The sequence below is a fragment of the Thermobia domestica genome, chromosome 1 (genome assembly GCF_964235325.1).
Source record: "Thermobia domestica chromosome 1, izTheDome1.hap1.1, whole genome shotgun sequence".
NCBI lineage: Eukaryota > Metazoa > Arthropoda > Insecta > Zygentoma > Lepismatidae > Thermobia > Thermobia domestica.
Genome location: NC_137454.1, coordinates 42,745,851 through 42,817,939, shown reverse-complemented (window position 1 = coordinate 42,817,939; position 72,089 = coordinate 42,745,851). Strand labels below are relative to the sequence as shown.

Below are 72,089 nucleotides of genomic sequence, written 5' to 3'. Positions count from 1 at the left end.
CACAAATCTATTGTAGAGTTTGTTATAAATGTCTATAATGAATTAAAGGTTGTTAATCCCTTGCAATCGGAATCAAGAATAATTGCATCGATTCGCAATTTGCTTCCATTTAAATTACAGCAGATCTTATTTTCCACACAGTGTATGAGTTTCAGTCATTTATTAATGCTTGTACAATGCTACGAAACTCAATACCATGCTATGAATCTAACACAATCAGGAATGGGTAAAAATAAGAATAATTCAGATCATTTGGTCCCTGTTCGGAATTTGAATATCCGAAGTGTGAATAATAATGAACCGAACCTAAGACGAGTATACTCTAGCAATCAAAATGAACAAAATAGACAAGGTTATGTAGGGAATCCGCCTAACCTAATTAATCGTAATAATTCCTATGTTAGACCATATAGTCAAAATAGGTTTAAAAATAGACGAAATGTATGGAGAAATTCCACCAACGCAGCGAACTACGTGGATAGAAGTAATGGAAGGATAAGAGATGGCACTTCACATCAAGATCCAGGTATTGAAGTAATTTCTGTACAAAACAATAATACAGGACATAATCATGATTGTGCTGTACAGTGTACCCTATTGGAACCCTACTCGAGTATGAATTTAAACTAATTGCGGCTGATAGGGTAGGGGTTAAACCCATGTCAGCTGTAGATTCTCATGAGCATTTGTCTAAAAATTTAAGCGATAATTTCTATGAACATTTATCTTCCAATTTACCGGTTCATGCTAATTATGAAAATGATCTTTCCTATGACGTTTCTGTGAATAACTATTCGGAAATAGCAATTAACAGGTGTCAATATCAATTTATACCTGTTGTAAATCGTTGTTGGTTTGAAGATGATACTGTCAATGATGGTTTTAATATCGAAGAAAATTTTGTATTTTTAAAATCATACAGTACTGCTAAAATACCTATTAAAGTCAATGGATTAAGTACCGAAGCTTTACTCGATACGGGAGCAAATGCCTCTCTATTATCGTATTCATGGTGGAAAGTAATCACTAGTAATTATTCGAATACTAAGCTACAAAAGGCTGAGAACCTTATTATAGTTGATTTTACCGGTAAACATAAAAAGAGAGTAGCAGGAATTACCCGTGTGTCAATATCTATTCAAGATTTCGAAATATCAATCCCTATTCTGGTTATAAAAGATCTTAACGAGAACTTAATTATGGGCTTAGATTTACTATCCCAATTACGAGTCATGCTTGATTTTAAAAACCAAACTTTGACGATACCGGGTATACCTCAGAAAATTGTTCAGAAACTGCTTCCAAAATTAGATAATAGTGCTTGCCAATATAATGATCTGTCTCCTATAGTGAATAATGTTGCTATTAGTGAAAAAGGTGATAAATTAAATGATCAACGATTGGAAAAGACACAAAATTTGATAGATGTAAAGGAGTAGATAATGGACCCGTAGATACTTTATCACGCCTGTTTCCTGGAGAAGAGCAACATATTTTGTCTATTAATGAATTTAAGATCTTACAAGATGAAATAGCTACCATTTCAATAGAAGATTTAAGAGAACATCAAATAAAGTATCATGAATACCAACAAATCATGGAACATTTATCTTCATGTGGCGATGGATGTAGTTGTCCCAAGCACTGGAATTCCAGATTTAAATTAAATAACGGAATCTTACTCATTAAGGATTTTAAGTTCAAATCTAGGAACAAAATTTGTATTCCACCTACGTTAACAGCACGCATCTTAAAGGCCTACCATGACGATTTTGGACATTTTGGGTATGTAAAGGTATGTGCCTTGATTAATAAATCTTTTTATTGGAAAGGAATGCGAGCTCAGGTCAAAAATTATATCAATGACTGTATCGAGTGTATGCAAATTAAGCATAATTATCAGGCTATACAAAAACCAATGCTTTCAATAACACCGGAGAGACCACATTCATTTTTATCGATTGATTTATATGGACCGTTACCCAGAGCAGCTACTGGAGAAGTTTATTTGTTAACAACAATGGATATCTTTTCACGATATGTGGTAGCCTACCCCTTGCGCAAAGCAACCTCCGCTGCTATAGTGAATAAAATTCTAAATGTATACATTCCACACTGTGGCCCTATCGAGCATATATTATGCGATAACGGCTCACAATTCAAAAGTGATGTGTTTCTCAAAGCCATGAATAAGGCCAACATTAAAATTCATTTTGTGACTCCGTACCACCCAAGTAGCTCCGTAGTAGAAAATGTACATCGCAATTTCGGTATGTTGTTTCGGCACTTTTGTAAGGATAAACATGCTGAATGGATTAAGCATGTCAACCAAATTACGTACCTTTTGAACCATTCTATATCAGACACTTTAGGTGTGTCTCCTGCTAAGGTGCATAATGGCTCTGATGTAATTTTCCCTGTGGAACAACATTTTGATGTCAAATTAGAAGATTCGACAATTATAGACTCATCCAATTTAGTGAACATGGTTAAGATCCGAAGACACAACAAGTTTTTGAAACGTAATTCGCAAGTAGAGTCGTTACAAGAAGGAAAATATCGGATCAAGGTCAACGATTTAGTTTTCGTTAAACAACATCCGCAGAGTAATATGTTGTTAAAGAAAATCTACAAATTTTGTGACATTTTTTCAGGCCCTTATTTATGTTTTAAGGAGATAAATCCTAAAGTCTTCGAACTGTTAAACGCTAAAACGGGGAGGTCAATTGGACTTCGCAACATAGATGAGTTAAAGGTTTGGAAGCCTACTCCGTATACAAAGGAAAAATGGATGCATCTAGTTAAAGAGTTAGTAGCACCCAACATTCTTGATCAAATAAATAAGAATGAAAAATAACAATAGTAATGAAAAATGTGTTTATTTAATAACAAAAAGGTGTCTTTTGTTTCTGTAAAATAAATTTATTTACTTCCATTTGATTATTCAAACGTAGGTTATGTTTAATTTTTATTCTTTCTTATTAATGTGAAGAATCATAATTCAATTTATAATTAGTTAAAGGCAAAAATTATTTTATATCAGATTGATTTGTGTTTAATTATCAAAGATTATGTTAAGAATAAGATCCATTCTATAAAATCAATTATTCAATGACTACCTTGAGTGAAATTCTTCTTTATTTTGGACATCTTAATGCTACTATGTATACATTACAATTGCAACATCTAACTTATTTGTTATACAATGCGCCCGAAAAGAACAAATATTATTTGTCACATCATCGTTTGTAATAATGATCGAAACTAGTAATCTTGATAATTTGTGTTTCACCCTCGTTAATTATATTTCTAAGCGACGATATTTTTAATGATAAAGAATAAATAATAATGTAATAAAAGAGAAATATTAATGAAATCAAAGATTTATTGTAAATGTATTTATGTGAATGATAATAACTAATATTTTATATATATATGAGGGTTAACCAAAAAAAAAAAGTAATGAAGATATATACGAGGTGTGATCAAAATATAAAGAACATATGTAATGTACGAACATTAATCTAATCAGACCAGTGGTTCTTGAATATAAAAGCCAAGCCTACTCATGACTTTTATATTCAGTCCCTTTGTCGGGCGACATTTTCTATAACGAAATACTTTAGTTTGTATAATATTTACCTGTACCGTGGGCAAAAAGTGCTCATAAATATGTAATATACTTAGTAGAATGTTCATTTTAAATTAACAGAAAAGAAGAATGTTTTTAATATATGTAAGAGATTATTATGGGATAGTTGTGGCTATGTACATGTTATGTGTTGACCTAGTCAAGTGAATTTATGTATTTTACGGTCTTAAAAAGAATATTTAAGACATATCAAGCAATAAAGGTGAGACTAATAATCTTTGAATATCTGAGTTGATTCTTGCATAAAGAAAAGTTATTATCGCTTCGTAACTTATATTTTACCAGACGGACCAGGTTGACGACGCTTTACTATAGAGTCGTTATACACGTGTTTGGTTTTTGACCTAATTTATTCCTTTGGATGAGGTCCTATTATCTTATATGGTAATGTATAGGTGTTCATTCCCTATCATAAGACATAGGTACATTGATGCACCCCGGGAGGGGATTCGGTATCATAGTACATGACTCAACATGTATTATGATAAATTTGGGTGGTCCACATCGTTCTCTTTTAGGGGTACAAAATTGCTAAAATATAAACATAAGCAATATGTTGTACCATGTGTTTGGTTTTTGGCCCAATTTCTCCCCTTTGAGGAGGTTCTATTACCTTATATGGTTATATGGTCATGTATATAGGTTCATTTCCTATCATAAGATATGGGTACATTGATGCATCCTTTAAAAATTTGGGAGGGGTATCTTGGCTCATCCACTCGGTTTTAGAAATTGTTTAATATAAGCATTTGGTATCATAGTACAAGTCTCCAATATGTACCACTATAAATTTGGATGGTCCACATCGTTCCCTTTTCATAGGTAAAGAACTACCAAAAATCAAATTTCGGAGGTTATTGACCTCTATTTATCATGTTATATGGATATGTACAGAGGTTTATTACCTTTATATGTTTATGTTCCCTTTTAAATTTGGGAATTATCAAATAACAAAATTCGGTAAACGTTTTCTAAGCCCCATTGGTATTCCTCTTATGGCCAAATATTCAAAATTTAAATGTTATTGACCGGCTTTATTATTGAATAAGTACAGGATTTATTACTTTTTTCATAAGACACAGGTGTATTTGTGTACCAATCTTAAATTTTGGAAGGGGTACATTTCTTATTGTCGTATCAATAATTGGTAATTGGATAGTATCTCATTCATTGGGTAAATCATTATGATCACGTGATCGGTTATTGACCTATGATGGGATTAGGAGTCCAGGACATTGGTACATTGAAACTTTGTAGGATAATTTGATAATGCGTCATTGGTTTTGATTATTCCCGCCAAATATAAACGTAAGCAAGACGTTGTACCACGTGATTGTCCTTGATGAGGTAGTGTACAGGGATTCATTTCCTTTGTTGTGGTACTTCTTAAGTTTGAGTACACACACACACTTCTAGAAAACAGTTGGTTCTACTCAGGTAAACAATTGACGGACATTATTGACCTTATTGAACATATTAACTCTAAGACTTAGGTATATCAAGAGAAGTATTCTTTAAATTTGGGAATGGTGATAAACAGAATTTTAACATAAGGTGTGAAATTTGAAACAAAACATTGAACTTTAGTCACAGCTCATAGTCTAAGATCATTGGTGGTGATTGATTTGAAATCTGATAGCTAACCTTATTGAATCTTATGACTCATAGACGAAAGGCAATACATGCTACAACACTGACAAAGTTATTGTTAATGCAATTTGATTGATTGATCACTATCTTTCCTGCAATCTGATTGGTTGATCACTATCTTTCGTGCAATCTGATAGGTTGATGAGTTTTAAATCTTTTTCTGCATTCAGTTTTGTTTTAACATTTAAAAAATTTGAAACTTTGGTTTGACATTTTTTCGTTTCCAAATTTTTTGTTTAAAATTTTTTGTTTCGAAATTTTTGTTTGAAAATTTTGTTTCAAAATTTTGTTTGAAACTTTTCGTTTGAAATTTTTGTTTGAAAAATTTTTGTTCGAAAATTTTGTTTAAAATTTTTTGTTTGAAATTTTTCGTTTCCAAATTTTTTGTTTGAAATTTTTTGTTTCAAAATTTTGTTTGAAATTTTTTCGCTTCAAAATTTTGTTTGAATTTTTTTCGTTTGAAATTTTTTGTTTGAATTTTTTTCGTTTCAAAATTTTGTTTCAAAGATTTTTGTTTGAAATTTTTGTTTCAAAGTTTGAGTTGACATTTTAAAAGTTTGTGCACTTATTAGTAAAGAACTGGAACTGTTTAGAACAAAAACCTTTGACAACATTGTGGTGCAATAGTACACGTCAGAACCTGGGGTTGTACTTGAAATGAAAAAACACAATTCATTGAAATGGATCATTTTATTACACTCCACATACATCCATACCAGATAGTGGTTCTGGATATTGTCGATACAATGTATTTTGAACTTCTTGCACTAGTTTGTCTTTAGCATATAATTTTAATTCCAATTGAAGTCTTTTAAGGTCTAATGCAATATCAATTGGTGGAAACTCAATGTCCATTTGATCACAAATAAACTGTTTATCAATACAGGTATGCACCCACGAACGATGTTGACAACCATCACAATATCTAGATACATGTTGTACAATATGCATAACACATTTTTCAAAATAGTACTTTTTCAGGAATATACTTGTTTTGTTGCACACTTCCACTGCATGTTTCGCGCACTGAAATACGCTGATGAATTTGTTCCATTCAGTTTGTGTTAGATACACCATGTTGTGAGGGACATGAAATGTACTCTTCTTACGTAACAGCACCATCTTCTCTTCGAGGACTGTACGCAGCACCACTTCATGATTTGAGCCTAATGATTTGACTATGGTCACATTTAGCTCATCATGAAAATAATCGTTCATTTGGTCGATTCGTGCCATTCTTCACAGGTCAGTTGTACACCAAATTGTTCTGCTTTGCCCAATCGAATCACTGGTTCAAATATTCTAGCACTGATACCAATCATCACATGTTTTGTTTGAAATATATTTATTGGATAATAGCTTGCGAAGATGAATTCTTTATCGTTAGAAGTACACATCTTTCCTCCTGAAAAGCACTTGCTCAAATGATTTCGTGGGATGACACTGTATTGGTTGATTTATAGTTATTGCTGACGTCATTGGAAAGGAATGTGCTGACGTTTGAATTCATGATTTCATCACAGTTGCTGACGTCATGCCGACCAACCAAATTCATACAACTACAGCTGACGTCATTGGAAAGAAATGTGCTGACGTTTGAATTCATGATTTGCTGACGAATCTGGCTGTGTACTAAATTCAAGTTGATGACTTCGACCCAAGAATCCTTTGTAACATAAAGATACAGATCCAGTATTTAAGAAACGCAGCAGTTCTTCTTGTTTTGATGCCTCCATGGGTAAATATCTTGCTGGTAAAATTATATTCTTATCATTTTCAAGCTTCACTACGATTCTTAGTCCAAACTTTGTAGGGATCATTTGGCTAGCTAAGATTCTATAAGGTACATTCTGTTGTAAATCAGTAATCTTGGTAAATGATTTCATCACATCACGCTGCAGACAAGTAGCCATGATGACGTTATCATGAATACTAACTCGAACGATGATGCAAAACTGATGACGTTGCATTATCATGTTCTGACGTGCACCACAATGTTGCCAGAGGTTTTAGTTCTAAACAGTTCCAGTTCTTTACTAATGAGTGCACAAACTTTTAAAATGTCAAAAAAAAATTTCAAAAAAAATTTCAAACAAAAATTTTCAAAAAAAATTTGAAACAAAATTTTCCAAACAAAACTGTTCAAACAAAAATTTTTTAAACAGAAAAAAAATTTGGAAACGAAAAATTTCAAACGAAAAAATTTTAAACAAAAAAAATTTTGAAACAAAAATTTACAAACAAAAAAATTTCAAACAAAATTTTCAAACAAAAATTTTTTCAAACAAAAATTTCAAACGAAAAGTTTCAAACAAAAAATTTCAAGCAAAAAAATTTCAAACTAAAAAAATTTTACGTTTCACGGTTAACCGTCAAACTTTATCCGGTTTTTAACTATTCGATTAACAAATAAACGGTTTTGATCATATTTATCAGTGAGTGCAAAATGTTGAACGAAACCAAGATTTTTAAATGTTAAACAAAACTTAAAACTGAATACAGCAAAGATTTGAAAATCATCAACCAATCAGATTGCACGAAAGATAGTGATCAACCAATCAGATTGCAGGAAAGATAGTGATCAATCAATCAAATTGCATTAACAATAACTTTGTCAGTGTTGTAGCATGTATTGCCTTTCGTCTATGAGTCATAAGATTCAATAAGGTTAGCTATCAGATTTCAAATCAATCACCACCAATGATCTTAGACTATGAGCTGTGACTAAAGTTCAATGTATTGTTTCAAATTTCACACCTTATGTTAAAATTCTGTTTATCACCATTCCCAAATTTAAAGAATACTTCTCTTGATATACCTAAGTCTTAGAGTTAATATGTTCAATAAGGTCAATAATGTCCGTCAATTGTTTACCTGAGTAGAACCAACTGTTTTCTAGAAGTGTGTGTGTGTACTCAAACTTAAGAAGTACCACAACAAAGGAAATGAATCCCTGTACACTACCTCATCAAGGACAATCACGTGGTACAACGTCTTGCTTACGTTTATATTTGGCGGGAATAATCAAAACCAATGACGCATTATCAAATTATCCTACAAAGTTTCAATGTACCAATGTCCTGGACTCCTAATCCCATCATAGGTCAATAACCGATCACGTGATCATAATGATTTACCCAATGAATGAGATACTATCCAATTACCAATTATTGATACGACAATAAGAAATGTACCCCTTCCAAAATTTAAGATTGGTACACAAATACACCTGTGTCTTATGAAAAAAGTAATAAATCCTGTACTTATTCAATAATAAAGCCGGTCAATAACATTTAAATTTTGAATATTTGGCCATAAGAGGAATACCAATGGGGCTTAGAAAACGTTTACCGAATTTTGTTATTTGATAATTCCCAAATTTAAAAGGGAACATAAACATATAAAGGTAATAAACCTCTGTACATATCCATATAACATGATAAATAGAGGTCAATAACCTCCGAAATTTGATTTTTGGTAGTTCTTTACCTATGAAAAGGGAACGATGTGGACCATCCAAATTTATAGTGGTACATATTGGAGACTTGTACTATGATACCAAATGCTTATATTAAACAATTTCTAAAACCGAGTGGATGAGCCAAGATACCCCTCCCAAATTTTTAAAGGATGCATCAATGTACCCATATCTTATGATAGGAAATGAACCTATATACATGACCATATAACCATATAAGGTAATAGAACCTCCTCAAAGGGGAGAAATTGGGCCAAAAACCAAACACATGGTACAACATATTGCTTATGTTTATATTTTAGCAATTTTGTACCCCTAAAAGAGAACGATGTGGACCACCCAAATTTATCATAATACATGTTGAGTCATGTACTATGATACCGAATCCCCTCCCGGGGTGCATCAATGTACCTATGTCTTATGATAGGGAATGAACACCTATACATTACCATATAAGATAATAGGACCTCATCCAAAGGAATAAATTAGGTCAAAAACCAAACACGTGGTACAACGTAATGCTTACGTTTATATTTTGGCAATTTTGTACCCCTAAAAGGGAACGAGGTAGACCACCCAAATTTATCATAATACATGTTAGGGTCCAGTACTATAATACCAAATGTTTAAATTGGGCAATTTCCAAAATTTAAGGGGTGGGCCAAAGTACCCCTCCCAAATTTTTAAAGGAGTGTACAAACATACCCATATCTTATGAAAGGTAATGGACTCCTATATATGACCATATAACTATATAGGATAATAACACCTCATCAAAGGAAATAAAATCGACAAAAAAACCAAACACGTGGTACTACGTATTGCTTACGTTTATATTTTGGCAATTTTGTACCCCTAGAAGGGAACGAGGTGGACCACCCAAATTTATCATAATACATATTAGGGTCCAGTACTATAATACCAAATATATAAAATGAGCAATTTCTAAAATTTAAGGGGTGGGCCAAGGTACCCCTCCCGGGAGTGCACAAATGTACCTATGTCTTATGATAGGGAATAGACCCCTATACATAACCATATAACCATATAAGGTAATAGGACCTCATCCAAGAGGATAAATTGGGCCAAAAGACCAAACACGTGGTACAACGTATTGCTTACGTTTATATTTTGACAATTTTGTACCCCTAGAAGGGAACGAGGTGGACCACCCAAATTTATCATAATACATGTTAGGATCCGGTACTATAATACCAAATGTTTAAATTGGGCAATTTCCAAAATTTAAGGGGTGGGCCAAAGTACCCCTCCCAAATTTTTAAAGGAGTGCACAAATATACCCATATCTTATGAAAGGTAATGGACCCCTATACATGACCATATAACTATATAGGATAATAACACCTCATCAAAGGGGATAAAATCGACCAAAAACCAAACACGTGGTATAACGTATTGCTTACGTTTATATTTTGGCAATTTTGTACCCCTAAAAGGGAATGAGGTGGACCGCCCAAATTTAACCTAATACATATTAGGGTCCTATACTATAATACCCAGTGTTGAAATTGGGCAATTTCCAAAATTTAAGGGGTGAGCCAAGGTACCCCTCCCAAAAATTTAAAGGGGTGCATTAATATACCCATGTCTTATGAAAGGGAATGGACCCCTGTATACGCCCATATAACTATATAAGGTAATAGGACCTCATCCAAGGAGATAAATTAGGCCGAAAACCAAACACGTGGTATAACGTATTGCTTACGTTTATAGTTTTGGCAATTTTGTACCCCTAGAAGGGAATGAGGTGGACCACCCAAATTTATCATAATACATATTAGGGTTCTATACTATAATACCCAATGTTGAAATTGGGCAATTTCCAAAATTTAAGGGGTGGGCCAAGGTACCCCTCCCAAATTTTTCAAGGGGTGCATTAATATACCCATATGTTATGAAAGGTAATGGACCCCTGTATACGCCCATATAACTATATAAGGTAATAACACCTCATCAAAGGGGATAAATTAGGTCAAAAACCTCCGAAATTTGAATTTTTGGCAATTTTTTACCCATAAAAGGGAACGACATAGACACCCAATACTAATAGAGGTACATACTGTGGTCCTAGGCTACCACACCCAATTTTTAGATTTGGCAATTTCCGAAATTTAAGGGGGGTGGTCCTATGTACCCCTGCCAAAATTTAGGGGGTGGGCCAAGGTACCCCTGCCAAAATTTAGAGGGGGTGGTCCTATGTACCCCTAGGTCATTGACCCCGGGTCAGGTCATTGACCTTTCACCCCGGTCATAAAAGAGAGTGAGGATGAGTCATTCGCGCATAACGGGGGGACTACTACTACGTGTTAGTATATATTGCCGAGTCAACAAAAATTTTTTGAGTGGCTCGAGTTTAATGACCTAGGGATCTGGACTATGGTCAATGATTAGGGGTACACAGGACCAGTCCTCTTGGTTATGACAATATGTACAGTGGCCTACTCCTAAATTTTGGAACAGGTACATAGGACCACACTTCTTAAATTTTGAAAGTAGTCAAATTTAAAAATTTGGCATACTAGTATAGGAGTTTGAGTGGCCCATCTCGTTCCCTATCATGGGTAAAAAATTACCAAAGTCGTAAATGTCGAAGGTTTTTGACCTATTTTATCCTCTTGGATGAGGGTTTATTACTTTATATGGTTATATGGATGAGCATAGGGGTCCATTCCCCTTCATAAGACATGGACACATTGAAGCATTCCTCTTAAATGTTGGGTGGGGTGAAGAGGAGTTACTCTTTTGTTCTTAAAATAGCTTCAAAAGTGACCACTCCACGAATCTAATAACAAAATGGACTTTGCATTAGACGCTTGAAGAAAAATCTCTTGGAACCATGATCTCACAACACTTGATGTTAATTGTCCCGGATTTGACGCTTTCACAAGGATATTTTCAAATTTAAAGAGGTTGTGTTGGACTATAAGACCAAATATTCCATTGTTTTCCTACAAAACAATTAACAGTGGTGATAACAAAACACTATTTGCAGAAATTAAAGGCTGTATGATGTAGCTACGAGTCATAGAATTTACTGACTGTATCACACGTTCTACTATTTGTATCCCTGTAAACACTAGAGTACGTCCCGTCTGCATTTCCAAATTAAACCGCATTGATCAGAGCTATAAATATTTTCTTTTCCAATAACACGTGTTGCTTCACATTCGCGACAAATGCATTGGCACTGGCTTCTAACTTCTTGGGCTGTAGATTTAATCAAACGTCCTGTTAAAATAAATACAGAAAGGGGTTTCAAATCAGTCTGCACCTTCTCTCAGTAGTCCCTGCCAATTATAATTGTTCTTGGCTAACTGCAGAACTTTTCAAACCAGAAGACTATTTGTAATTGTAATCATCATATTGGATCCGCCAATTTGAATTTTGTAATTTTAACGTCAGATTCTGAATCATCTGTCCTAAAACCCCTTGGCAGTAAGCTGGCCGTATCACTTAATCTTCTATTTTAATAATTATTTTCTGTTTATGCTTGGAGGCCACCTCTAACGTTCAAAGGGTGGTTTCTACCCTTAAACCCGCACCATTACCAAAGAAAAAAAAAACGACGATTATTTTTTGATATTCTACAAGTATGCAAAGTTTCATTCAAATCAGTAAATTACACTTCCGTAAGTCTCCTTGTTAGTCCTGTTCAAAGGGAACAAATAAGTTAATTGGTGGACATAAAGTCAGAAGAACGAAAAAAATACGCCAATGTTACGAAGAGATTGAGCAATAACAATGAGACTTAATAACAATGTTAATCAGTTTACACTTTTGCAGAATGGCTACACTATGACACTTCATGACTGTTCATTACAAGCATATGATTAATGCAATCAAATATTAGGCTATACACCGAAACGTCCTTTACAGCCAAGCGTCCTTACACCGTAACGTCCGTACAACGAAACATCCGTACACCGAAACGTCCTACACCGAAACATCCTACACCAAAACGCCCTACACCGAAACATCCTAGACCCGTACAACACATCGCGAAGACTAGTATGGATTGACTATCTTGGACGAGGGAGGGAGGGCTCATTCGGTATCTGCCTTCACAAAAATTACGGAGCGCAACGTAACGCAACATAATGCAAAAGGGGGAAAATCAAATATAGATGGAAAACTGCTACACATATTATCGCAAACTAAAACGCAGATTTTGCGATTCTTTTACGCAAACAGTTACGCAATGAGTCGTTTGTCAATTTCGTTCTTTTTATTAGTGCTGAATTAAGGATACGCAACTGAAGATATTTATAGTGGGAAGAACTTTATGACGATACAGATCTAAAATATTTGTTTCACGATTTGAAACGATATTGTGATCAGTGGCGTATTTAGGGGGGCTTCCGGGCTTAAGCCCCCCCCGAAATCTTACTTACTATAGTAAAGTATATGAAATATCTTGCAGAATTTTCACATTTTCAGGCAAAGCCCCCCGAAAGTTAGCAAAGCCCCTCCCGAAACAAAATCGTAAATACGCCACTGATTGTGATAGATAAGACGATCCGCCTGATATCGTAAAGTTTATGTCAACGCAACGTAAAATCTGCGTGTCATTTTGCGACAGTAGGTTTAACAGTTATAATTGATTTTTGCCTGATTTGCGTTTAGGTATATAATGAAATTTTTGGAAATGCTGGTACGAAATAAGGCCCGAAGACACAATAGTAATAGTACAGTTTTACGGTAAACATTACAATACACGCTTCTGATCCAATCGATAAATAGAATCGCTTTTTAGAGTATACTACAGGGGGTAGATTAGTGTTAGTTTAGCTTAAGATTAGAGAAGTTTGTTTTCATTTTTTAAATTTAATCGAGTGTGATTTCCCGTGTCTCCATAAGAGTATCATCTAAAGTAGTTTTGTAAAGTTTACTCCAGTCTTTTGCAGAGTGGCACAAAAGATTTCCTGAATTTAGTACGTGACGTTACAGACTTTCTCTATTTAGTAATACCATTTCTTAATAATAGCGAATCTTACTGTATGTGACCTGATACCACTGGGTTACTCATTCCGCGCGCGATAGATTCCCGCGTTTTTGACAAGCTGTTATTGTGGTGTATTAGTGATAACTGTAGGTAAGTTATTTAACATTATTTTTACATGTTTTGTTGTCTTTTGAAATACATGTTGATTCAGAATTACATTAGACAATGTTCACTAGATTTGAGGTTGAATGTAAGAGATCTAGAAATTAAAATCTTGAGTGCCGCAGGGATTAGTAGCCTGAGACAGCATCCGGAGTTTAATTCAGAATGTGAGATAATATTTTGGAGATCATCTGCATATTGTTAAAATAAGATTGCGCTTAGCACATAATAAAGTTAAATATATGTTCCGGGTTCACTCAATCAGACTATTCTACCAAATAGAAAATTATAGGTAAAATACGATGTGAAACATTTTTCGTAAAGAATGAGAGTGTAGTGAAAGTATTGTATGTGTGCACTCTTCCACTGCCCTTGTTTAAGGGTATGCTGTCGCTGACGCGCGTGCTCCCTACAGATGCACCCCCTCGCTATCGCTCCCTGCTGCGCTCTTGCCCTGTTGGTATTCGTGCTTTTTAATGGCCACCTAACACAAATTGAAATTGGTTCGTGGATTATACATCTACACTGTATTTATACTGAGGCCTCCAGAAGTCAATCTGCAAGTAGTAATGGAACTCCTCATTTATTGTATGCTTTTTTTTTTTTTTTTTTTTTTTTTTTTAAAGCTTTAACCTAACTTGAAAAGTAAGAAATATCAAAATTTGGTTAAACTGCTCAAGTAATGTCAGTTACTTGGTTATGAATGTTGATTATAAATGTATTGGCAGAAAAGAAAACATGGCAAATTTTTATTGCTTTCTCAGTTAAGATTCCATACCAGATATGGACAGAATTACTATTTTTAACGTGAAAGCAAATAGTCGTATTAGCTAGTAAATAGCCTTCATATACATACATACCCTCGTTAACGCGCCTGCACTCTACTGAATCTCTAGGGACTTGGTGCTTCGCCCTGGGCTCACGCAGAATAAATTCAATACTAGCTTAGAATGAGCACCTAGCACTATTACTCCAGCAGATGGATCTATCAAATTTTGACATTTCTTACATATTCAGGTTATGTTAGTTAGAGCTTTGTATTTCTTTTAGCAGAGCATGCACTAAATGAGGAAGTTCATTACTACTTGCAGGTTTTCAGGATTGCTCAGTTTCAATACAGTGTCGATGGATAGCATAAAACAGGAATCAACTTGTGCTAGGTGACCACTAAAAAGCATGAATGCTATCTAACCGAGTCAGGGCAGGAGCGCAGCCGAGGTGCCCGAGCCGTAGCGAGAGTGTGCACCCATAGGAGCAGACACGTCATCGTTGGGGGCATAGACTTAAACGAGCGCATACGATAATTTTACTATCAGACAAAATTGATTTTAAATATGCTGTTCACTGACAGTAATTCATTCACACCATGGTTGGCTGGTTTAAACCAGCTGTTTTTTTTTTCTTTCTTTAAATATAAAAAACAACTGGTTTAAACCAAAAAGCGAAAAATGTTCGTAAAATCTTTAATGGATGCACATTTGTGGGTTATCACGTTTCACTCCCGTATATTATTGGTATTATATTCAGACCTAAATTCCCCATTCATTACTCAGAGATTATACTACAAAAGCATTTTTTTTTTGTATAAGTTCATGAATGTTTCTTATGTGATTTTTTTATTTATTATTATTATTATTATTATTATTATTATTATTATTATTATTATTATTATGCGGTTGCAATCAAAGAAAAAATCTAAATATTGTTTCGTTCTAATAATGTTTACTATTGAAAAAATACATCGAAATGGGAGGGGGAAGTTACACAAACCGCACGAGAGGCATTTATTGAAATCAGAAGTATCTTTGATATCTATTTATGTATAAATGGGTCAAAGTAGACTCAAATAATTCGTATCTTTATTCACGGTTTCGTACTGATACGCCAATTAAGTCGTCGTATTTCTTTAACTTGGACTAATAAAAATCGTAGTGAACTAACTTGGACTAAATTAGTTCTTCTATACTCTGCAGTATTTTGAAATTGTCCATATGTAAATCTGTATGGTTTCACTTGTTCAACTATTTATCTTTTTGTCCTGAAATGACTCTTGACAATTATATTAACAAGTATGTAAAGATCAGTACAACGTATTTTTATCAGGAGTCCTTCGTGAGTGAGTCGGCAGACGTATCGCAGTTGTGGCCAATTAGTCCCAGTTTGAAGTCCAAATGAACGAAAATTTCCCTCGGATGTAAGCCGAGAAGCGGTTGGATTCCGCTTTAAGCGTTATGTAACCCCTTCCAACAAAACGCGGTTGTTTCATAATAACACCAAGGAGAAACAAACTTATTTCTGTTCATATGTGATATAAATACATAGAGCAAATTATTTAAACCAATAACACCTGGTTTAAACAAAGGAAAAAAAAAAACTTTTTTTTTGGTTTTTTCAATAAAAACCATGGTTTTTGCCAACCCTGATTCACACTCTAATTACTTCACAAAAATGTTTCATATCATATTTTAACTGTCACTTTCTGGTTTGGTAGAACCGTCGGCTCGAGTGAACCTCATTATTAGAATCCCCAGAGCACACACAGTAGTTAGTGTTTATTATTGGTTTGAAGTCGTATGTCGCTTTTCAATCAGGAGATTATTGGAGTTGGAAACGTGAACCTACAGTTTGACGTTAGATCCAGCTAAATTGAAACTAGTCATCTACGTAAAATGCACTTAAGATAACTATACAAAACAAAGATACTGAAGTTCGACAACCAGATTGTCAATTCATTCTTTAATACTCGCGTAAGGGAAATAATAGCGCAACTTTATCCTCAGTGGAAGAGACTGATGTAAGATGAATGGAAAATGATTGACAATTCAGTTCAATTTTAGCGAAGTTGACAAACATGTTGATCCAACCAGAGAATACTTCTCCAGGGGCTTTCTAACTTTGTATTGTGTGATTTTGTATTTATTTCTGTGGTGAAATTGTGAAATACGCATCGCCAGCTCATTGTAATGAAGACATCTCAATAGGATGGAAAATATACAGTAGATGTTATTAACTGGTCGTAGTTTTCATGATTTATCGGCCTAAAATTCTTTTATTTAAGCTATGCAAAGAAAAGTACCAAGTTCAAATTATAGTTTGGTATTGTAGTATTAATTTGTAATTAAATTCTGGAACAAAATTGACACAAACCAATCACATATTTCACGTCATTAAAACGCTAATAACTCAGGACCTAGCAAAGTCTCAGTGATTGAATTTTAACTACTTGTTACTACACAACTATCGTCTATTGTTTGCAAATTCGGGATTTTTCACGTTTGTCTCTTCTGAGATATTTGATGTTGAAAATACCCGATTTTAGAAAAAATCACGGTGTTTAAAAGATGAGGATATGCTGCTCAGAGCTGAAACTATTGTGGAAAGTTGCATACAATATAGCCTCTATCCAGACAAAAGAAATGAAGGTAATTCTCAGTAATTTCATTAAAAAGTGTTAATTGAAGATTGTTACATTCCAAACTTCAATATTCAAAGCTTTTATTTTCGAATTACTAAAGTACATACAATATGGACATAAAACATGATGTTAATAATAATGATAATACATTTTATTGCAGAAACATTGAGAACATCACATCTATTACAATCGTCAGAAATAGATAGATAAAAGTTGAAGATTTTAGTGTTACATATATGACAAACCATAATATAAACAAAGATCACTGTATAATAGACGGAAATATTATAACTATCAATTTTGAGTTCAAAAAATTCCTCAACACTATATGTACCGTGTCCTGCGAAAACGAACTAAGCGCCACTTTCTTACTTTTGAGAAAATTACGTATAAAGATTGATGTCCAGCATTAATGTAGCCGTAATCAAAAGTGAAATTATGTCTCTTTTTTTGGAAATTTGTTGGTTTTCCTCCCTTTTCGATTGTGCAAAATGTTCTAATGCTTATCAGGAACCAATCGTAGCATTTACGTGGATTTTCAAAGTTTGGCGCTTAGTTCACTTTTGCATAACACGGTACATATATACAATTATTAATAAGTAATTTCTGTATTTGTTTTTTAAAAGCCAGAAATGGAAGTTTTCTTAAAAATATAGGAAGAAAATTATAAAATTTAACTGACATATAGTAAAAGTTTTTTTTTTTTTTTCTGTCTTACTATATTCACATCTAAGTAATCCTAAACTGTTCCTGTTTCTAGTTTGATAGTATGAGAGTACTCCAATTCATTGTAAATATGATTGTTTTCCTTGATGTAAAGCAAACATTGGTATATGAAAATTGCAGGTACTGTCATATGCTAATTCCTAATTTAACGAAGCTTCACCTACAGTGTTCATGACTAGGGAGACCGAGCATCGATCTCACACATATCTTTTGTATTTTCAATAGGCTTTTGATGGGGGACTGATGACCCCAAAGAATCGTGCCATAACTTAAATGACTGTGAATTTGCGCATAATAAGCAGTTTAAGTACCTTTAAACTTACGCACAATCTTAATCTACGTATTAGATAAACTCCTTTACTTGCTCTGTGTTCCACTTTAAGGATATGGTCGTCCCAGTTCAATTGATTATCAATTAAAAAAAAAAAAAAAAAACAAAAGGAGCGGAATATTTTTTAAGTTCTGCATTTGAATTTTTGTTATTCTAGGTAAGCATCAAATATTTGATCTTACCAAATAAATAAAGCAAGTTGGAAACACACCAGTCTTTAATATGGGTCAATCCATCTGAAGTGGTCCAAAAATGGTTGCTCGACCATCTCCAAAAATTATAAAAATTTGAGTGTGACGAACCATGTGTATGAGAAGGTGACATCATTCACGTTTTCGTACGTGAAGTATTTCTGAATGACTGCCATCTTTGTGGTCGGTGGAGTGCCAATTTTTGCATTTGCAAGCGTTTACAAAAATTACAGTTGCTCAGGACGTATGAATCAGGTGAACAAAAATCAAAAACGAATATTTACAGGAGAGACTGAGTTATACGATGAATATAAATTTTTGCATCTAAATAAATATGCTGGGTTGCAAACCAATACATGAAATCACCAAACAAACTATAGAAAAGTACACTTTTAAAGGGGCTGTATTTTGGAATGGCATAAAGTGATGGGTTCATAAGTTTCGTGTTGAATACTATTACATGTAAAGAGTCCACTGAAATATCTACGGCTATGATACTACTGGCATCATAGATATATGGGTGTTCGAAAGTTGAAGTTTGTGATTTTGATGCCATTTTTGGGGCGTAATATCCCAGGAGGGCAAAGTGCTAAAAATTGCTGCTTGGCACAAAGTAATTCTGTATGTAAATAAACTACTGCAAAAAAAATCATGACTGATATTACACGGAGAAAAAAGTGAGGACATGGTAAAAACGGGAAGAAAGCACGTGCGTGACAATGGTTGTATCCCGGAAAAAATTAAATGTTTGGATTAAGTTTCATGCTAGATCTCACGAACTATGCATGATGCAGCAATTAGGCCCGGTTTTATTTGTGTTCAGTTGTTTAAAAGCTTGCGAGTGGTGTTTGTTACATCTTTCTAGCTCCATGATCATTGCTACGTCTGTATGGTAAGGAGATTGTTCCCCCTTGCACCCACGACACCCATCGTCAAACTAGACCGCGGTATTAAGGCACTTAATGTATCAACAAAGTGACATTCAAATCCAATCTCAGTGACGGAAGTTAATATGTTGAAAAGGTTGCGTTATATCTATCCTTATTATATAAAAAACTACATGAACTGGCATAAAATAAAGAGGTATTTCCGGTTGACGTGGAAAGTTGAAATTTAGCATGCTTGTAGCTTTCAAGTACTAACCCACAGAATGATTGCCAAAAGTTAATATTTTTAATTTTTAGGGGGTCTAAGAGGGGATGTAGAAATTCTGTTATCTAAATGAGTCCTTTTTGGACTTACAATCTCATATTTTAGGTACTTGGGATTGGCTTGAAAACTTGAAATTTGATATGCTTGCACGTTTCCGTTAGCGATACTTAAGTAAATCACCAGAAATAAAAGTTCAGCCGTAGAGAGGTTTTATGGGAAACTGAAAAGTTTTCTCAGTGTTATTTATATGGGACATCTTATACATCCCAAAATGTTTAGCACTTCCGACACGATTAGAATGATGAAATTTGGCATGATTGTATACTTCCGGAATTAACCAACAGGAAAGTTGCCAAAAGTGAATATTTTTAGTTTTTAAGGTATCTTTTGGGTGGATGAAGTAATTCCATATTACTTAAATGGTGTTTTCTTGTGACACAAGATCTTATGTTTTAGATAGTTGAAGTACGAAAAGAAACTTGAAATTTGATAGAATTGTAGGTTTCAGAGATTCGAGGCTATAGGCCGACCAAACGCGGGGGTCTGGGGGCGGAGTTGCCAGCTAGCCAAAGACTAGTTTATCCTATCTGACGCAACTTTGTGAACATATTAACTTCTGTAACTCTGATTGGATTTCAATGATATTTTCATGATACATTAGATGCCTTAATGCTGCGGTCCAGTTCGACGATGTGTGTCGTGAGCGCAAGGAGGAGCTAACCTCCTTATCATATAGACGTGGCAATGATTATGGAGCTAGAAAGATGAAACGAACGCCACTCGCAAGCTTTTACACAACTGAACACAAATAAAACCGGGCCTAATTGCTACACCATGCTTAGTTTTTGAGATCTAGCATGAAACGTATTCAAACATTTATTTTTTTCCGGGCTACAACCATTGTCACGCACGTGCTTTCTTCCCGTTTTTACCATGTCCTCACTAATATCAGTCATGATTTCTTGCAGTAGTTTATTCACATACAGAATTACTTTGTGGCATAAGCAGCAATTTTTAGCACTTTGCCCTGAGATATTACGCCCCAAAAATGGCATCAAAATCACAAACTTCAACTTTCGGACACCCATAAATCTACGGTGCCACTAGTATCATAGCCGTAGATATTTCAGTAGACTCTTTACATGTAATAGTATTCAACACGAAACTTACGAACCCATCACTTTATCCCATTCCAAAATACAGCCCCTTTAAAAGTGTAATTTTCTGTAGTTTGGTGATTTCATGTATTGGTCTGCAACCCAGCATATTTATTTAGACGCAAAAGTTTACATTCTCCGTGTACCTCAGTCTCTCCTGTGAACATTCGTTTTTGTTTTTTGTTCGTCTGGTTCGTACGTCCTGAGCAACTGTAATTTTCGTAAACGCTTGCAAATGCAAAAATCGGCACTCCACCGACAACAAAGTTGGCCACCATTCAGGAACACTTGTAAATACGACAACGTGAATGATGTTTTTGACCTTCTCACACACAAGGTTCATCACACTCAATTTTTTATAATTTTCGGAAATGAATGAGCAAGCACCTCAGGATCACTTCGTATGGATTTACTCATATCTGAGGTGATGTTTAATATAGACTGAACTGCGTGTTTATGTCGTGAGTTAACACAAATATTGAGATTATCAGCAAATAAATAACTATTAACGAAGGGTGATGCGACATTGTATGTTATGTCATTAATATAAATAACAGAAAGAATCGGACCAAGAATAGATCCCTGAGGCACTCCGTGGCCAACAGGTTAGACTCTTTCCCTTCATAAACAACTCTGATATCGGCCAATTAAATACGAATGAAGAAGTGACAGAGTTGTATTATCAAAACCGTAGAATTGTAGTTTTTGTAACAAAATATCATGAGACATCGTATCAAATGCTTTTGACAGATCATGTAATTTTACATGAACAAAGTTTTTACTGTCCAACCCAGAAATGCAATTTACCAAAAATGAGACAGCACCCTTAACAGTACCTAATCTGGATCTTTAGTCAAATTGAGAATTACTAAATAAATTATGTCCAAAATAGTCAACAATCTGTTCATTCAAAACAATTTCAAAAACTTTAGATACAACTGGAACCAGTGAAATCGGTCCAGTGGCGGATCCGAGGGGGGGGGGGTGATCGAGGCGATCGCCCCCCCTCTCCCCAGAAGAAACGTTCTTATTTTATATATATATAAATAAAACCAATCCCAGAGTTTGGACCTCTTAAAAGTAGCAGTATTCCACCCCTTCTTCGTTGGGTTCGTTCATTCCATAGGTTTCTCACTATATGCTCTGTTATTTTTTGAAAGTTATCGAATTTTGTTTTATCCTGCCGTAAGCTAGTCCAATCTTCATCACTAAGTTCATCTCTGAGATTCCTTATTTCTTCACTAGTTACGTAATTTTCACAATTCCATCTTACGTGTTCAGGTGTTTGGATTTCTCCACATGAACACATTTCGTCATTTTCAATATTTAATCTTTTCAAATGCGTTTTGAAGGGTCCATGTCCCGACAGCGCTTCCATAGTTTCCTTCTTTATTTCACCAATTTCTTTCCTTACTTTGATAGTTGGTATGTATTCTTTGAGCTTTTCTCCTTTTGTTGTGGTGTACCATTCCTCCTGCCATTTTCTTTCTATGAACATATTTAGTTCATCTTCGTTGTTCGGATTTGTACCTAGAATCTCTGTTATTTTTATAGTTTCATTATTTGTTTTCCATCGTTTTACAGTTTCTCTTAGTATTTGGTAGTGGATTGGTTCTTCTAGTGCAAGCACCTGTAAGGATTCTATCGGTAGTGTTTTGATTATTCCTATTGTTCTAATTATAACTCCTCTCTGAACTCTGTTTATTTGTTCCCTTAATTTTTTATTTGCAAATATTCTGTGAGCCCAGATGCTGGCACAGTATTTTAGTGTTGGCATTATTACAGCATTGTTGTACGTTTGTAGGGCCTTTTTGGGTATCTTATAGTCTTTTCTTGCAATTGTAAGTATTTTATGTGCAACTTTCTTTCCTTTGTCAGTTACGTTTTCGACATGTTTAGCATAATTCAGTTTATCGTCAATCCATACTCCCAAATACTTGAATTCTTTCACTCGTTCAATTTTTTGGTTGTTAATCTTTAATATTGGATCTCTTTGTATAGATTGCCCGAATATCGTGTATTTAGTTTTATTTCCTGATAGTTTCAGTTTATTTATTTCGCACCATTTTTGAAGCGTGTGTAAGACTTGGTTCCCTTTCCTCTCAATTTCGTCTCTTGATCGTGCTGATACGACTATTGCGATATCGTCTGCATAGCCGACTACTCCTTCCGTGTCTTCCGTAATTTCCAGTGTTTTTAGGCATGGTTCGATAACGATGTCCCACATCGTTGGACCGCATATGGATCCCTGTGGACATCCCTTTGTTGTATATGTGGTAATGTTATTATTTGGTGCCTTGTAAGTGACCTGTCTTTCGTTGCAGTATTCTAACATTAGAATTTGAACAAATAGCACTTTGAAAAGATACAATTAAATAAAAAAAAAATCAAATTCTAATAGAAACAATCTTAAAGTTTTACACTCAGAACTATAGTACAAACTTACGTTTCTTTTTATTTATTTATTTGTGTCGTTTTTATTTCTAGAACCCCTATTAACATTGTGTGTGTGTCAGTGTTGTGCGTGTTAGTGTAATAAACACATATGAGAAACAGTGTGATAAAAGCTTAGAGAATCATAGAAGAAAGAAGAAACTACAAGAAAGTTCGCACCAAATGAGAAGATGTTTTTTACACTGTGTTTTGTTTATCTTTTTCTTTTTAAATTTTTACTTTTCAGGGTGGTGAATGCGCTGCTTTCCAATCATTTATATTATGTATTAATCAATTATTTTCTTTCTTCTTTCAGGTTATTTTCTGCATGTAAAAGGTTAAATAAAGGAAAATAAAACAAACAAACAAACAAAAACAACAACAAAAAAAAAAAAAAAAAGAAATATAAGGGCATGGTTTTAAATATTAGGTGCCATGCTGAAAAGAAATGTGCCTCACCTCAATCTGCTGAGGTTTGACAGCCGAAAAGACAGGGAGATAATAAAGAAACATCAAGTATAAGAGAGAGAATAAAGGCAAGAGGCAGTTGCGTCTGCCATAAATAAGTCCGAAAGTAATCGGCCAAGGCAGGGGGAAGTGGAGGCATAAAAAAAAAAAAGTATTCCACCCCCTCCTCAGAAGTCTGTGCTGGATCCGCCCCTGAATTGGTCTATCGTTATTAACAGAAGACTTATTTCCATTTTTCATTATAGGTACTACTTTCACTAATTTAAAGCATTCAGAAAAAAATAACAGTCTAATATACAAGAGTTATACTGTATTTAATTTTTTTTTAATACAATATCTTTAAAGCAAAGAAGTTACGGAGTTTCACGCAAACCTCTATCGTGCAAAATACACTGACGCGCCTATACAAAATATTCGCTACAAAGAAACTTAACCTAGAAACTTTGTGAATGCCTTTTTTTTTTTTCAACTTCGTGAAGTACTAACTTAAAAAAAAAAAGTCCGCGACTATCAATGGTCGATTTGGTTTGGATTGACCCAATAACAATTTTTGGCAGATGATGGCTTACGTTGGAATAAAGTACTTTTCCAACATCTGTTTGTGAATCAGGGTTCTGGAAATACCAGCTCAAATTGTATTTTTTTGGGGGGAGGGGGGATAAAATCGTGTCTTATTAAATTTTGTACGTATGTTTAAAATGATATCTCTAGTTAAAATACCATTTAAGGACTCATGTTCGAACTCCAATGATCATACACAAACTATGGAATTACCTTGTGATGCTGTGGTGGCTCACATCTGGTGCTAGTTCCTGGGTCGATCCCAGCTCCCGCAGTTTGCTTTGTTATAGACAAACATCGTGCGCATGAGGTTTCTCGGGGTTCTCCTTTTCCTCCCACTTTCATCATGTCACTCGATTATCATTTATCCTCATAGAGTTTGCATTCGGATTAATAAAATGTTTTTTATCGGAGATGAGAATGTATCTAAAATTAAAGAAAATTTGGTCGATAGAGAAGATGAAAAAAATATTGAAAAGTAAAGTTGGATAAAATCTTATACTACAGTAATTATGTTAAAAACACAGAAAATGTTGATAAAAACTTTTTTTTTTTGGCATTATAATTTAATTTCATGAAGTAACTTATAAATCTTCTTTTCCTCAAGTGAATAAGAATGCCGAGCCCAGCTCCAAGTACTCCAAGAACGCCCTCACGTCGTGGGAGATCGAGAGAGGAGGACTCATCGACGACACCAGCGAAGAAGAGCCGCAGTCGAGGAAGCTCTCCTGCGTCGTCCCCTCCACCAACGACGCCATCACGACGGAGCACGAGGCAATCTCCCGCGACCACACCTTCTCGAAGAAGTACAAGGCGATCACCGGCCACTACTCCGGTGCGCTGGGGAGCACAACAACAAGTGTCTACGGAGCATGATGTTATCGCCGATTCGTCTGAATTAGCGTCATTACCTCCAAGCTCTCCGGCTCCAGGAGATATTCAAGTTACAAGTCCGCTAGGAGAGGCTGGTTTTGGTAAGTTGGTATTTTATTTTTCTTAAGTAAATGTTAAAGAAAACTTTTTCTTTCCAGAAATAATTGTTGTTTGTTTATTACCAAAGCTCCGGGTCCTGATGTTTAAATGGCATTTCGCACCGGAATCGTTAATGAAAGATTACAAGGGATTTCAAAGGAAATATGTGAAAGTTTGATTCTAAGTTGCATGTGATCATGTGATAAATGGCATGTGGAAACTGCAGTTAGATTTTCTGATTATAATGCACTTCTGAAAATTTATTTGTAAGGTAAGCCTTATAAAGATAAATCCTTTACTAGGTTTGTGCTGATGCCAGTGTCCAAGAAAACAAAACGTTCGAAATATTTTACAGTAGTCGGTGGTTTCTTGGACACTTCGTACCGAAATTGTACAGTCCGCAGCGAAAAACCTGCAACATGAGCATGTAATTTTATTATGAAACGACGAAGTCTTTTGCTCCAAAATAAGTGTGCAGGGAAGGACGCCGAGGTTTCTCCTGGCATGATTCTTGCCAGTTAGATGTTATATTGATTCCTTGCACTGTTAGGCGTAGTTTCACAATAAACTTACATGCACATGTTGCAAGTTTTTTTGCTGCGTACTGTACATAGTACTGTATCGCTATATTACTACTGGATCATGTATAATATAACCCTAGCTAGTAAATAAGCAATATGCAGAACATGGTGGGGTAGTTTTAAAAATTACGTGGTTTGTAAATAGATGTTTGTACACATAATTATTTTCTAGTTCTTTCGCCTTATTCTACAGGATTTTCATAAAGGATAGGATTTAACAATTTTACAATGGATGAGAATACAATAAGAATGTAAAATTAGGAAATTTCTCTTCTATACTTGGAGGTTTCATTTGAAAAGGGCGACAGGACTTGTCGAAACGGTTTTCGTATTAACTTAATGATTGGATGCAATATTTTCCTTCTATTGACAGTATGTGTTAATTGGACACTTTGATATTGTGGCGAAAAGTAATTACTAATTTTACTAATAATACAACTTGACAAATTCCACTGCCATGTACTTTGTAAATGATCTAAGGATGCAATGCAATGATTGAATTTAACGAGCAATCTTAAAAGCAGGTACTAGAATCGGGCTCTTGAGGTGAAGATTCTGCTACATAACATATATTAGTAATATGTACAAAATGAATAAATGAAAATTACCTGTTTTATTGCATAATGTATAATTCTATTTCAGGTTTAAGTGAGATTGATTTGAGTTCACCGGTAAACTATGGGACACCGAGTTCTCTTTCTTCCTTACGAACACCACAGTCGGGTGTGCGAGGTACCCCAATCCGACTCAGATCCGATATTCGCAGTGACAGGCGTATACGTCAGGTCAATGTGGGCTCTACTGACCCTGTAAGTATTATTAATTGTACGAGTAGCTTATTTCTAATTGTGTGGTTTGTACAATTGCAGTTGCATTAATGATAAAGGTAGGTATTGGAGAAAATATAGGATGTAATGTCAGTTTTTCTGAAACGTGGAATTGGTATGTCAAATTGTCCTTGCCTTATATATTTACCGAAACTAACAAAGCGTGAGAAGTGTAACCTTTTTTTTTTTTTTTCGTGTAACTACTTCAGCCAGTTTGAGAAATGGAGGAAAGCAATTTCTTTTATACGTATCTTCTGTCAGTCCAAATTCAATGAAATTCAAAAGTGGAGAAGTGCTAGTAGGTTCAGAATGGGACTCTCAGGTCTCTGGTCTCGCTTTTTTACTATAACATTCAGTTCAGAGGAAGTGGTGTGCAGAAAAATTGATCCCATTTCTAATTCAGTCATCATAGGGATTCATTAATATAAACTAAAGAATAAAGTTGCGATGCAGCCCATGTGATGTGAGTGCCGATTTCAAGAATGAAAGTGTGTGGCTAGTCTGTTGAGGGACTAAGTAGCATAGTCAGTGCACTACGACTAAATTTGAGAACCGTGCTTGATGGTCGACCCCAGTCGTATTTTTTTCTCATGAATTTCACACTTCAATCAAACTTGCAACTAATTTGAACACACCCATTTTCTTTTCAAGTTTCAATTAGTTATTGTATTCATTTCCTGTCTTCATTATGTTTGTATCTGTTTTCTAATATATGGAATCACATGATACGTACTAGTTTGTAGATCGAGTAAGAAGCCTTGCATAGTCTTCTTCACGTTTCCGGCTTGTGTAATTTGTACGATTGGTGTATCGCTCTTCTAGATGGATATTAAATACCGTAGGGGAGAGAGAGCATTCCTGTCGAACTCTCCTTCCGATTGCACTCTCCTCTGTTATTTCTTCTCCTATTCTAACACTTGTTGGTTCATATATAAGTTTCTTAGGATTCTTCGGTCTTTCAATTCCAACTCAACCTTCTTTCGAATTTCCAACAACAATTCTAATTCACGTGGTCAAAAACTTTCTCTAGATCAATAAATACCACATACACTTCTTTCTCTTTCTAGGGATGTACCGATGTATCGGTGATATCGGCCACTTTGGGAGTATCGGTATTGAGATCGATATTGGCAAATGAACAGATATTTACCTATACTTTTTTTGAACTATTTTAAATTTGTTTAATATTAACAGTGACACTTAAATTTCATTAATTTCTTTTAGACTTAAAGTTGATTCCAAAGCAAAGATATTCCATGTTTTATACATACTTTATAGCAGCCCTGCCCACGGCGAGCAGATAGTGGAAACTCTCCTCGTGAACGCTCACGAGCATTCTACGGGCAAATACCATTGTTCGTGCTTCGTGGATCTTCGGGTTTCGTCCTTAGAGGAGCGGAAGTGTTGTCAACCTTGGCGGTAATCACTAGCTTACCAAAAAAAAAAAAAAAAGTATGTATGGTAACTGATTGCCATTTAGTGTAAAGTGTTTTTTTACAATGTGGTAACCGTTAACTATAGACAATACAAACTTGTAACAGCAATCAAATGATAAACTATGTACGTTCCTTTTTTTCTTTTTTCTTTCCTTTTGTTAAAGAAGGATGTGGGTTTGTTATATCCGAGTGTGGGTTTGTTATATTATGTTGTTTCGCTTTTTAGGAAAAGAGGTAATCTGTTGATACGAAAAAAAAAAAAAAAAACTGTAGCACTTGTTTGTAATTATCTAAGTATTATCTCCAGAAAATTAGCTTATGCATGTATGTGTGTACGAATAGGCTTAGCAAGGGGTTGGTTGTGGAGATTAGAAGCCACTATTACACTATCAATAGGAAGAATAGCATTTCTTACTCCACTTTTAAAGTTACTTTGATCGCAAAGAGTCAAACAAAATATTAAGAGAGCCAAAGAGATTTTTCATTTTTAAGAGTGACCGTTAGTGACTGCAATTACTTTTTTTTTTTTTTTTTTAACAAGGAGTGTCTTTTTAATAAGGAAAAATGTATTGTCCCTGGCTGGTAGCTTGCCGGTGGCTTGTTAAAAGTGAAAAAGAATGTTAAATCATTTCAACGACTGAAGCTACACGCTTGTCTTTCTTCGATAGTTACTGACTGATTTTGAAAGTCACAATGTTGTAGGCCTACTGTAATAGCGTAGGCCTACTGTAATAGCGTAGGTCTACTGTAATAGCGTAAATTCGGAAGGAAACGTTCCAACTGAATGATACGAACAATTATTCCCAATGTCTTGAACATGAAACGTGGGTTGCACGGATAACGCTTAAAGTAGGCTGGACTGCACTGGAATTTCCTTCCGGCAAATTAGTGTTTGGTCGGAACTCAGTTCTTCTGTGTAATTGTCTCTTAACAACAGTTGAACATTTCTTTTAGATAATAATAACTAACTAACTCTATGGCCTATGGAACCCGAAGGTTCAATGCCGCGTTTACAAAATATTTCCACTAACTTCTGTCCTTAGCCAACTGGATCCAGTTTCTACTCTGTACTCTTATTTCTGCAAGATCCATCTTAATATTGTCTTCCCATCTACGCCTAGGTCTTCCTAGTGGTCTTCTTCCAATTGGGTTTTCAGTTAAAATTATGAAAGCGTTTCTAATTTCTTCCATTCTGGCTACATGGCCTGCCCACCTGAGCCTTCTACACTTAATAACCCTAATAATGTTAGGTGAGCGGTATAAACTATGCAATTCCTAGTTATGAATTTCCTCCAATCCCCATTTTCATCCCTCTTTGGTCCGAATCAGTAGCGTAGCCAGGATGTGTGTTTGGGAGGGCCCAAGTGCTGTTATAGGTACATATAGAAAAATTACAATATATATATATATATATAAACATAAAAATATAAAAAATTACAAACATCAAAGTACCAAACTACATTTTCGGACCTCTTTGGGGGGGGGCCCGGCCCCTCCGGGCCCACCCCTTCCCTACGCCATTGGTCCGAATAATAATAATAATAATAATAATAATACGCATTATTATTATTATTATTATTATTATTATTATTATTATTATTATTATTATTATTATTTTCAACCTCCCGTCGTTCTCCTATCAATCTAGCAACGAAAGGCATTTACAACTTAGCAAACGTGAAGCGAGTGACAAGTTACAGACCGAGTGCTAATGTAATACAACGTCACGAATTGTGTAAGCAAGCTAAAAAGGTCTGAAACAATTCGTTTCCGATTTTTGCAGTCGTTTTTACGTCTGTAAGATGACATGTTTAATATTAGTTTCTTTCTTTCTTTCTTTCTTGTTCATTTGTTAGTTACTTCAACGCTAACTGTAACCTCTATCATGCGTCTTCCTCGACCAAAAAACGTGCCAATTTTATTTCCTGCAGTGTTTTCGCGTCACTGCTTTCGAAATGGGGAGGGGGAGAGCACACCTGCACATTTCACGCTTGCGTCTGCTCAATGCTTATCATCGTGCGAATTTCTGGCTAGGCTTGGCCATAGGTTTTTTGCCATCATGTATGGTTGGCAACACTTATCGGATGCAGTGGAAGAAGCGAAGCTAGCAGCACCTGTGCTCACCTGTTCTTATCTTCGCTCGTGCTCGCTCACGCTTTGGCTCCGGGAGCCAATTCATGGACAGGCCTGCTTTATAGTTATCTATTAATGATTCGATTTCATCGCATTGGAGTGTCCCGAAATCTGGTCGGTCACTTTCATCATTCTGCCAAAGCTAAAGAGGAATTCCGAAGATTAGAACAGTTAGGACTACCAGTACATGAACTATTTGAGTATGTTTCCAGTCGGTGGAATTCGACGTTCTATATGTTAGAGAGAATAACATAAGAAAGACGAGCATTTGTAATGTATTGTGCTGACAAGAATATTTCGTGCTCACTTACTCCAAATCAATGGACACTTGCAGAAAAGCTGGTGGACCTGCTCCGACCTTTGGAGCAAATAACGAGGGTAGTGAGTGCCCAACATTCGTATATTTAGCAAGTTTTCCCATCAATTTCCGCGTTAGAGAAACATTTACAAGAGGAACGTCATTCTGGGATTAAAACAATTAATGCCGAATTATTGAGTTCAATACAAAGTAGACTAGCTCAATATAAGTGCAACAAGAATATTCTCATGGCTATGATCCCCGTTATAAGTTTAAATATGTGTCAAGTGAAATTCGAAAGGATGAAATAAAGTTGTGGATTTATAATGAAATGGAAGCGTTGCAGACATCTCAAAGGTCGTCAGTGGTACGCAATGAACTAATTCTTACTTCACAAGAACCTTCTGATTCAGATCCGGATGATCTCTCTTTTGCTAAAAAGACACATTTTGATATTTGGAACTTAGATGAAGTTTCAGAGGATACTCAAGTTAAAGAATGCTCCAAAGCTCTCCTAAAGGAACTCGCCACTTATCTTACAATGCAATGCATTCCAAGAAATTATGATCTTCTATCGTGGTGGAAACAGATGCAAATAGTTTTCCTTTACTTGTACAGTCCGCAGCAAAAAAAACCTGCAACATGAGCATGTAAGTTTATTGTGAAACTACGCCTAACAGCCCAGGGAATCAGTATAATGTCTAAGTGGCACGAATCACGCCAAGAGAGACCTCGGCGTCCTCCCCTGCACACTTATTTTGGAGCAAAAGACTTCGTCGTTTCACAATAAACTTATATGCTCATGTTGCAGGTTTTTTTGCTGCGGATTGTACAACTCGTGATGAAGAAATATTTCAGTGCTCCCTCATCATCAGTTGAACATGAACGTCTCTTCAGTATTGGTGGACATATCTAGGATAATTTAAGAAGTGTAATGAATGAAACCTGAAACAGGTGAAGCACTCACGTTTCTTCATTGTGATTTGCGTTTACTGAATTTCAACTACTAGAAAATAGTGTAACAAATGGTGGCAAATTACTAAATTGTGTTCAAATATTTCATAACTATTACAAATGAATAAAACTTTTGAAATAGACTTTTTTAGTTTGTATTTTTACTAACTTTTTACAAGATTTGAATAGAATATAGAATTTATTTCTTGTGTTTCTTTTGTTACTTTTTCAGACTTACAATTACAATCAAGTGGCTTTGTAATACTTTGCATTTACAAAAAATATAACTTTACAGTAACATTAATTTCAGAATTGCAAGAAAGTTTTCGTCAGTTTCTCGTATGTCATTTTTTAATGATACAGTTTTTATGCGAGACGGATGTGTTACAGATTTCCTTGATGTGATGAACAATCCTTTTGTAAAAACTGTGAATTCCGAAAACCGAATTGGAGGTTAAGAATTAGTTCATAACAATGCATATAACTGTTGAAAGTATCTTGTAGAAAATTTTCACTGGTTAAAAGTACTAAAGTTAATAAATTGTTTTATCGTTTTCGACTTCGCTTAAGTAACCCTCTTATTTTTGTATGATATACACAGTAACACCTGGTTCATCATGCATAATTTTGTAAACAATAAAAATTTGTAACGGTAGTGCATTATATGATATAATAGAGACTAGTAAGTACAATATAACTATCAAAGTACATTATCACTCTAAATATCAATCACTGACTCTTAGAATTAAGTTTACACTATAAGTATTTTGCTGCTTTTTAGTTCATTGTATGTAAGCTGGATTAAATTTAGAGGAAATATTTTTTTGTATGCAACGCAGTATGAAATTCTGCTTTTTGTCTTTGTACGTCAAATTTTGGCCTTATATCTAATATACGCTATTATAACATTGTTCTCAAAATTCTGGTAATATATAAGAAATGTGTTCAAAAGTATCGGTATCGGCAGTATCAGGTATCGGTACTTCCCTATCCCTTTTTCTAGAAACCTTTAACCGATCGCTCTTAATCAAGTGCATCTATTGTTCCCCCATCTCTCCTGAACCCAAACTGTTCCTCCTCAGCTTCTTCATTTGTTCTTCCATACTACCTCCTGTTCAAAATTCAAAGCAAAATTTTTCCTGCATGTGATATGAGACTAATAGTTCTATAATCCTAACATCTCTTTGGGTTCGATTTCTTAGCCATCGGCATCATGACCATCTTCAGGAAGTGTTTTAGCCATTCTCCTGTTTTAGTGTATTTCATTACAAAGTCGGAACAATTTTTTCTTGCCTTTGTCCCCCCACATTCTTCATGAATTCAATTGATATATTATCTATCCCAATTGCCCTTCCATTCCTAATCTCGGATATAGCTTTTTCAAACTCATCCCGAAGAATACTAAACCCATTACCATCCTCGCGTAATTAATTTTCTACTTCTTCTAGGGCATGGGGTCCTTGATTCGATCCCAGCTTAGGCCAAGTGAGCTTTGTAGTGGATAAACACTGTGTGCATGGGTTTTCTCGGGGTTCTCTCGTTTCCTCTCACTTTCTTTATTCCATCATTTTATTCATTTCTTATCATCACCGTCTCCTTTAGCCTAATCGGCATATCCGTGGGACGTAAAAGTTAGAATTTATTGCATTTTTTAACTTCTAGATCACATGGTTTATTCCTACTTCCATATGTCCTCAACATATTCTTTCCATCTTCCTAAGACTTCACTTCTCTCGCTGCTTACTTTTCCATTCTCATTTTCTACTGCCATCGTAATACCCTTTGTTTCATCCGAAGTTCCGTAGATTTCACCTCCTTGTATATTTCCTCGTATTTCCCAACTCTTTCTAATTCTTTTATGTCATCTCATTTTCCCTTGCTCAAAACCTGTTTTTAAAACTTGACCTATGTAGTGCAATATTAAAAAGCATCGTTGACAGTCCATCCCTTTTCCTTACTCCTTGATTATATGCAAAATCTTGCGTTGCAAAATTACCTACTTAACTTTAGATATGGTTTCTTTGAGTGTTATTATTGTCAAATTGGTAATTTAGTTGGTATTTCGTTATCTATCATTGTGGTGATCATCATCATATCGTAGGGTTTCGCGGGGTACTCCCGTTTCCTCTCATAGTATCATTCCACCAATTCTTCCATCATTCACTTGCCCTAGTATCCGTCTCCCTTAGCCTAACGAACATAAGCGTGGGATGTTAAACTGAAATATTTTTTTTTCCATATCTATCATTGTATTGGCAATTTCCTCAGTTAATTAAATTGATTCGATTAATTAAACTGTATGCGTTTAAAGACTGCAAGCGAATGATAGTTATCCTAATTTTGTGTATGTTCATTTAGTTTTAAGTGGACAAACGTCGTATGCATTAATTTTTTCGGGGTTTTCTTGATTCCTCCCACTTTTTGGCATTCCACCCTATTATCATCTCATCATCCTCTTCCTTAGCCTCGTTGCATAATCATTGGACGTTAAAAAATCACGGAGCTCTTTAATGATCAATTGTTTAGCCTCTTGTGTTTCCCGTGAGAAATTTCACTTTGATTTTCAGAGAACACTTAGTGGTTTTGATCCCACGTAATTTCCGTAATTTTCCGTATTTACAAAATACTAGTTAGTGAAATCGTCGACATTTCCGAAATGCTTTGTACTAGCGAGTAACATCAACAGTATTTCTGAGATGCTGTTTGCTGTTTAGTTGTTCGTCACACGCTTATGACGTCATGAATAATTTATAGATATTGCAGTCTTTAACAACGTAAAATAATACATTAAGAAATATTGAACAATGTATTCGCTTCATTTAAATAACGTATTTAATTGCTGATTGTATGTTCCTTGTTTCATTAGATGCCTGACATGCCAGCTACCCCACGACCGGAAGCAGATGAAGGCGGACCTCAGTTGGTGGTCTGGGGTACAAACGTGGTTGTTAACCAGTGTAAGGATAAGTTCAAGAGGTTCATTACCCGGTTCATTGATCCAGAAGCAGAACTTGATGAACGTATTGAAGGAATGGATGTTAACGAACCGTTATATTTACAAAAATTGGAAGAGGTAAGTGGGCGAGCAGGTGTAGATGATAAGAAGTTGACATTTTCACTTTTGTAATACGTATTTAAATTCTATCGCCAGCATTTCCGACTGACAACTTTTCTGTTTCTTAAAACGAGTACTTGTATAGTACGTTTATTACGTTGGCCTTGGCAAATCTACCTTTCAGAAATTCTTTCACCTTCTTATTGTCATTGTGAAATCATTTCGGTTTTATCTGGAACATTAATAAATTAAATGTGTATGTGGGAATTTAACATTTATGATCATTAATAGTCATCTGAGCAAGCAGTTCTATGCTTTGCCACCATGAGACTTCTAATTGTAATACATTACCATTTTATATTCTCTCCTTTTTGTTCACAATTCTCATTTAATTCCTCTGGAACAAAAGGAATAACAGACCTTTAGTCATTCTTACTGCGGTCTAATTTTCTTAAGGCTTTAAGTGTGTTAATATATTTACGTTGCCCCTAAAATAAAATACATTACTACACAAGTCTAACGGTGCGAGATGAAAATAATAACACACCGGTGTATGCTCGTTGTGGTATAAAGTTTCAGACTTTCTCAAAATCTTCCAACAAATATTGCGGAAGTGGTCTTTTTGAATGTTGAGTTTTTTCATCACATCATTGTATAAAGAACAACAAAACTTCAGCGACTTCCTTTGGACTGTACTGTAGAAAATATTCTGACCACACATACTCAAAATACAGAAGTATTGCTGGATAAACATAGAAACGGACCCGTTTTGTCAGCTCGCTGAGTTAACACTACCACTGAGCTGCCAACAATTTTTTCCGAATATTTTGAGACTTCAAGTAACCATTCAGTCTCTGGCAATATATTCTATAAGAGAATTTTGAAAGAAAACTCTGCTCTAAATGAACAATACATACAAAATTTAAACATAGATTTCTTCTATTATTGTTCCTACGCAGAAATAGTATTCTGTTCAGAAATATAACGACATTTGTCGGCTGTCATTCACATCAATATTACTAAGTTTTCTTAACTTATGACTAACCATCAGCTAAAAGATCTTGGACAAAAGTTGCACTTCCAAAGGAGACACAAAACTGCTCGTTCCCTAATTTGAGGCTATTTCTGTTTCAATTAGTCAATAGCTGATCGGTTATAGTTAGTCAATAGCTGGTAAGATTGGAAGAGCCCAACCTATCCTCTTCTAGTGCCGTAGCAATATGAAGTTCAACTTCGCCTAGCTTATCATTAATAACTTAATGGAAAATTATTTAAGTAATATTTCGCAAGGAAAATAGTCTGAACTCTTACAAAAAAGCTCGTATATATTTCAAGCAATAGCGTAACATTGTATAGTCAGTGTCAAGTTTTTACACTGATAATTCTGTGTCCATGTGTTCACACATGTTAATTTTATCTCTTTGTTTCCTTCATGAAGTTTAAACTGTTTTTAAAAATTTAGGGTTTTTAAGGTAAGGCTACGTTTTGGTTTGATTCCCTGGACTCATGTATTTTTACTCTTAAATGGTGCTTAAAGTCCCTTAGATTGCCAGGTACTAATACAGATTTTTTTTTTTTAAAAAAAATTAACGTTTAATATAAACTTTTATTGTAGATACACAACGTTGAAGAACCCTACCTGAGTATTAATTGTGCTCATTTGGAAGCCTTTGATGACACTTTATATCGTCAGCTGATCCGTTATCCTCAGGAAGTGATCCCAGCATTTGATATGGCAGCGAACGAATTGTTCTTTGAACGGTATCCAGCTGCTGTGCTTCAACATCAGATTCAAGTTCGGCCATTTAACGCTGAAAAGACTAGAAATATGCGTGGTCTTAATCCAGAAGGTAAGGAATGCTGTGAATAAGGGAGTAAGTGTTATTTCATGGGAAGGTTTCATCAATTTAGAGATGCAAAAAAGCCGGCTTTTTTGAATCGATGGTTTTTTGCACATAAAAAGCAGGCTTTCTTGGGAAAAAACGAGAATTTTGGAGATTTTGGCTTTTTTCATTTTCATGATTTCTGTTTAAATAGCTTTCTTATAGCATATTCTGAAGTTAAGTAAGATTCCATGACCTAAATGCCATATTTCGCTCTGGAATTCACCATCATGATGGATGGAGCACATGGTTTATGAATTAAAGTAAACATAAAGTACGTAGTATTTGAGGATAGTTTTAGAAGCTATATAACTTTATTTTACGTTCTGAATTATCGACATTTTTTTCTTCTCTAGATTATTTCTTTTTAGTCATCCGTGTTTCACTTCTTAGAGCTTAGTACTGTAGCTTCTAGCACATAATTAAACTTACGTTTTTCAATATATCCATCAGAGCGTACGTTTTTCAATACATCTGTCAGAGCGTACTTCGACATTTCCGTTATACTGTAGCTGTGTAATGATTTAACAATAATCTTCCGGACACAATCTTGAATACCATTTGATAGAAATAACCAGTATCGGATTTAGAAAAATATTTGGGAAGGGTTTTTCTAAAAATTCCTAACTTTTATTTAAGAGGAGCTTAAGTTTCTGAGTACAGACCTAACAAATATTTCGTTCCGTTTGTATATTCAGCTATAATCTTCCAGATACAATCTTGAAGACCATTTTATACTAATTTATACTTTTAAAAGGATATAATATTGTATGTGAATGCTGTTTTTGAAGAGAGCAATCTAATCTATAAGAACAATGCAATATAGAAGAGTTAATTAAATATTATCAAAATATTACTTATTTTTAGAATTGTTTATTTATTTGAAATTCCAACAGGAAATAGTTTTATTTGTTTAAATACAAAACTAATGGAGTCAGCTTGATTTTTGAATGAATGAATCTGTCAAGCTCATGAACTGAGCTGTATAGTATTAGTATATATATTATTTTTAAAATGTATTGTGGTAATATGCCGAATATGTGTTTACTTTTTTAGTAATGTGTTTACATTGTGCTTACCAGAGAAACTATAGAACAACCCCAGTAAGTTTAGGAATATTATTTAACAATATTGTGATAGTGTTTATGTTACTTGCATACAATGTGTATTATGGTTAAAAGTATGTTGAATATATTGCTTTTTATAGCTATTATGAGTTTATATTCTTTGTGAAATATACTCTTTTCCATTTACAGACATTGACCAGCTAATCACAATAAGTGGCATGGTAATCCGAACATCGAATATTATGCCTGAAATGAGAGAAGGTTTCTTCAAATGCGCTGTTTGTTCTAATACGGCAACGGCAGAAGTTGACAGAGGCCGCATTACTGAACCTACTGTATGCACGAACTGTAACACAAATCATAGCTTTCTCCTTATTCACAACAGATGCCAATTCTCTGATAAGCAACTGATAAAGCTCCAAGAATCTCCAGGTACGGTATAGTTTCACGTAATTCAAAAGTCCAATGTGGTCTGAACACTTGTGATTGTCTGAAAATCATCAGATAATAATAAAAAGAAATCGGTTATTTCACTGTAACCTTCCTCATGTTCCTTCATCTTTAGCTCATTAATTTTAGTTAGTTGTGCTTCTTTCTGCTACAGCGTATGTCTTGGCTAATTAACGGCTGCAGCCCTTTTATTCTTTTTTTGCTTACAGACGACATGCCTCCAGGTCAGACTCCGCACACGGTGTCGTTGTTCGCGTACGGTGATCTTGTGGACAGTGTTCAGCCAGGCGATAGGGTTACAGTTACTGGAATCTTCCGTGCCATGCCTATTCCTGTGAATCCACGCATGAGAAACGTTCGCTCCGTTTATAGGACACACATCGATGTTATCCACTTCAGAAAATTGGATACCAAAAGATTATATGAACAGGAAGATGGGTAGGTGCTCTTGAATTAATTTTAAAAAATCACGAAAGCATCAAGATGGCAATTCAGTGCACTCAGGAAACTTAAAAACATTGTTTTAATTATCAGTAATAATTAATTCCCTTGTTTTAAAGCTTTTTTTTTTTTTTCATCGATTCTTGATGAATTTAATAAGAAAATAGCATAAGTTGGTTATTAAGGAAGTTTAACAGTAATGATTCAAGAACTATAAACATTCATAATGGATGCTATAAGGTACATATTGTAAAAATTAATAATGCTGACGCGTTTGTGTCGAATTGTCTTGGATTCTTTGGTGAGTACGTTTTTGTGTTATTTTGGCGCTTCATTCAGGAGCTATGCTTACCAAATAGTTGGCTAGACCATGCATTTAAAAAAAATCATGTTTAAAACTGTTGTGTATAATGATATCAATTCATTGGGAAAACTACAAAACAATCGTATAAAATTCATTGTCACAAATTATTCAGATACAAATTATATCTTGTGTAAAGAGATCTAAGTAGATCTTGTGTAAAGTTTGATCTTACGCCGAAAGCTGTATACGTGTAAATAACAAACATTCATACTCACGCTTCTGTTGAGTATTGCGGCAAATTTATATTTTGAATAGTGTTGGAGTCCTTTGTTCAAAAGTGCGAAATAACACTGTAATCGGAATAATGAAAGGAATATAATGATAGAAGCACGGAATACGATCTATGGAAGTTGTCAGTTAACTTTTCTTTGTGGATAACTACGTTGAGATGAGTGATCCCGCCTCCGCCAATTGGTAGTGGAATTACAGTCTCCCATTTCTTTCAACTAACTTATAGTAATAAAAAAGATTAACCCACATAGGGAACCTAAATATTTTTGACAACTTCCTTGTACGTAATTTCGTAGTTCGCTTAGTTTTAAACACCTACCTGCAACTTTCTACAAAGGATTCGGTCAGATTTAGAAACATGAGGTTGATATGAAAAATAATGTGAAGACAATTTCATGTTACTTGTCTTCGGTTATTGAGTAGTGGCAGTTATAGTTCCCGACTCGCTGGAGAATCGTCCAATATTCTTTCCTGTAGATTCTATGCTTATGATTGCGTACGTTTGTGAATAAATTAACAGATAAATGAAGGTTATATATATATATATATATATATATATATATATAAGGAAGAGAAAACAAAAGTAAATCTTGAAAGAGCCCATCATTCTATACTGATCTGTTATAATGTATTTTATCAATTTGTTGTTTTATTTTTTAGAGAGACAATTGTTCGATTTGATTGTTTTGATTATTTTTCTTAAGCTTTCAGCAGCTTACGGTTCTAGGTGAATACCAAGATTAGTTTATTCCATTTAATGAATTGCCTTCGGAAGTTTGTCGGACTTGAGAACACCCAATATCTTAAATCTGATCGTGCGCTAAGAATACAGTTTTCAAATACGCACGTGTCTTTGGCACTGGGAACCTGAATTCGATTTCTGATAAGAGTTTATGTGATTCAGATTCCACGTTTTACATAGCTTCAGTTCAGGGAAGGAATGTTCAAGTCCAACCCAGCCAATCTATCAAACACGCATATTTTTCCTCTTTGTTTCACTCAATATAGAAGATTACATTCTAAAATTTAGAATTTATCAGTATTTTTGCAACATTGGCATACTAGCATAGTTCGCAGCATTGTATGTCACATGACAAATGTCGAAACCGTCAAGGGTACTCACAAGCACATGTGTATAGATAGTGGTAGTTTGTGATTAGAGTGTTGCATTCTGTATGATTTGATACCCGGAAAGATGAATGTGAAATAGTTTTTTTTTTTTTTTTTTTCCTTTATGAGTTTAGGACAGGCAATACTGTATCGGAAGCAACTTTTGTGATAACAGTGCTTTAACAACGAAACAGAAATTCAACCTGTATAGTCGTGGAATAGAAGAATTGCCTGAAGGTGGTTTCAGACGGTGCAACATGATGAGCTATACTTAGATTAGTGTGTAGTTTTTGGTGTCACTTGGCGCATAAAGCAAGAAAGTGACCGAAATATCGCGAAACTTTTGATTTACCTTTAATAATAATACTTCCCGCACTTGCAAATAATCGCTGCGTAGTACGTTTTGAATAAGGACATTAAAAGTGCGTTATAACTTTTTTTTATTTTATCTTTTAAATTTACTAAACCTGAAACTATGTTTTGGCTAATTTTCTCCCTTTCATGTTGTGTATATTATCTTTTCGGTTTCAGAAAAGATCATCTCTTCCCTCCAGAAAGAGTACTTCTATTAAAAGAGCTTTCAAAGAAAAAAGATGTTTACGAGAGATTGGCTAGAGCCATTGCTCCATCCATTTACGAGAACGAAGATATTAAGAAAGGTATTCTTCTTCAGTTGTTGGGTGGAACAAAGAAGGACTTCACAAATGCAGGAAGGGGAAAATTCAGGTAAGAGTGTAGTATTTTTAGCAGAAGGATATGAAGAATGACAAATGCATTCTATATAACTTATTATTATAAGATAATATCAAAACATTCATTATTTCCAGTGAATGTGATACAAGTGAGTAATGTTGCAGAGAGTAGTAACATAATAGACGGTACCAGGCAATGAAGAGATATTATAAGCCAAATGGTGCTTGTTCAACATGGTGATAGTAGTTAGCATATTAATCAACGTGTTGGATTTATCGATAACCTGCTATTTACAAAAAAAAAATAAAGAAGTTCGTTACTAATGATTCACGGTATTTAGCCAACACAGCTGTGTATCCCATCCGAAATTAAACCCAGGAATCATTCATGCTAGAAGCTTCAAGCTTCGTGGTGCCGTCAGGGTTAGCCTTAGTTAGCTTAAACATCAAAATCAACATAGAATCATAACGAATTACCAGATTTTAAGGATACAAGAGTAAAAAAAAAGTGCACAGTTGGACCGAGAATCGAACCCAAGTATCCGGACCTTTACCAAGTCATAAGCGCCACTTTTACAAATAAGCTGTGCTGAGTAAATTCAAGTGGCGATTCTGACTTAACGTCAAGCTGGTCAGCACTACAAGCACAATGTTGTTACTACTACGTACGAAAAGTACAAATCAGAGTAGCGATTCTAGCTTGATGTCAAGCCAAAATTGCTACTTTTTTTACAAAGAATCTTTGGGAAGAATGAAAAAAGTGTGAACCATTAGTGCTACAAGGTTACGCTAGTGCACTTGACCTAAGCACATTAAAGCTTCAACATGTTGAGAGTTATTAACAAATTAATGTGATTATAGTGGTTTGGCGTAAAGCCAAAATCACCACTTTTACATATACAACTTTCTGGCAAACGAAAGTGGTGTCAATCGTTAGTGCTGGTTAGTGCTACAACATAACGGTAATGTTCCCACGTACAAGAAGATATGAACAAATAAAACTATTTCAGAACTTTCCGTACATAAGAGCGATAACGTTTGTAGCGCTACCGTATACCTAATGACTGAAAATCTTTGTTTTCCGCAAAGCTTATTTGTGAAAGTGGTAACTTACCTTCACATCAAGCGAGAGTCGTCGTTTTAATTTGTTAGTAAGTTTCTGTACGTAGTAGCACTAATGTTGTGCTTTTCATTATCCAGCATTAATTTAATACTAACAATTGACACCCTTTTCATTTCCCGTCCAAGCTTATTTGTAAAAGTGTCAATTCTGGCGTAAGCCATTTTAATTTGTTAATAGGAGCACGAACGTTGTGCTTGCAGCACAGACGAGCATTAACGTAGCACTAAGAATTGAGAAGCTTTTTCTTTCAGCAAAGAAAATTTGTAAAAATGGCGATTTTGGCTTGACGTCACACAACTTAAATTAGCTAATGGCTTTTCGTACGTAGGAATACTAACCAGTACTAACATAGCACGAACGATTAACAAATTTTCTGTTCTCAAAGGTAGTTTGTAAAAGTGGGGAATTTGATTTGACATCAAGCCAGAATGGCCACTTTAATTTAGTAATATCTTTCTGTACGTACGAGCACTAACGTAGTATAAACGATTGACACCTTTTCGTTTTCCGCAAAGCTTGACGTCAAGTCAGAATCGGTACTTTAGTTTATTAATAACTTTCCGTACGTAGGAGCACTAACCAGTACTAATGATTGTCACCCTTTTCGTCTTCCATTTGCTGAAGGACGTTGTGCTTATAGCACTAACCCCTACTAACGTAACACTAACTATTGACACTTATTTCATTTTCGACAAAGCTTATTTATAGAAGAACGTTGTGCTTGTAGCACTAACGATTGACACCCTTTTCTTTTCCCGCAACGTTTATTTGTAAAAGTGGCGGTTTTAGTTTGACTTCAAACCAGAATCGCCATATTAATTTGTTAACTTACCGTATGTAGAAGCACTAACCAGCACTAACGAGTGGAATAAGTTCTATTAAGATTTTCAGTTGTACCGATTTTGACTTGATAAACTTGATTTCCAGCTTTTTTTTTCGCATATCATTGAATTCGTACTTAGAAGTTGGTGTGATATAAAATTGTAATCAGTATTATCATTTTATATCTGCTGAACCTCTTGTTGTGAACTAGTATCATAAGTTTTAAGCAGACATAACTTTTTTTTTTTTTTTTTTTTGTATTTTATTTTTTTTTCAGACCGCTTCGGAAATATTTTGTTTCTTAAGTCAATGATTAATGTTTCTGTAGGCAACAGAATGTAATTATTATGTCACGAGATTGCCAATGAGGACAAAGCTTATGAAATTGTCAATCTCTAAAGAGGAAGGAGTCCGCGGTGGCTCAGTGGTAGAGCGTTCACCTCTGGTGTTTGGGGTCCCGGGTTCGATCCCAGCCCCCGCCAAGTGAACTTTGTGGTGGACAAACACCGTGTGCGTGGGTTTCCTCGGAGTACTCCCGTTTCCTCCCACTTTCTTCATTCTACTATTTCATTCATTACTCATCATCACCGTCTCCTTTAGCCTAATCGGCATAACTGTGGGACGTAAAACTCAAAGATTTAATTTTTTTCATTTCTAAAGAGAAAAATAGTGTTTACAAGTGTTGTGAACTATTAGTATGCATATGTCAATATTAATTTTATTTCGTTGTTCTTAAAGGGCCGAGATCAATATTCTTCTATGTGGAGACCCAGGAACGAGTAAGTCTCAACTGCTTCAATACGTGTACAATTTAGTACCACGCAGCCAGTATACATCAGGAAAAGGTTCTTCCGCTGTGGGGTTGACAGCTTATGTCACGAAAGATCCAGAAACACGACAATTAGTACTGCAAACGTGAGTATCCTCGTAAAAGAATTTTAGCATAGTGTAGTTCCTATGGATCGAATTTTATACTTGGTTTGATAATTCGTGTTTCAGACTTGACTTTTTACATCAGTGAATTGAACTAACTTGATGTCTTCTAGTGGAGAGAGTGGTAAAGATTGAGTTGATTCTTGTGTCTACTGGCAACTTGGTTAAACAAGATTTTCTGTATGAAATAACTTAAAATTTCTAGGTTACTATGTTTGATAAGCTTCTCGTATACACAAATTTCTTCTTTCAACTGAAAATTGCTATAGATGACCGTTGCATTAAGTCTTCTGTAGCATAACTGTCGTATTTATTTATAGAAGAGTTTAGTGTTCATGCAGTTTTATATGTAAATAGTTTATAGTTTGAAGAAAAAATTTACGTAGAAGAGAAGCTTGCCAAACATAAGAATCAGTAAATTTTATGACTATTTCCAGATCAGGTTCAGTGTTTTAAACCCACTTAAAATAAGTTTTGTGTGTTGTTAACACTTTCACCTTTGTTTTCTTAAGAAGAATAGTGAGGGGAAAAAAAAATCCTTCTCTTCATTTAATTATTGCCACAGAAACGCTGCCACCGAAGAGTAATTACAGTTTATTGCACATTCTAAATGCTAATATTTGCAAGTACTATGCTAAGTACTTGAATGTCCTAATTCTTATATTGTTTTAATGTCTTATCCGAGAAAATTTTTGGGTACTATAATATTAAAATTATGCCAGCGCTTAGTACAACACAACTATAGGTTGTTATAACTTATGGTGCCAAAACTAGTGTTGATTTCTATTACAGTAGCATTTAAAGCTCAGATCTAGTTCATTTTTAATTCACTGCTGAATTATGCTAAATTTCACGTATCGCTCAACTTCATTTACTCGTCAGATTGGCATTTGTAAGTAAGGAATCTTGTGCAAATATCATTCTTTTAGATCTTGCATATATTATAAAAGTACGGTATACTGTCGTAATTTCAGATTTACTGTCGCTTACAGATTCATTCATTCAAAGTTTGGTCATCATCAACCATCGTACTTTTAATAGCTCATTGATATGAATATAAATGCTGGTATTCAGCGTTTTGTATAAACGGTATCGTATCGTAGTTTGCGATACAAAAACACGGAAATGCGGTACAAATTTAAAAATGTATCGCAAATTGCGATGCATCTTTGCAACTTTCATTATTACCACGAAGCTAAAATAAGGAGGGAGCTGAAAAACCTTACTATTATTTCAAGAAGCTTTTCTTTGAAGGTTCGGTTCCTGAAAAAACATCCCGACCAAAGGGACTCTTTCTCTGTATATGTATAATTGTTCTATAATTACTCTTTATAGTACAGAAATTGCGATACAAATTGAAATTTGTTTCGCAATTTGCTACACAAAATGAAAAAAAGCAACCGCTGATATATATATAATATAATATAATATAATATAATATTCGTATTTTGTACATGTAACTCTTCTTTCTTTGTAGAGGTGCTTTAGTTTTGGCAGACAATGGAATATGTTGCATAGATGAGTTCGATAAAATGAATGATTCTACCAGGAGTGTACTTCATGAAGTAAGTGTATTGATTTTTAATTTGCCTTTTAATTGAAGGTAATTATTTTTCAATAAACTCAGACAGTACTTTTATTCCTCCAAATTATTATATTGTGGTTCAGAAAACGCCGAATTTTCATTGAGAAGACGTTTATTTTAGCTAAGTGATTGTCAAGTCTTAGATAAGGAACGTTTTTTAGTAGGTATAGGGTGTGTGATCGTACTGCCTATCCATGCTAAATAATAATAATAATAATAATAATAATAATAATAATAATAATAATAATAATAATAATAATAATAATAAAAAAAAAAACAGGGTCCAATTTTCTAAACAATTTATTATCATTTGGAGGAGCCAAAGTGAGTACGTCTATAGTTCATTGATAAGATCGCTCGTCAAGCGGTTTACATTCGTCTTTTGTTACATAATAAATAAACACAGAGTACCATGGCGTTTTTTTTTTATGTATATGAATAAAAATTGCTCCTCAAATTTATCTATGATACGTACGATTATAATCTAGTAATATTTTAGGTTTAAGTCTTTTTTTTTCAACGGGGGCACGGTGGCTCAGTGGTCGACTACTTATCTCTGGTGCGTGAGGTCCTTGGTTAGACTCCCGACCAAGTAAGTTTGTGGTGGATAATATCGTGTCCGTGGGTCTTCTCGGGGTACTCACGTTTTTTCTCACTTTTTAATTTCACCAATTTTTCGATCACCATTCACTTTATCATGGTCTTCCTTAGCCTAAAGGTCATAAACGTGGGAAGTTAAACTGAAATTTTCAGTTTTTTCAATTTCTTTTCCTTTTTTTTTTTTTTTTTTTTTTTCACCTTTCTATTTTTACCGTTCAGGTTTCATGGCTTCTCTGTGAAGAATATGTTGACGCGACAGACAGTGTCTTATATCGAAGAAATGTTAACATTTTTGTGTGCAAGTTACTACCTGAGTAATGAAGTCATAAGTACACAGTTTTGTGATACATTGTGTACTTATTGTAATTCTCAGTCTCTCTCTCTATTTCGACTCTTAATATCTAGTTTGCTACGCACTTCTTAAGTCATATGGAAAAGTAGCCATGTACTTCCTAAATCATAGGGGAAAGCAATCGTATACTTCTTAAACCGTAGGGGAAGGTAATCGTATACGTCTTCAACCATGGAGGGGAAAGTACTTCTTTAAACATAAGCCCATATACTTTAACATTCTAGCCCATTAAGGTAAGTGGGCTAGAATTTGTCTTGGGCAGGATACTTAGACATAGGCATATACATTTCATAGCATTAGATATACATCTAGTCAGTTGATCCAGAAAGTGAGTCTGTCTCAAATCTGAGAAATGAAGTACGTTTACAAACTCATTGTTGTGAAAGTAAAGTGCGAACAAAGTGGTCTTGACCTTGATTGAATTCGCTAATGGGGTAAAGGAAAATAGAATGAAATTACCTGTAGGCTATGGTAGATTATACTCTGCAGTTATGGGAAACGGATGATTAATGAAAGTATATATTATATAAAAGGAATTGGTGGAATGAGAACGTGGAAGGAAACAGGAAAATCCCAACAAAATCCACGGATACGGTGTTCACCTTAAATTCACATGGCCAGTGGAATAAGGTGACTAATGTGGCAGAAAGTGACAAACAATTCAGTTCGTTCATATTTAATATTCGTTCATAATGTACTCGGAATCAGTTCAAATTTATCAAGCTATAAGTAAGATAAAAACTGTTACTTAATAACTATTCCGATAGTGTACTCACGATATATTTATGGAGAAGAAAATAGTACATCTCATCGCAGTATTTTGTTTAATCTGTCAGTTAATACCGGTATTACTACGGTTATTGAAAGAAAATATTTTCTTAGGTTATCCTGGAAGAAATCTTAAAAAATTATATCAATGTGCATAATATTAAGAGATGGGATTTGAAACGTGCTTTTATATCATAGGTAATGGAGCAACAAACATTGAGTATTGCGAAAGCAGGAATTATCTGTCAGCTAAATGCAAGGACTTCCATCTTAGCAGCAGCGAATCCCTCTGAATCTCAGTGGAACAAAAACAAGACCATTATAGAGAATATCCAGTTACCTCACACGTTAATGTCAAGGTACGTCCAGGTCCTAGAGTTTACTCATTAAGAAATCGCGGAATTTGTTGTTTCATATATACTTATAACAAGTTGGCTCTAAGCTCAATCATAAAATTTTCTAACCCAACAGTTGCTGGACAATGTGGAGTATTTGTATTGTACAGTAATTTTTCTTCGTGAATTTGTTTCTTCTACGTAGTATTGATTATGTTGAACTTTTGAAATCTTCAGCATTTTTGCAGAAATTAAAAAAAAAAAAAAAAGTATACAGGGTGGCCCAAAAGTAGGTATACACCCCATGCATTGAGCAAGTATAACATTCTAGTTTATGGGTTTATTTGCTTCGACTCTTCCGAGCTTAAGATGTAAGTAAAAACACATTAACAGCAAATAATAAAGAAACTAAGTCTACCTGATGGATGACAGTAAGAATGCAATGAGTTGATTAGTACCGTACTGTATACTTACTTTTGGGCCACCCTGTATTATTGTGCTTAGCAAATTTTATTTCTATTTTCATAATACTTTGCTAAATATGATTCTAAATATTTCCTTTTTTCTCCTAATTTCTGCAAAAATGCTAAAGCTGTTTATACAGGCTATATACAATTGAAATATTTCTCCTCACTTGCTTTTTTTTTTTTTTGTTTGTTTGTTTGTTAAAAGTCCCTAGACGTTTTGCTTGAACTTGTATGTAGCCTTTGGGCATAACTCGCAAATTGCTTTACCAATACATTTTAGTCTCGGAGATTTTCTGTTTTCAATGAAGTCTATATCACAGTTCTTGTCGAGGTTGCCCTTATCTAAATATAGAGTTCGATGTTTGGTCCTAATGTAATAATTCGAACACTTTCTACTAGCAGAGTTGTCACCTGTCAAAAATTAGACGGAACACGCTGATTGTAAGATCGTAAAATCCTGTATTACGCTTAAGAGCATTATATGGAGGTGTTCTGCATAACACATAATATGTAACAGAAATTCGTGCTAATATTAATAAATTTCGACTCGAACATGTGTATTATGACTATGGAGATGCCGGTGTGGTTTTATAGCTGTAATTTTTTATGCCAACTGTAGTAAGTAAGATTAAGGCATTGGGTTTGCGATAGCGAGACGTATCTGTTTCGGGTTTCAATCCCGTTCATGGCATGAAATTGATATTTTTTTATTTCACCATTCATTTTCATCGTTTATTTCTCATGATCTCCTTTAGTGTAAAGAGTAAAATCGTGGAACGTAAAAGAAAAATTAAAAATCAATTTAATAATATAATATATATAGAGTATTAAAATATTTGATTAATTGTACACTATGCATTTCTGGTCTGTAATACGTGTTATTAATTTTTTTTTTAAAATTCGTTTTCTAGGTTCGATCTAATTTTTTTGATTCTTGATCCACAAAACGAACTCTACGATCGACGATTAGCTCGCCATCTAGTATCATTATATTACAGATCACCAGAAAGCGAAGAAGAAGAATTACTGGTGAGTTGTTATGTAATATTTGGTAATTTTACTTTTGTATACACGTTTATTTGTTTACTTATGTTTTCGAGATAAGCTGTGAAATCATTCTGCTTGGAAACCTGAGAAAAAAGGATACCGGACCTTTCTTACGGAGAAGCGGCTTCCATTGAATTGTTTAAGTGTGCGATGTTTCGATTCTTCACGTCTCCTACAAAACAATCTTTTAAACTTCAAATACTGGCGTTTCTAATTAGATATCACTTTCATTTGATAAATTATCAAGAATTGAAGTTAAGATGTTCAATTAATAATGTTCGTAGTTGGATAATTAAATTATTAGATAGCTGGATGTTCCAAAGGTGGAGTTTTAATATTCTCGGTGTTTAAAAGTTAAGATACACCATGGGAAAATGACGCATGGATGAAGACAAGAGACTGATGTCTATATGTAGAATCAGGCATGTGGGTAAGATAACCAGGAAGGGACCAGACTGAAGTTCATGACACAAAAACACAGCAAATGGCGCCTATCTTGTATCAGTTTATTCTGTGGTTTGCGCATCTGTCACGTTTGACATCACCAGAAATGTTCAATATTGAATGTGATCACCCCGAACGATCATACAGGTTGCACAGTGTGTTTCGATACTGTGAATGACATCGCACAGCAGGTTCTATGGTAAAAGCATCCTTCTCTTGAACATGCACCCGTCGGAAGTTATCCAGAGTACAGGGTACACATTCAATTGGACTAAGAACCATTAAGCATATGGCCACTCCACGTGTGACCTCCTTCTGTTCTAGGTATTCCTCCAACATCTGCGCCGTGTGGTGGCGTTCAATACCTATCTATTAGACGACGTCTATGACCATATGCACCATGAAAGAATCTCACATATTATTCCAGATAATGTCTCGATAGATCGCATCCGTGACAGTATTCTCTGTTCGCTATCCTCTTATACAGTTTCAGAAACTCAAAGGCATTGTCCGTTTCCCCCCAAAACCACAAAACAGCACTCAAATAACGCCAGCGGAGAATCCTCCCACTGGGGAAACTCATCGGTCAATGCTTGTACGACGTTGCCTTATGTCTTTCCAAATTGTCAAGAAAGGGATTGTGATGGTCAGTGACTTTTTTTTTGCCAATTTTTAAAAATCTTTTTTACAACACACTTTTCTTTTACTTTCCCGTAACTTAAAGTAAACATTTTGCTGTGAAACAGGGAGCAATATATCACAACAAACATAAACGTCTTCCTTGAACACTGATTAAATATTATAGCAATAGAATAATAAGCGCTATGTAAATAGTAACTATTGACTGCAGTAAAACCATAGAAATGTATTGTAATAGTCGCAGTCTCCAATTTTGATAAACACTGAAGTGTATTGTGTAACACAGATCGAATTCTATTACCAATATAATAATAAATGCGTCTGATATAGTGTTGTTCACGAGATGAGAAGAGAAATAAGGTTTTCTTGTTTCACTTCGTAAATTTTGTAAGTCACATCTTTTGCTTTCGAAGAATTGTTTTCTCTAGTTTCGATTATCGAAAAAGATGTCCTCGTCTCGTTTGATTTTGTAAATTCACATTCAAAATTTATGACCCGATTTTTTAGATTTCAAAACTGTTACACGTAAGTGTCGGAAGTCTTACAGAACGAGTTTGTATGTCTGTCGCCGGGTATAACAGTCAAAACAATAGGGGATATCGAGATGCTGATTTTGTAATCGATTCAGCGTCCCAGAAACAGGTTCTGTCTTTTCCATTAACGCTCTATTCAAACCAGAAGTAATTAAAATTATCATTTTGGGTTTCAGTATTTATCGCCTCATGGTCATTATCACAACCTTCAACACTCTATCGAAATCAGAAGTGGTTCAATTTACAGTACGTCTGATTTCAATACTGATTTTCATAGAGTAAGAACTGTAAAAGATATTGAGAAGTACCTTTTTTGCAATCGATTCAGCGTCCCAAAAATAGGTCCTATACCCTCCCTTAACCTCTATTCAAACTGAAAGTGGTTCAAATTAACGATTTTTGGTTTCAATATTTATCACCATAGAACGAAAACAGTAAGGAATAGCAAGAAATCTTATACATGTAGGGCCGGGGGTGGATGGGGGGTGCACCACCCCTTCGTTGTAAATATACACTATCTAAAATGAGAAGCTAGCAGTGAAAATAGCAACACTTTCGAAACTTGCTGCCGTCATGTTTTTTCCGTTTGGGGCTTGAAAGAGAGCAGTTTTGCAAAAGCAATAGTTTAAGTTGATTTTCTAAAGATTGAAGGAAAAGAAAATGAAATATGTCAGTTTAACCTCTCACGAACATGCTCGTTAGGCTAAGGAAGGACGATGATAAATGCAAGTGAATGATAATGGAAGGATTGGAGAAAATGAGAGGGAACGGGAGTATTCCGAGAAAACCCACGGACACGATGTTGTGCACCACAAGCTTATATATATATATATATAATATGGACTTAGGAACAGGTTTTTTTCTTTGATATTATTCCTCGATTACATCCAGTAGTTGTAGATGTAACCGATTACTTCGAAGTTTAAGTATTATATTCAGATGCTTTGGAAGTCTTCCGTAGTTTCAAAATTCACTTGTTTTAATTTCATCTAGAAGTTATAAGAATCCTTCAGCGTAACGAGAGGTTCATGAAGGGACTGATGTAACATTGAAACCATATTTATCATTGGAGTATATTGTGTAATGACTTGTGTATCTTGAAAAAATTAACTAGAGTTGCCCGCCAGACTCGTGAAATTTATCATCTCGTCTCAAAAATGAGACTAGAATTGTCATTTTTCTAATCTCATCTCGAATTTATAAGATACTTATCATCTCGGGGGCAGCATTAGTCTAACACTATATATCATAACAATAAGTTACGCTTAATTAGCCGTGTAGGAAAAACGTAGAATTAAAGCAGTACTGGGAAAAGCTCTAGGAATTAGTGAAAAAAATATAAAATAAAAAAGTTCCAGTATCATTTGGCTGAAATATACGTTAGCAATGAACATTTGCGTGAATTCATGTTGTTGTGTTGTTGTGTTTTTGTCATATTTATTTATTTATTTATTTATTTGCCTGTTTTGCATACAAATGAGAGTATTCTCGAGCACGCATACAGTTGTCAAAATTACAAAATAATTACATATATGGTATAGAAAAAAACTTAGATAAAATAATACATACATAACTATGACTTTTTAAGCTTATACAATCATAATATAATTAACAAAGAAAAAAAAAAACATTTATACATTATCTTCAAAAAACTCATTTACCGAGTAGTAACATTTATCTACTAAGAACTCATGAAGATCCGATTTAAACATAGAATATGATTTGTTTTGTTTTAGAAAGTCAGGTAACTTATTGAAAATTTTTGTACAGTTAATATATACGCTTTTTTGAAAAAACGAGAAATTTTGGGGGATAACATGCAAATTATTAACGAATCGAGTATTGTATTTATGGACGTTACTGTTTTCTATAAATAAGTGTTTGTTACTTACGGTAAACAAGATAACTTTATATAGATACGCACAAGGTAATGGTAATATTTTTTGTCCTCGAAAGATGGGCTTGCAAGAAGATTTTGGTGACAATCCAAACACAACCCTTAGTGCTTTCTTTTGTAAGCGAAACGTGCTAATACATTCAGTAGAATGACCCCAAAAAATAATACCGTAAGTTATTAAAGAATGGAATTTTGCATAGTACACCGAAACTAAGGCCTCTGTTGTGACATTACCTCTTAGTCTACGGAGGCCGAAACAAATACTACTTAATTTTTTGTTGAGTTGAGAAATATGCTCATTCCAAGTTAGTTTCGAACTTATGGTGACACCAAGAAATTTAGTTGAAATAGAAAAGTCGACTTTTTTGTTATTTACCATTACGTAAGGAATAAATTTATTTTGAAGAGGATAATAAAAATTTAGCAAGGAAGTTTTATCATTGTTTAGAACTAACTTATTGTTACTTAACCAGTTACTTAATCGTGAAAACGCAGTGTTTAGATTATATTCAATATCATGTCGTGAGTTACCTGTAATAATAACATTGGTGTCATCAGCAAATAAAACACATTTATTAGGCAACATTTCATGTGTCAAATCATTGATGTAAATAAGAAAGAGCAATGGACCAAGCACTGATCCTTGAGGTACACCAGTTAGTATTGTACCTTTATAACTACTAAACTTATGCATTTCGCCATTTTTTTCGTTCGTAATTTGAACTATCTGATACCTATCCTTCAAGTAAGACTCGATCCATTTATTGGCAGTTCCTCTTATACCATAAAAGCTTAATTTTTTGAGTAAGAGATCATGATTTACAGTGTCAAATGCTTTAGTAAGATCAACAGAGAGTCCAATTGCCCATTTTTTATTATTTATTGCATGCATAACAGTACTAAGAAAATCGAAAATTGCAGAATCAGTAGATTTGCCACTTAAAAACCCATGTTGAGATAATGATATTAGATTATTGGAACGTAAGTAATTCCTTATCCTATTTGACATTACCGTCTCAAAAATTTTTGAAAATACAGATAAAACTGAGATAGGGCGATAATTCTTAATATCGTAACGACTGCCTTTTTTGAACAAGGGAATCACTTTAGCCACTTTTAACCGTTGTGGGAAAATGCCTGATTGAAGGGAAAAATTTATTACATGAGTCAGGTGAGGAGCAATTATCGAAGCAGATTGTTTTATAATAGTGGACGGTACTTCATCAAGACCTGCAGAACTGCTATTTCTCATCTTTCCTATAATTGCTAATATTTCATCAATAGTTACCGGGGTAACAAAAATACATTTTGGATAAGAAGGCATATTTGAAGAACCACTTGTACCAGCTTGGTGGGATAGAGCACCAAGAGCTACCTGAGGAGAAGTTATAAAATAATTATTAAATTTATTTGCAATTTCAGCAGGGTTTGTAATTCTTTTATTGTCAAAAATGACGTGATTCAAATTTGCAATATTACCCTTCTTTGTATGTAGTCCTACCGACTGGTGAATAATATTCCACATAGTTTTAATTTTATTTCTGGAGTTATTAATCATTTTCGAATTATGCATTTGCTTTGCTGTCTTAATAACTTTCTTATATGTTATCTTATATTTTTTAACGTAATTTCTGAATACATCAGAAACATTTGTATCATTAAGCAGTTTAGCATACTTAATTAAATTTCGTTTGGAATTACGAATACCAGTTGTAATCCAACTCTTCTTAATTTTATTACATTTACTAATTGGCATGAGAGGAAAAGCTACATTAAAACAGTGCAAGTATACATCTAAGAAGGAGTTAAATTTTTCGTCCATAGTGGAAGCTGAATAGATTCCATCCCATGGCTCAAGAGCCAACAAATAACAAAAGTAACTAATGTTACTCGGTGAAAATAACCTTTTTTCAATTCTGGTAGTATTTTGCAACACTGGTAAGTTAGTTGATGGAAGCGATAAGCTAACTAATTGCGCATCATGATCTGAATAACCTGGGTTGAATATTTCAAGTTTGTGGTTATGACACTCTCTGCTTACTATTACTTGATCAAGTGCTGATTTTCCAAATCTGGTAGACGTTTTAACAATAGCTTTGAGATTAAATGAAGTTAATAGGTTTTGTAAATCAGTTTTAACTTTAGTGTTAACCATCCAATTTATATTTATGTCACCACACAAAATGATAATATTGTATCTTTTGCACAGATGGTCAAGAAGAAGTTCAAGATTTCTAAAAAATACCCGTAAGTTACCCGAATTAGATCTATAAATACTACATATCTATAATTATGAAGGTTTATTTCCTGATCTGCACAATTCCAATTGCTTGTCTCTTAAAGTCATTACGGATTCAGTAGTTAATAAAAAAATCATATGTGCTCATTTAAAACCTACTTAGGCAATCTGCAGGACAAAGGTAATACTGAAATAATAATAATAATAATAATAATAATTATTATTATTATTATTATTATTATCAAAGTGCTAACCCCTTTTATATATATTAGCAGTTTCGCAAGCGTTTCCTCGTATACAAAATTCTTAGGTATTATGCTTTAATGTAGTGCTTAACAAAAAAACAAAAACAAAACAAACAAAAAAAAAAGCTTTAAAAATAACACAAAAAGGGAAATATGGCAACGACAGATCTGTCACCGTCACCCACTTTCTTTCGACCAGTCATAAATAACCCCCCCTACTGAGTTTGGTGACATCCTCCACCACACGCGGTGTGTCGGCATCGGACAGCAACTGTATACGAGGATAGCGACGCGACTATACCATGCGAGAATATATACAGGGGTGTCAATATCCCTAACATTGCGCCATCTGAGTCCATAATCCCAACACTGACATATGGATCTCTGGTCACAAAATTCTCATGTCATAAGGTAGATGTTGTTCACATATACACCACCAATTTTGCGGATGAGATCTGTCGAGTCGTTATTCAGCAACAATATGTGTGTGTCTTCCGTGGTGGGCAGCCCCGCCGAACCTGTCCGTGTTTTAACTAACATCGTCTTTTACTGTGTGTATGTGGTCCGACTGAGTAGTCATTTTACCCTCTACTGTATGCTGTGATATTTGTCTCTCAATTGGTTCTTATTTCGGTGTGCTCGCTTTCCTTTTCGTTTTTTATTTTCTCGGATCTTTTCTTGCTTGATTTTAATTATGGTTCTGAACGGGTGCAAATATACTTTGTTGATATACCCATATAATTGCTTACTCTTACTCTTCCGTGATGCATATGGCTCTAAGTATCGTCTTACGGACAATAGTACCTTCCAACACATCTGAAGGAATATCGCAAACTCAAGGATATCATGCGTGTAGAGTGGTCATCATGCTCCCCGCTTCTTAATTCGATTGAATGTGTGTAGGATGTACATGAACGTCCGATTACAACCCGAAATCCACCACCTTATAAGTAAAGGGTCCAAATGGATGAATCGAGTTGCGGGATTAGACATAGTGCGCCTGATTGAGCATGTGAAAACATGTCTATGTGCAAAGTTATAGCGGCTGAGCGCCAAATAAGAAACGGAGGGGAGGGGGTCAAAGTTGGTGGGAGAAAGGCTATGCTATGTTATTGAAATACTGTACATCAAATAAACTATTGAATCGTAAAAATAGTGAAAGATAGACATTGCAAACGGTGGTAGTTTCACATATTGGCAAAAGAAGAATCAGCAGAGTAGATCACAAACCTTCGCCGCCATCTTGAAATCCGCCATTTTGAAATCTGTGATATTTTTTGAAATGGAAAGGCAGTCATGTGATACATCAATCAGGGTCAGCATGTTCTCAAAAAGTCGATTATGAACTTTAGTGATCATTATCTGCACTTATTTGGAAGATTTAGGATCATCTTCATAGTTATTTATGAAAATCTAGGAGACATACTCGTACGTTGAAAGTTTGGATTATCACGAAAACATATCAACACGAAAGTTTGGATACGTGCTGCTGCTATATGGCCTAGTCCACATGTGTAACCTGTATAGCCGTTCGCCAATACCGAATGTTTTTGGTGAAGTCAAACGGTACTGATGTGCAGTCGACAGGATAACTACCACATGGTAGATGCCTTATAGTCCCCATTTGCTGTGTTCCTGTGTTATATAGCCTTTACTGTAGTAACTGAGTATCACTCCCAGACGATTCCGCAGATAGATATAGGTGTCCCCCTTTCATTCATGTGTCATTTTCTCATGATGTCCCTTCACTTCTGGACAAGTGTATTAAAAATCCATCCTGGATCACTCAATCATCAAGTAATCTAATTAACTAACTATTTGATTAATTAAACATCTAAACTTTAATTTAAACCATTATCGGAAGCCATTTTTCCATAAGCAAAGTGCGAAGTGCTTTCTAAAGGAAGCCTTCGAGGCCTATATTTGAAAGTACGAACAGATCGCAGCAACTAGGATGAGGAATTACTTCGAAAACCTGTTGCAATGACTAATGGTGAGATTCGAACGCTGGACAAACCGATGAGAAAATACAATTGTAACTATTCACTTCTGTACGGTAAAACGATTATGTAAACAAGCAATTGTGTGTGCAAAAGGATGTGTTTAATAGTTTTTGATAAATGTTCTATTTCATACTTACACTATTTTATACTGGACGTTAGTTCGTGTCCAGAAACTAAATGATAGGATAGTAAAGTGTGGATCACATAAGGTTTAGATACGGGCTCAGCAGTAGAACGCCTATGTCTAGTGTGAAGGACCATAAATGGATGTCATGGATAAACATAATGTTTGGCGAGTTTTTTTTGGTGTTGTTTTTATTTTTGTATATTTCTTTGTTCCGTATTTTTTCATCATTCATTTACCTTTAGTACTATTCTCCTCTAATCGAAAAGGACATAAATGTGGGTTGCTAAACCAGAGCTCGTATTTTCAAAGATTACGTTCAGTATAAGGAAAAAACGTTGATTGGACTCGGTATTAATCCGTAGCGGGAGTCAAAGCTCATGTTGGCCCCCTTATTGTATTTGTAAATTTACAATATTTGGCATAATTTGAATGCTATTTGTTTTAAAATCCTCATATATGCTTTCTGCATCTGAATGGGCCCCTCAAATTTACTGAGAAATCGGCGCCCTTGAAACACAGTATAGACCATATAAAAGTACGAAATATATGATACAAAATACAATTCTCATTGAATCAGTATGTTACTGTGAGTGTATGTCATTGAAAATGTGCTGCAGTAGTAGAGTATGCACAAATACTTATCAATTTAATGGCAACACCAAAAAATGCAACTTAACAGATTAATATAGCGTTGGGCATTCTTTCGTTCCGAGAATAGTTCTGTTTGCCACGTGAAATAGAGTCATGGATGTTGTGAACGCTAGCAAGTGGAATATTACACAATTCCGCATGCAATGCATCACTCAGTTCTGTAAGAGAGGATAGAGGTGGAAATCCGTCCCGAATTCGTCTCCAAAACTGAGCACAGATGTTGAATTATGTTCATGTCTGGGGATTGTGCGGACCAGGGGAGGGGTTCAACTTTATTTCTGTTTTCTCAAACCACATCGCCACAGCTCCGGTTGTGAAATAGGCTCATTATTATCCAAGAATATGGCGACGTAATCACGGATCGTTCGGTGGGTCAGCACGAAACCCATTGAAAGCAAAGATATTGCGACCAACAGTATCACAGAGCCGCTACAGTGTTTCACGATTGGGCAGAGACACTGCAGATCATACTCTTCTTTCGGCGTCCGCTACATACAAACACGTCCCTTGATCTGAAGGAAGTTGAACAGTGACTCGTCTGACCAAATCACGTGTTTCCACATAATAGCGGTCCATGCTGCATGTTCGCGGCATCATTGGTGTCGTGCTAAAGCCTTTATCAGCGGCTTCGCCCTTGCACCAGACCCCGTATGTCTATATTATGTAGTTTGCTGCGAACTGTGATTGTCGATACAGGCTGTGGGAGATGTTGCACTCAGTCACTTGCATCGCAGTCCCCCGACGGTTCTGAGTGACAGTGTGCTTTAATCCTTGGCGAGTCTTGTCACTGTGGTCTTTCTTCCAAACTCTTTGGTCTTTACCAATATGGTTTTATCATATTTCGTAGGCTGTCATCGCTTTGGACACTGTTCCTCGCGACACACCTAACACAATTATCGCTTTCGTCACGCTAGCACTACATAACCGATCACCAACAATTTGCCTACTTTGATAACCAGATAGGTTATCTTACACTATCATTATCTGCTCAGTTCATTACACAGTACCACTGTACTGCTTCTCATGTAGTACGAAGTTTTCCCTAACAAGCCACTACCAACAGTCCGGCTTTGTGGTCGCCGCCTGACCGTTGCCAACCCAGATATGACATTTCCATTAAATTGATAAGTATCTGTATATATCAATAGCAGAATTATTTATTTGTAGGACATGGGCATATTAAGAGATTACATTGCTTACGCTCGAGAACACATCCACCCCAAATTAAGCGAAGAAGCCTCACAGAAGCTTATTCAAGCGTATGTGGATATGAGGAAAGTTGGAAGTGGTCGGGGACAGATAACAGCATATCCTCGACAATTGGAGTCTCTTATTCGACTATCAGAGGCCCATGCCAAAGTTCGATACTCAGAAGTCGTGGAAATCGTCGATGTGGAAGAAGCATGGAGGTAAGTGTTGGTTTGTTTCATTATTTTTTAAAGTGCTACGGTAACCGTCTGTTAAGGATATATAGATCCTGGTTGACTCATAATTCTCTAACAAACCTGTTTCTGGTGGAGCTTTTGCTTATAATTGGACGTCTTTTAAAAGCTTACCTGTTCATTAAAACATTATATTCTATTTCCTAGCTTTTTTTTTTTTTTTTAACAAATTACCCACCAGAGAAGTCACAATAATCGCAAATTATAGAAAGTACACTATAAGTGGAACAAAATAAAACTAACTATGGGTAGATTGAGAAAGAGTGCAAGAGAACGAAGAAATAGCATGTGAAGAGAAAATAAATGTATATTATTTGGAAATATTGTATTACATTTTTATAAAAAAAAATTCGTAGTTTTTTCTCGTTATTATTCCTCTCCTTTTCTGATCTCCCAACTAACCTATCAATCCCATTACTTTTCTTTTCCTCACTACATTCCATTAAATTTCAGTTTGATAACACTACCACTTGAGTCTGCACTCCAATGTGGCGTCAACTTAAACGCATTACAGCTTTTTACGAGTGTGTGTTCTACAGTTTTTCTTCCTTCTCCCTCATCTTCCCGTGTGATGAAACATTCTAGCGAAAGTGCTTATAGTGTATGTCTTATATTGTTTATTGTTTACTTCGGCTTTGGGACATACGTGGGACGAAAGTCCTGGCCTTCGAATCGAGAGAGTGAAACTGGAAGTTTGAAACAGGGACATCCTCTTCCACATAATCATTGTGCAAATCAACACATCTCTTCAAACCGTCTTTCAAATTTCACAGCCATTCTTTGTAGAAAGTGTTATTTTGGCTACAAAACCAATGTTCTGGAGTGGAATTGACCTCAGCATCGGAATAAAAGCGCCTTTCTTTCAACGACAGATTAATTTTTAGAAATAAGAAGTCTGATGTTGCGAAATCTGGCCAATATGTCGGATGGGTAATTATCTGGTAACAGACTTTGCACAACATTCAATATTTCGTAGACATTGCGGACGGAAGCATTTTCGGCTAACAGTCGGACACCTTTGGCAAGTATGCAATGGCGTTTTACCTTCAGAGAATCACGTTTTTTTGTAGCAGGTCCCTGTAATATTTCCCAGTCACGCTGTGGCCGTAAGGTAATCAGTAAAGATTACACTCAAAAAACTGAAAAACTACTTTTTTTTTTTTTTTTTTTTTTTTGGCAGAAGGGGCAGATGCCTGCACATCAGCCTTTTTAGGGGAAGTGTGAATTCTTGCACTGATTATTCATAACTTTAATGTCTGGGTCACAAGTATATATCCAACATACGTCCATGGTTTACAAGGCTATTGTAAGAATCGTTCTCATTGGGTACAAAGAGCTAACACCGGATACAGGATCATTTTGTTGCTATCTCTAAAAAAATATAAGCACAGTCTGACACTTTCAATCATTCCAGACATCATAACTTCAGATCTCTTGAATTTACAGGCATGAAAATTACACATTAATATCTTAAACATGGGCATGTTTACTACATTAAGTTCTATGTATGTAGTACATTTTCAAGGTGAAGGCAAGAACTTGTTGATCGCTCCATGGAAGAACAAGTATATAATAGTACTACTTATCGGATATGAATATATATATATATATATATATATATATATATATATATATATATATATATATATATATATATATATATGTGTGTGTGTGTGTGTGTGTGTGTGTGTGTGTGTAATAATCCTTATTTTCTTGATTTTCTGAGTATGTACTACTGGGAAAGCTTATAGGTACAATCAAGACATGCTGTTTTTCTTGAGGTATCTGGACTGGAGATGGCCACATTTTCCGGAAAAACTGAAACGGAAAATATTTTTTCGGGAAACCGGAAAATTGAAAACGGAAGACGAAAAATTTTCCGGAAAATGGAAGACGGAAAATTTTCCGGAAAAACGGAAAATGTGATTTCCGGAAACCGGAAAATCTTTTTCCGGAAATGGCCATCCCTAATCTGGACGTAAGATAGCAGGAGGTACATTATTTTTTATTGTACCTATAACACTTGAGTCAGTTTAAAGACTACTGCTTAATCCTTGCTTTGTAAAATTACATTCATATATAATTTACTAGACTAACACACTTTATCATAAGCAACAGAGGTATTTAAATAAGCTATCAGTTATCTATATTTATCTATATTTAAATAAGCTATCAGTTATCTATACAGTCGTCTTAAAATAATGTTTATCTTCTTTCCAAGCCAACCTGTTGCGACAGTAATTTCGGGATGCATTTTCAAATTCGAGTGTGGTTTCCTTTATCCTGAAGATCTTTGATCTTTGTGTTTAACGTCCCACGATTATGCCCATTAGGCTAAGGGGACGGATGATTCAGGCAAGTAAATGATGATGGAAGAATTTGTGAAATGAAAATCTGGGAGGAAACGGGAGTACTTCGAGAACATCCACGGACGTGATGGTTGTCCACTACAAAATTACTTTGCCGGGGATCGAACCAAGGACCCACGAATCAGAGGTAAGCGCTTTACCAGTGAACCACCGTGCCCCCCATTTATCTTAAAGAGAATGAGATTATAAGACTGTCACCTAAATGTCATTAAGAACGTGTTAGCAAGAGAAATGACACGAGTGTAGACTTAACGAGGTTTCTTGTACTTTTCCGTACTTCTTTGTTGCGTTATTTACATGTATCAGGTATAATAGGTCTATGTCATGGCTTCATTGAAGAAGGTGAAAAATATATTAACACAAGTGTATGGACTTCTCTTACAGGTTACATCGAGAAGCGTTGAAACAGTCAGCGACTGATCCTTTATCGGGCAAGATCGACGTGAGTATTTTGACCACTGGATTAAGTAGTGCTGCTCGCAAGAGGAGAGTAGAGCTAGCCCAATCGCTGAAGAAGATAATCGAAGCCAAGGGCAAAGTGGCCACACTTAACTACCAGAAGATCTTCACAGAGTTCAAAGAAAGTTCGCAACTGGTACGTGTTTCTAAGGAAGTATAGTTTTACTGGTGGAACAAGGTATTCATTGTTTAGAGTTTAAGGCAGTGTTCCAGTACCGAGGCTGTATGATTGCCTATAGTTTAATATTAATGAGAATCCTAAGTACTTAACGGGGATTTAACCAGTTCTCCCGCACCAAAGGCGAAAATTAATAGTTTAGCCCCGGTAGCTCTAAATAATATGTTCGTGTACAAGTCTTATTAGAAAGAAGACATCACATTCTTCTTAACAACTTTCTTTCACATCCATTGATAGGATATTTTTGTACATACGTTACTTAAGGTCAGCAAGGACTGAATTAAAAAAAAAAAAAAAACTTTTTTCATTCTTTACACACAAAGCATTAAATTTTAGAGTAATTTACTTAATCGGTACTCGTAACTGGCAAGTACTCACCACCTGAGAGAGAGAGAGAGAGAGAGAGAGAGAGAGAGAGAAGAAGACGACGAAAGAAAAAAAAAACTTTAAAGTCAGATAAAATCTAACATGTGCAGCGTTCCCTCAGAGACCATAAAACATTCAATATTGAATTCGAAGATATAATTGTTGGCTTAAAAATGGAGAAATTTTTAGATTCAGATAAGTAACTCGATGTTAGTGTTTAATTACATAATTTAAATCTTGATTATAGTTTTTGGGCTGAGGACTTTGATTCACCCGCCGTTAATGCTATCTTTGTAGGTTGGAAGACGCTTTGTTTTTCTCTTTCTTTTCAAATAGCTCCCAATTGTTCGTACGACGCTGGTTGAACGCTGACATTACCAACAGCATCTAGTGAGTACGAAGAATCACCCGTCTTTCGTCTGACCAGACCCAGCACTGTTTAAGTTTTACTGATTTTACGAGATGCGGCATTCTAGTTGAGCGACAATTACATGTATAAATTCATATGTTCATCATTTTATTATTAGTACCAATGTGAGACGCCATTAACGTCCACAGAAATCCAAAAATACATTTTTGTTAAGGTGATATATATCTGGTAACTATCACGTGAACTTGCATTCCAACATCGTGCCCTTCTGAACTTTTCCAAGCCTCTTCTGTTATTTAATTTTCTAGTCCTATTCTGGTGAAGTGCTTTAGCGAAAGACCTCATAGACCTACCTATGTACTGTATAATGAATTACCAAGGGATAGTGAAAACAATCTCACTCACAAAATTCATTATAAGCTAAACAAAAAAATGTTCAATCTCATCTGTGTGTATCTCTTGCGATCTTCTTTATATCCATGTTTAATGTCGAGTATCATTATAACCCTGATCAGCAGCTTGATCCATTACAAAACCGTTGCTCGTGTTATTACTTTGTGAAAATTTTTGGAAAAGAAAATCATCTGAACTACCGTGTAACATTTTTCCGCTGCTCTCAACTTTTTTTTCTTAACTTTTGTTGCTGTAGTATTTTATGTAAGTTGTTTTTGCTGTATTTCTTCCTACCTGAATGCAGAAAAACATGGACGTTCCTTTTGTCGAATCCTATGAATGTTGGTTTGTACAGGGTGGTTACAATTAAAGAGGCTCTATTCACGGCGGTCCAGCGTGAGCTTCAATCAACGTATACGCTTATACATTGAAATTTTACAAATATGCTAATGAGACCATGAGGAAGCGAGTTATGCTGGAAAAAATATTAGTTCCACTTTCCGCCACCAAGGAAAATGTGGCGCTGTATGCACATGAAAATGGTCCTGAATGTTTGGATAAGACTATTATATAGGTCGAAGAGATCAAATATGTCAGATAAAGGTAACGCAAGCAAGATGAAGGGCAGGTGGTTGTAACAAATGATGCAAAGGGAACAACTTTGGGAACAATGTGAGGGTAACAATAACGTTAAACTTTATTTCCATTTAATGACAACAAAAAGTGCAATGAAAATAATTTTATTAACATTTGCGGTTACAGTGACCAATTTACATAACATGCTCCATATGACCACCAGACACATCGACATAATGTTGCATTACCTGTACAACGCCACATTTCCCTTGATGGTGGAAGTGGAACTAATATTTTTTCAGCATAACTCGCTTCCGCATGGTCTCATTAGCATATTTGTGAAATTTCAATGTAATAGGTCGATTACAGCTCACGCTGGACCGCTGTAAATAGTGCATCTTTAATTTTAACCACCCTGTACAAACCAACGTTCATAGGATTCGACAAAAGGAACATCTATGTTTTTCTGCATTTAGGTAGGAAGAAATACAGCAAAAACAACTTACATAAAATTCTAGAGCAACAAAAGTTATAAAGAAAATTCAAGTTGAGCAGCGGAAAAATGTTATACGGCAGTTAAGATGATTTTCTTGTCTAAAAATTTTCACAAGGTAATAACACGAGCAACGGTTATATAATAATCGGCGGAATTGTTGCGACATGTCTCCTTATGCTGTCCTTAAGATTCGCCACTGACTAGACATTTCTTTCGTAGACCTGAGCTTTCAGATATCCCTACGGATTTAGATCGTGGGATCTTGCTAGCCGCGATCCGGAAAACAGTTTGTTGTTTGTAGCTCAGAAATCACATATCGCACTAAAAGATTTCTATAATGTGCCGTTGTCACAGTACAGGTGACAAATCCTTCGGGTCATCTCCTCAAAGAAAAACTGGCCAATAGTGAACGTTCCTGTGAATCCACATCACATATATATACGTACGTAGAGTGTAGTGGCTGTTCGTGCACAACATGCAAATTATCCGAGCTCCAATACCCGACAATTTTGCATGTTCACTGCCTCTTCTAGTGTAAAATGTGCCTCATTAGTCCACAGGATACCCCACTACCAGATGTCATCCACTTCCATCCATAGCAAAAACTGAAGGGCAAACTCAAGGCATTATGGCGGATCTTGTTTCAGTTGCTGTACTGCGTGAATTCTGTAAGGATACTAGTGTGAAATGACTCTAAGGACTCTAAGAACTTTTTTTACTTCGACTATGGGATGACCAATTCTCGTGACACCACCCGAGCACTGGTAGCGGAATATGGAGCACGTGCTGCGTCAACAAGCTCGGTTGGAATGGGTCGTCTTCCTCTTGCTGGGGGCACACGTAACTGACTCGTTGTCTCGAATTTCAGTACCATCTTCTTTAGGTTATTCCTTGAGAGAGGTTCTCTTCGTATTCCTTTCAGACGCCGATATTCCCTCAGTTCTGACTAATTGCTTCCGTCCTGATAGACGAATTTTTACTAACATTGCACGGCTTGTCTTATCAATATGCTGCTTCTCACGCTATCATGTGTATGAGGTGTGAGCTCGTGTGTGTGACGGCCTTTACAGCGCCAAATTTTCCTCTGGTAGCGGAAAGTGAAACTAATGTTTTTTCCAGCGTAACTCGCTTCCGCATGGTCTCATTAGCATTTTTACCAAATTTCAATGTAATACGTTGATTACGTTCTGCGGTAGACCGCCGTGAATAGCGGCATTTTAATTGTAACCACCTTGTATATCAAAAAGCAACGTTCATAGGATTCGATAAAAGGAAGGTCCACGTTTTCCTATAGAACCTGTCAGAGCTCTGTAAGTCTACTTTTCTGTTGTGAATTTTTAAACTTTCAGTAACTATAATTTCTTAATAGTTTTATGTACATACGTTCTGTTGCATTGATTGATGTCACTAATTTTGTTTCATTTCAGTAAAAACAATTTTTTAATATACTTATTTATTTTCAGATGCTTACGCGAGAAATGTACGAAGATGCATTGAAAGATTTACAAGATGATGGAGTGATAATTGTGGTTGGTAGAAATACAATTCGTGTATGCCATGGTGCATCTTAATATGGACATATATTGTAAATGAAAACATCATTGTAGGTAATATTGTTGAGCACCGAAATCAGAGTTACTTAACATGAATCCGGTTAGAAAATGAAATTTAGTTATGCAGGGGCGATACGTGTTGGTTTGATGTTATCGCTCTGAACTCCAGCTTTATTTTTTATTATTACTATTTATATTGCTGTCTGTAGTAATTAAGAGTTAAGAATATCTAGAATGAGATCTATATGGTGCTCATAGTAAATTTTAATTCTTTTTTTAATGGATTAGAGTTTAGAATGAATAAAATTATTTTTCCAATGTTTCTACTGCTTATTATTCCAAGACTACATATTTATGGGATACAAAATGAAATCTTTTTTAATTTGGCGCCCCAGTGTTATGCTCGTTATAGAGTAAGAATAGGGGTAATAATTGAGCGAATGGTTTGTAAAATATTGGTATTACGACAGCTCGGATGGAAATGGGAGAACCCCGTGAAAACCTACAAACTTCCCATTACGAACACGTGGCTTGAGATTGAACAATGGATCCGTATCACTCGAGGTGAGTTCTCCAGTACTTTTTTTGACTTCTTCCACCACTACCCCTGCCTTTGCCAATTATCTTGGACTTACTGGCAAATGCAACTGTCCAATGCAATCATTTATCTCCCCCCCCCCCTTTTTTAAAATCTCTTTCTGTTTATCGTTCCCTATTTAGGTAGGGGATGGGCGTTTTGGACCTGAGTTCTCTAGTATTGTGCCATCGTTCTTCTGTATACATGTGGTATAGGACTTTCATGAATGAATACTTAATAATAGAAGTCATTTCCAACTTACCAATGTATGACATATGAACGGGCTTTTATGATCGGAGCTAAAAGAAAGAACATGTTGAGGGAAAGAGAGAGAGAGAGAGAGAGAGAGAGAGAGAGAGAGAGAAAAGAAATAGGAGGAACAGGATAAAACAATTGTTACCAATATTCAATTAGTGAGGAATCCACGAGTAGTGTGTCAACTTCGCCTTGTTTGCCGGTGACTATTATTTTTCATCAATGTTGCCTTTTTGATCTGTGTTGATGGGCGTACTGAGAATCGAGCAGGAAGCTGTGATGTCATAGAACAAATATAGGTAAACGGAGAAGTAAACAGACAATGTGCAGTTCATCGTCTTACTTGATGTGGTGTTTTTCGTGTTGAGTCGTAGTGAGAGGTAGGTTTGTTACCATGAGGTACTACACAGAGGAGAGGGTGTTTATTGTTGAACATGTTTTTTGAATCAAAGTCATGTGCTGATGAGATAGCATTGTTTCAAGAAAGATTTCCAAATAGCGGTGTGCCGGAAATAACAATTCAGCGATTAGTAACAATATTTCGCGAAACGGGATCTGTACGTGATAAACCACGCAACAGACAACCGCATGTTCTTACAGAAGAGGTGATTCAGAACGTTGAGTATCGCACTTCGCATTCAACTAGAAAGTCAGTTCGTAAACTTGCTGCGTTACGAAGTTTACCAAAAACAACAGCATACATAGCCTTAAAAGAAGCTGTATCTACATGCATTTAGGATACAGGCTGTACAAGAATTAAAGCAGATAGACAAGGTCGCACTATCAGATACTGTCGTTGGTTTAAATCATTCATCAGAGAGCAAGGAATGGATGTTTTGGACAAAGCTTTCTTTAGTGATGAAGCATGGTTCCATTTAAACGGGTATGTGAATAGCTAAAATTCACGATGTTGGTCAAGTGATGATTCCCATGTGTTACACGAGCAACTATTTCAACCGACGTCGAATAATTGGGCCTATTTTTTTCAATACCACAGTTGACGGTACCGTGTATCCAGACATAATCACTCAATTTATTTCCATGCTTGAACCTGATGAATGCGATTGTTGATTACAAGATGGGGCTACATGTCACACGTCAAATGAAACTGTGGATATGTTGATGTAAGTTTTTCGGTGACAGAGTAATAAGTAAATATTTGTGGCCAAGCCGCTGCCTGGACTTGACATCTCTAGACTTTTTCTTATGGGGATATTTAAAACAAATCGTGTATACAAATAACCCAAGGACTGTACAAGACCTGAAAACCAACATCCGCAGAGCCATTGAGGAAATGAACTTGTCAACTCTCCGTGAAGTTGCTTCCAACATGCTAAGACGTCTGAATCTTTGTTTGAACGAGCATGGCGGGCATTTTCAACATCTATTGTGAGGCTACGTTTCCCTTCCTTCCACACAGGGTTGCAGGGTGCATGTAAGCTACTCTATTTTTCCTACTTTTTTCAATGTTTTTATTTAGTGTTTTCAATGATGCCATGTGATAAACAGTACCTAAACACATGCTGTTGCACTTAAGCACAGGTAGTGTTACCAGTGCGTAGCGTAAAACTTCAAAAACCACGTTTTCGCGAGTACGCCATTAATGACAGAATTCTGGACAAGCTGATGGTGAAAATGAACCGTTATTCTTCGACTGCGATAACTACCGATTCAACCCACAAATCCGCGCTGAAATTTGTGGACTGCATGTCCATGCAGATGTGTATAAAACATGGTAAATCGCATGTCAATTTTTTTTTTTTACTTTCACTTATATTTGGCAACACTGCATGTACACACGTGGAATTCATTAGTTGCTTTTATGTTTAAAAATATCTACATGGATCGAGGTAAAAAAAAATGGTGTATCATTTATACGTGTACCTCATTACGATCAAAATTTAGCCTGTACCTGATTTCAACTTGCGTTTTAAATGGTACACTTGTAGTTACTATGTGAAGTCTTGACCCAACTACGGTAGATCCCATAGTTTTGGAGCTATGGAGCTTTAAAGTTCATTTTTTCATGTTTTTGGCAGCCTATAACTCCGGAAGGAAATATTCGTGCACCCAGATGGTCTGTTTGGTTTTATCTTGGTGTCAGGAATCATCATCTAAATGTTGTCGGTGTTGCTTTATATATATAAATATGTATATACTGAAATACATTAAATATAAAATACATGGTAAGATTAAAAGGAATCTATAAAATAAGGACTAGTACCTACATTATTTCATTAAATACATAAAACACCCTCTTTGAATCTATGACAATTTGTATATTAAAAGTTACTTTACAAAGAAAGAAAGAAATACGAAAATACCACTTCAGTTCAGCCGAATTTTAGAGTAAGGGCAACATTTTCACCTAAACCAAGTTGTTCCAAATCAAAATCGACGAATCCAATAGTTCGAATATGCCGATGACATTTCCAGAAAGTGGCCACAAGTTTAGGATCGACGAGTGCTGCGCCTTCCTCTATATAGAAAGTGTGTAATTGGTTAGAGATACGTCGCTGGCATAGATTCAGTAAGAAGGTTTCTGCACCCAACACCATACCAAATGTGATTTCTTCCAAGATGGTAGCTCCTTCGAGAAACAGTACAGCAATATCTGAGTCTATATCAGAAGAAAGATATGCATATTTCAGATACGGAGATGAAATAGGCTGTTTTACCTCACACCAAATTATCTTCTTAACATCCAAATGCAAGTGTTGTAAATGTTTGCAATGATTTAAAATTGGAACAAGATCTACTTCTGTGTGGAAGGAGAAACATTCGAATTTTAGACATGTTAAATTCTTGAAATTCATGATCAAATCTTTCTGCATGTTCAAGGATACTGGATATGAGGCACAAGTTGCAAGAGTTAACTTCCTAACACAATTATTTGGTGATATTAATTTTTTTAGCATTTCGTGGCGATGATAAGTTAAGAGCCGTAAATCAATATCGGAAAATTTCCAATTTTCAGTGTTAAATTTTTGTACATTAGAGTTTACTAAATCACTGCAATCGTCCAAGAATTCTCCCCAGTGCATGTTTACATTTTGTAACTTGTGAACATTTTCAAATAAGGTAATAATTCCTTTATGGCTTATTTGTGTATGATACAAGGATATTATCTGCAATGTATGACAAAGTAGGTTTTTGTAGTGTTTGTAAGAGCATATGTGCTGAATGTTCTTTGATAAATTGCACGGTTCAACAACACTTCGTGTCTGGATTTCGTTTGATGCAAATGGATTATGTAATAGCTCTTTGTGCATTTTGTTATCTGCTTCACACTTCCAGGTCGCTGTGAGAAATTGGATTCCTCTGTCAGTACATCCTGATTCTGAGAGGTCCAGAACTTTCAGTTGACGACAATTGACGCCTATAACACGCAATATATCATCAGTACAATGGGGCCCTAACACTAATTTCGTTATACAGTCACTGTTGGCTTTAATTATACCCGATAACTTGACGTTTGTCTCCCTTTGAGCGCAATAATCATTAATCTCGGAATAATAAGGTAAGACTAGATGTTCATATTTGTCAAATTTGGAAAGACACTCAAAAAACTTGGAGAAATATTTTTTTGGCACTCGAACTTGTAAACCAAATTTCATACCTGATGATAACAAAACATTCATATAGAAAAGAGTGTGATTACATTCGCGCGTAGTTAAATCTAAACGTTCGTGTGATGAGTGGGAATGCACTAAGTCGTTTAGAAGGTCCACTCGAATAGTGACAGGCAATTGTTGGAAGTAGTTTTTCACTGGTTCCAAGTTGACCTGTTCAAAGGTCAAAGTTTTTTCATTGATCTTGATCTTGCTACTACATTTCCTTAAAATATTATTCAGTTGTTGTACCAGAACAATTTGTAGTGAGGACGGCTGAAAGAATAAATCGTATTTTGCAGACATCTTTTCTCAAACATATATACTCCAAATTGTAATAACATAGCCGTGGAACAAGATATCAAAGTTGCCTAGAAAAGGAAGCTGTTTCCATGGTGTTGATTAGTATAACAATCATGCAGAAAAAATACGTTTTAAAATTTCGAGTAACTACGGCTGTAAAACAATGGCTTTGCTGATTCCCAGTGGGGGCATTCGGTCGAAAAAGTGTCACACGCTTTTTCAGGCCAGCCACCCTGAATGAGTTTTCCTCATTCACACCAGGCAAATAACGGGGAGGCACCTAACTTATAGGTCCCAGGCCGCTTCCCTTTCCTCGGATTGTGTGCTCGCCGAGAGACGTCATCCCTCAAAACGTGAAGGGCTAAATGGCCTTGCACAGATGCCGAAATCCCAGAAATCTAAATCCTAAATCCAGTGGCTTTACTAGCTTCATTTAACACATTTCGAGCTGGTTACGGGCTCAGTCCGCCGTGGAACTAACATTCAGTAAGACGGACAAGGGAGATAACCCTCCCTTTGCTTTACAATTTTATTTGGAATAAACTTAAGGGGGGTTATTCGCAGCACGTCTTTCATGCACATTCATTGGTACTGCTTCGTTCAAATTTGAATCGTTAGATGGCATGGGTACATAATTTTCGTCACAACACTCACAGAAGAAGTTTAACACACATCGAAAAGAGAGATGTTCATGGTTATATATTAGTTATTGACAATATAGTACAATACGAATAATTGTTGTAGCAAGTTAAGAGACCTTTCCAAAGAGCAAGCTTTGCGGTTTTCAGAAAGACCTCAAACATTTTTAAAAACAAAATACTTTTTAATGTATTATTAGCTACGTGTCCTTGCTAAAACAGAAGCTGCGGCAGAAATTTTGAATGGGATCAACTGGAGAAAATTGCATGTGTTTCCATAATCCACTGTCTTATAACCCGTACTATAGCTTGTATACAACCTCCGTATCATTCAATGTAAAGTCGCTTACCTTTACTTTTTTTTAATACACTGACCAACCAAAACATTATGAGCACCTGTTTTTTGAACGAAGTCAGTTGGGCTGACGTAAAAGGCACGGGACACAACAGAGCCAGACGATGGCAGGGATTTCATTCGGATCAGTCAATGTAATGCTTGTGCGTAGAATAGGGATATAATAGTACTTCATACGGGTCAGATTGTGATGGCCAGACAGCTGGGAAAGAACATATCGAAAACAGCGTACTTGACGGGGTTTCGTGTGCTGCCGTGAATCAAACCAAAAGAGATGGGGCGGCTACACCTCATTAAAGATGTCGGACGTTGTACAGTGTCGAGGTTCGTTCCACTTTTGGTCACAAAAAAGTAGACTTCCTTCCAGAAATTAAGTCCAGAAAATGAACCTGGATTCTTATGTTCCTTTGGGTCTGTGCGTACAGATATTGGCGGATGTAGCCCGGGGCCGGTGGGCCCAGGCCCCCTAGCTTTCTTGAGTAACAAAAATAATTTATGCTGTTAT

General features: G+C 35.4%; 1 protein-coding gene across 1 annotated transcript; it reads left to right on the top strand.

Moving 5' to 3' along the window:
• Nucleotides 1-13,767: 13,767 nt before the first annotated feature.
• Nucleotides 13,768-66,167, top strand: dpa (disc proliferation abnormal). The gene is made up of 15 exons (XM_081756970.1): nt 13,768-13,893; nt 24,947-25,313; nt 26,535-26,701; nt 34,407-34,613; nt 36,211-36,445; nt 37,735-37,977; nt 38,205-38,433; nt 40,673-40,867; nt 43,517-43,693; nt 45,189-45,276; nt 47,215-47,375; nt 48,730-48,847; nt 58,811-59,052; nt 61,839-62,049; nt 65,756-66,167. Exons 2-15 carry the CDS (start codon nt 24,956-24,958, stop codon nt 65,861-65,863), a joined length of 2,739 nt encoding a protein of 912 aa, XP_081613096.1. The 5' UTR covers nt 13,768-13,893; nt 24,947-24,955; the 3' UTR covers nt 65,864-66,167.
• The last annotated feature ends 5,922 nt before the right edge of the window (nt 66,168-72,089 follow it).

Coding starts and splice junctions, on each gene's coding strand:
- dpa (XM_081756970.1), top strand. CDS start 24,956: ATGCCGAGCCCAGCTCCAAGTACTCCAAGAACGCCCTCACGTCGTGGG. Junction 37,978..38,204: donor AAAGCTCCAAGAATCTCCAG/GTACGGTATAGT, acceptor TTTTGCTTACAG/ACGACATGCCTCCAGGTCAG. Junction 47,376..48,729: donor CCTCACACGTTAATGTCAAG/GTACGTCCAGGT, acceptor TTCGTTTTCTAG/GTTCGATCTAATTTTTTTGA.